The sequence below is a fragment of the Manis pentadactyla genome, chromosome 6 (genome assembly GCF_030020395.1).
Source record: "Manis pentadactyla isolate mManPen7 chromosome 6, mManPen7.hap1, whole genome shotgun sequence".
Taxonomy (NCBI): Eukaryota; Metazoa; Chordata; class Mammalia; order Pholidota; family Manidae; genus Manis; species Manis pentadactyla.
Genome location: NC_080024.1, coordinates 125,659,268 through 125,731,356, shown reverse-complemented (window position 1 = coordinate 125,731,356; position 72,089 = coordinate 125,659,268).

Sequence of the window (72,089 nt, the reverse complement as noted above, 5' to 3'; positions counted from 1 at the left end):
TTTGCATCATTTCTGTCTTAAAATATTAGATCTACCTCAGTGGATGCTTGACAGTTACTCAGGAAGAAGGTGTACTTTATTGTTGCTTGAGTGTTCTATAAGTATCAACAAAGTCAAGTCAGTAAGTAATGGTTATTGGTAATATATTATCAATTAGGGAGAGAGGGATGTTGAATTCTTCATCTATAATGGAGGATTTGTCTGTTTCTCCTTTCATATCTTCCTGTTTTTGCCTCATGTGCATTGGAACTCTGTGGTTTTGTTCATAGACATTTAGGATTATTATGCCTTCTTGAAGAACATTTACCATGATAATTATGTAAGTCCTTCTCTGTCTCTGATATTTTTCCATGTCCTGAAGTAAAATATGTCAGAATATTCCCACTGTGTTTTTAATTTTGTTTTTAGAATAAGAAAAATAAAAGTTTTTATTTTACTTTCCCTAATTCTTTCCTTGATGTCCCTCTTTATTTCATGTATATCTGAGTTTCTGACCTATATAATTTTCCTTCTTTCTAAAAGAACTTTTAACATTCCTTGCAATGCAGGTCTAGGGGCAACAAATTCCCTCAATTATTGTTTGTCCGAAGTCTATTACTCCTTTGTTTTTGAAGGGCAATTTTACATGGTACAGAATTCTAGGTTGGGGTTTTTCTCTCAAATTTTAGATATTTCACTCTACATTTCTCTTGCTTGCATGTTTTCAGAAAAGTTGGATATAATTCTTATCTTTGCTCCTCTATAGACAAGGTATTCTTTTCCCTTTATCTTCTTTCAGGATTTATTCTTTATCTTTGATTTTCTTTGTCTTTTAGCTTGAAAGTGATATTCTTAGGTAGAGGTTTTCTTTTGGAGGGGGGAGTGTTTTCCTGTTTTGTTTTGTTTTGGCATTTGTCCTTAGTGCTCTCTGATCTGACTTTGGTGTCTAACTTTAATTTGGGGAAATTTTCAATCATTATTGTTTCAAGTATTTTTCTGTTTCTTTTTTTCTTTCCTCTCTCTGGTGTTCCCATATGCATACAGGCAGACCATATTTTATTGTGCACTGAAGATTTTGCATTTTTTCAAAAATGAAGGTGTGTAGTGACCATGTCATGCAAGTCTATCTGTGCCATTTTTCTAACAGCTTTGCCCACATGGTTACCTGTCACGTTTTGTTAATTCTTATAATATTTTTAACTTTTTCATTATTATTGTATTTAATATGGTGATATATGAGCAGTGATTTTTGATGCTGCTATTGTAATTGTTCTGGGATACTATAAACCATGCCCATATCATATGGCAAACAACTGATTAATGTAAGTGTGTTCTGTGCCTGACCAACTGGCTGTTCCCCCATCTCTTTCCCTCTCCTCAGCCCCCCTATGCCCTGAGACACAACCATATTGAAATTAGGCTAATTAATAACCTTACAATGGCCTCTAAGTGTTTCAAGAAAGGAAGAGTTGTTTGTCACACTTTAAGTCAAAAGCCAGAAATGATTAAGCTTTGTGAGAAAGGCAGGTTGAAAACCGATATAGGCTAAAAGCTAGGCCTCTTGTATAGAAATAATTAGCCAAGTCGTGAATGCAAAGGGAAAGTTATGGAAGGAAACTAAAAGTTCTGTGTGTTCCAATAAACACACAGAAGTAAGAAATTGAAACAGCCTTACTGCTGATATGAAGAAAGTTTTGAAGATCTAGATAGATCAAACCAGCCACAACATTCCTTTTAGCCAAAGCAAATCCAAAGCAAGGCACTAAGTCTCTTCAGTTCTATGAAGGCTGAGAGAGGTGAGGAAGCTGCAGAAAAAAAGTTTGAAACTAGGAGACGTTGATTCATGAAGTTTGAGAGAAGCCATCTCCATAACATAAAAATGCAAGGTGAAGTAGCAAGTGCTGATGTAAAAGCTGCAGCAAGTTATTCAGAAGATCTAGCTAAAATAATCAGTGAAGGTGCCTACGTTCAACAACAGGTTTTCAATTGTGAAACAGCCTTCTGTTGGAAGAAGATGCCATCTAGGACTTTCATAGATAAGAGAAGTCCATTCCTAGCTTCAAAGTTTCAAAGGACAGGCTGACTCTCTTGTTAGGGGAAAATGAAGCAGGTGACTTTAAGTTGAAGCCAATGTTTATTTGCCATTCCAAAAATCCTATCCCTTAAGAAGATGCTAAATCTACTCTGCCTCTGCTCACTCTACAAATGGAACAACAAAGCCTGGATGACAGCACATCTGTTAATAACAAGGTTTACTGAATACTTTAAGCTCACTGTTGAGACCTACTACTCAGAAAAAAAGATTTCTTTCAAAGTATTACTGTTCATTGACAATGTACCTGGTCATCTGAAAACTTTGGAGGAGATGTTCAATGAGATTAATGTTGTTTTCATGCCTGCTAACACAGCATTCATTCTGTAGTCCATGGATCAAGGAGTCATTTAGACTTTTAAGTCTTATTACTTAGGAAACACATGTCATAAGGCTATAGATGATCAGATTGTTATTCATCTAATGGATCTGGACAAAGTAAATTTTAAACCTTCTGCAAAGGATTCATCATTCTAGATGCCATTAAGAACATTGATGATTCATGGGAATAGGTTAAAATGTCAACATTGACAGAAGTTTGGAAGAAGTTGATTCCAACCCTCATGTATGACTTTAAGGGGTTCAAGACTTCAGTGGAGAAAGTAACCCAGCAACAGTATGTGAATCCCCCTACATCTAAGGTTTTCAGAAGCTCCACACTCTACTTTCAGCTACTCTTTCAGAATTTCTACTTTAATTAATTTCCAGGCTTATATATTGTTAGATGAAATCTGACCTAGGTAAACATATGCTCAGGTGTTCCTGCTTTCTTTAGGTGCCTGTTTCTCGCTCCATTTTATATTAGCTGTTTGCCCTTCAACTTCAGTTCTCTGAAGGTTTCAATAAAAGGTTTCATTAATTTGATGTTTGTCTAACTTTTCTTTGTTGTAAAGGTGAGAATTGTGCTATTCCCAGCTCTTTATGTCTCTGAGTTAAAATCAGAAGCCCTTGAGAATGTGCTTTTACTTTAACTAATTGAACGAAAATTCTTACTGCTTATAAGCAAAATCATTAGTAAAGGCTAATTTATATATAACTACATGACAAATGTTGATTTTTTTCAAAGAACAAGTTTGAATGCTTTATCATTCTCCCCAGGTCAGTTTTCTTGGACATGCTTTCTCAAAGTCATTGCAGTAGTATGAGCTTTTGGCTTTGATAAACGTTGACAGATGGACAGTGCAGTGGGGCAAAGAAAATAAAAGCCTAAAATAGTCCTCATTTTAGGAGAATACATGGGCATCTGAAAAATCAGTTTCAAGAGGGATATTTATCACCCAAACATTCCCTGCCCCCCACAAAAAAGGCCAATTGACTTCAAAAGAGCTAATAGAAATATACACAAAAATGGTTAGATAAACGTGGGGCAAACTCTAAAGTCAGGGGTCAGTTTAGGATCAGATCAATGAAAATGTTGATCAACTACAATGCTAGAGTAATGAGATTAGCAGCAACTACAAAAACAACAGAAAAATGTTGTTTGTCATTCAGCCCAAATTTACTGGTTTCCCCCATTTCTAATGTAAACTCATAAAACCTTCCCTAATCCTAACCAAAAAGAAATAATAGCTTTGATATCTAAAATTCATATCTTTTTAAACGAGCCTCATCCTAATTTGAATATAACTACACTGTGAATGTAACTACATGGTAGATCAAAGGTGTAGAAATAAACAAAGACCAACCAAATGAGAACAAGCAAAGCATGTCTACTCAAAGCTATAGTAGGGGACTCAGCCACCACCACCTGTGCCTGGCAAAGACTCAAAGGCAAGCAAATGAGTGGAAAACTTCATAGTAGAATTAAAGGGGTAGCTTCAGTTAATGCACCGATTAAAGGTTGTTGGTGTGGAGAAGCTGTTGGTGGGCTGACTAGAATTGGGGTATCCTGTATGAGTATTTGGGGTGCAGTATATATTTGCATTCTCTGGTTGGTCTGCAACTGGAACTGGAAACAAAAATTATGGAAATTGTCAGTTATTAATCAAGTCCTGGTCACTCTGGTCCAATTATGCTAGGCATTATTGTTTGGCATCTTGGATTGTTACTAGTGTTAGTGATCCGATTTCCCATAAATCTGACTCACAAGAGGTAGCAGGGTAGTTTCTTGGGCTGGTAGAGAAGGGGTTGGTTTCCTGGGCTGCTGTTGCAGGTTGTAAGTCAGAGTTCTCTTTTTATATATGGTCTGGTGACAGTATATTCAGTCTTTCAGTGGCAAAGAAATAAGGACCCCAAAACTCTAGACTTGACCTCTTCAAAATCACCCATCCCTGGGCTTTCTCCCAAGCAAAACACAGCACCAGGTATCAAAATTAAACTTGAATCAGAGCATACTTAGTAGTCCTCTTCACCTTTGCTGAGAAAATGGTGTGAACAAAAAGGTTTCAAGGGAAGTAAGAAGATTTGAGTACCCATGCTAATAACAATATTTTGTTAGGAAAGTCCTTTACAATTTTGGGTATAGAATATATTACTTAAATTAGGTATTTTCTTAACCCTTTTAATCCTGGATTTTTAAATTTGTAAGTAACTTTGGTGAAGATCAGTAGCTTTGCATTTCTGATTCTATAAAACTTGTTGGAAATCTGTTAGTTACTTTCAGTATTTTACATAGCTTAACAGAAATAAATACTGCAATGAGACTGCACAAGCTAATACAATTATTACAAACTACCATTTTTCTTAACACATTATTATTAATTATACATAATTATATCAGTTTTTGAATATTAGTAAGTTAGGTAGATAATTCTTCATAATAAATATAAAATACATGAACTATTTCAGATAAGGGGTCTCTAAAGTATAAAGGATACTTGTCACTTTATAGTGAAATAGCAAAAAGCCTCTTGACAAACTTTAAGTTCTCATCAGATGCTTACAATTTTATGCAAAATAAGATTTGCAGTTCCAGTATTTTAAAAAATATGATGTAAAGAGAACCATATTTAGTGGGATTTATTTAACACAATTAAAAATGCAGTTAAAAGTCTGAAGAAGTGTGATCTAGCCAAATGCATAAATTCAGGTTTGAATTTATAAATTTTTGAATTTATAAAGATATAAATTCAAAATAAATTTCTTAAAGGAAAAGAGACAAGAGTAGGCAAAATAGTATAAGCTATTTTCTTCAAATAAGTTTCATTTAAGAAATTAATGAAAATTTATGATTTATTAGTTTTTTGAGTAACAAAACAGTTGCTTTGGAGAGCTTATAAATTATTACTCCCCAGTATTTGAACATTCCTCTTCCATTGAATTTTTATTATTGATTTTTGCTCATAAGCCTCTCACTATTAGATTAGTAAAATGTAAACTTTCCAAATTGTGATATCCCTAGCGGAGTCTGGAATGATAAAACTCAAAATACATTGATTTGTTAGCAGAGCACATGTGTCCTACATATTATGATATAATTATTGGCTTAATCTATGTCCCTCTTTCTACTCCATTCATTCAGCATTTGGAAATAACATTCCAATTTTGGGAGGACCATTTCTGCATTGGTCACAGTCAAAGGGGATTTGTTTTGCTCCTCTGAAGCACAGAAGAGAAAGAACTTTCAGGAAATTCTAACAAGAAGATTTTCAAGCTTTACTCCATTTTCACCTATTAAGTCCCAAAATTAAGTGACAGAAATGCACTCAATGACATCTTTTTCAAATTGGGAGAAAGGAGAATACAACTTGCAATTTCCCACCTCCCACCCTTTTAATAAAAAAGTTCCAAGCAACTTTCAAAACCACCATCAGGAAGAATTCAAGTCCTGAGAGACTTGATTTTGTAAAGATGGGTCTTTTTTCCTCTGTTAAGATCCAATAAAATGCCTTCATAGAATAAAATGACACATTTTCAGACACTAACTACAATATCAAATTGTGCATTTTTATTTCATCTCCACACCAATGTTACCAATATATTAACAATAATAAAAACCCTCAAGAAACAAAATTTCCAAATATGATGGATAGAGGTACTACACAGTGATTTCCTTTATTCTGTTAGCTCTGAAGATGTTCTTAATGAAACCCATAATTTGGTGTATTAACTGTAGTTCTAGGCTACTCTGTATATATGATTTCAAAATATAGTAATTCAAGGTGATCTTGCCATTGATTCATTATGGGAAACGAGGAGTTATTAAGTGATATAACTTGTTGGTGTGTATTTTACTCTGTTCATATAAACCAGTGAAGCAAGATCAATTTGTTTCTCGGTTGAATTAGTTTTCTTGTGGGCACCTCAAGCATACATTCAAGAACAGCTTCCAAGGAACAAATTTATTTTCCTGAAATGATGGTATTTATTGGCAACATCTAGTTCTTTTAATTTTACAGTTGGTTTCCCAGTTATGATCTCTGTTTTCATGAAGCATGAGAAAAATCCTAGAACAGTTATATGTGCTTACCATATAGTTTATGAATTAGTTGCCTCTTCACGTTGGCAAAAGACAGAGAATAAAACTGTATTCTCAGTAACTCAGTCCTTTCCTGACTCTCCCTGAACAGTAAAGTTATTTGTCCTGCATGCACCACAACCTAGTCATAGCAGATACTAAATTGTCGTTAGTGCATATCTATCTATCTATCTATCTATCTATCTATCTATCTATCTATCTATCTATCATCTATCTATGTGGATATCCAATCTATAGACATTATATATGTAGTGAGAAGTAAATAAAGAGTTACAGAACCCCAATTCTGATCCTACTTCAGCAGCCATTCACTCATTGTGTATCTAACAGATATCATGTAAATTCCCTAAGCTTTGAGTGTCCAATATGTCACCAAAAAAATCAAGCGAACAGCCCATTTTGGATCTATTAACTGCCAAAGGTATTGTGAGGTTTGAGGAAATGAGAGATAAAAATATTCTTTAAAAAGATAGATTATGCATTGCACATTTTAGGGGGTACTGTTTTTCTCTCTCATAGTATATCATCAGACAGCTCTGATAAAACTAAGACACCTGTGAGTTGTACTTTGTGTTTCTAACAAAGAAAAAGATACTTTTTTGGTACCTCCTAGCTGCATTTAAATGAAGGAAGGAATGCAGGTGCATTTTAAATCTTCCAGCTCTGTCCAGAAGGGCTCTCTCTGCCCGGGAGGAACTGCCATTAGTGAGTAAGTGAGAAGTGACATGCTCTGTCTCTCCAAGGGTTTCTTCGTGTCCACTTTGGTAGCTCTCATTACATTGCCTGAATCGATTAAGACAGAAACAAGGTTACCCTATGAAATGTTTCTGTGACTAAAGAGGACATGCTGCTCTTTAATCAGTGACAGGACACCTCCTCTGACAAGACTGAGTGATACAGTGCACTCTGGTCCCACCTTTGCTGCTGAGAGGAATATCCCTTACAAGGACAGACAATATTCTCATTATATTACCATTGGTTGATCAGAGTTCCACTGAACATAATTATTCTGGTTATGTTTAATGGAAATGAGTACCTATGTTAAATGAAAACTCATCTTACATTGTGCAGATATCTGATCTACGATAATTCAGCTGATGCCTTGAGGTTAGTAGATAAACATTGACTGGTTTCAGATTTTCCAGGAGCCAGGGTGTTGCTAGAGTATTAGAAAGAGGGGTAGGGTGCTGCCTACTCCAAAAGTAAGAGCTGAAGCTGCTGGATGAGGAGAGAGTAATGGCTGCCACCTCCTTTCACAGCAAGTGTCTCAGGTGGGATCTACAATGATTCAGTAACTTAAAACTCTAGAGGAAAAGTGGCCAGCAGTGTGTGGCTGACTTCAGTATATTTTTAAAGATATAATTGTGGGGGAATATGTCTCAGTAAGATATATAACATAGGTAAAGAGTTATAGAAGGGATTAATGAATAGAAAAATGTCTATTAGCTGATAGTGTTGGATTTTGCACATAATATACTAGATAGGGAGAGAATAAAGCCTCGTTGATATAAAAATGAGGTCAAGCTGAGAGTTTCTGTATTCCAACTTGCTGTTGGTAGATAAGAAACATGATATCCAGGAAACTGAAATGACTAGCTTGGAATTGCACCAAGAGTTACTATTTGTATCTAAAATTCAGAACTCTGTCTCTTGTTTAGGAGTTCTATGAATTATACAAACCATACCATAACTATTAACAATTTATTTTGAAAATACACCATTAGTGTGGTTACCACTCATTACAAGGAATGACTGATGATTAACTGACAACTGATTCTGCTCTGCTGAACCCCATCTACATCACTGTAGAACCTCAACATATTTATTTCCCTCTTATGAAGTATTTGTCAAGACCTCAAAGGAATCTAAATATGTTCCAGAATTGACTCTCTTTCTCTTGGGGTGCCAGGTCCCTGAGACAGGCCCTGGCTTCTAGATGGTGGTGCTTTCCTATTGGTGTTCTGTTGGTCTCTCATTGCTGCTGCTGCTCCCAGGTTAAGGCTCTCTCAGGGCATCTCAAAGCTGAGAAACCCTCAAGGAGCTTCATCACCATTTCTCTCCATACCAGGTTACCATCTCCATTCCCAGAGGCTGGGCAAGGGGCAGATGCTGTCACATCCTCTCTAATTCCATTTCTCTGCTCACCTCTTTCAGCCAATAGGTAAAATTTATACATGTAGATATGTCATGCAAATAGAAATCTAGATAGGACAACCACTCCTGCAGAGAATAAGGTTGGGAATCTCATCCATGGCTCAGATAGAGCTTCCTGTGACTCAGTGGCAGCTCCTGCCTGTCATCACAAGTCACTCAGTGCCTCCAAGTAGTTGTCTCCCTGTCTAGGACTTTCACTACATAGCCCAACTCAATTATCTAACAAAATTTGTTTTTAATGAAAATTTGCTCTTCCTTATTTGACTATGAGCAAAGAAGACATTTAAAAGTCTCTTTAACAAATGGCATTAGGAAAATTAGATACCCACATAAAAAAGAATGAAACTGGGTATTTATTTTATACCATAAGCAAAAATCAACTCCAAATGGATTAAAGACTTAAACATAAGACTGGAAACTATAAAACTCCTAGAAGAAAACATAATTGAAAATCTTTATGACATTGATCTTGGTAATGATTTATGGATATAACACCAGAAGCATGGACACCAAAAAATAAATAAGAGGGACTACATCAAACTAAAAAGTGTCTACACAGCAGAGTAAATAACCAACAGAGTAAAAAAAAACCACCTGTGGAGCAGGAGAATATATTTGAAATTCACATATCTGATAAGGGGTCATCTTCAGAATATATAAGGAACTCCTACAACTCAATAACAAAAAACAAACAAAAAACAACTAGTAACCAAATTAAAAAATAGGCAAGGGGTTTGAATAGACATTTCTGCAAAAGATACATACAGATGACCAATGGGCTTATGAAAAAATGTTCACTGTCATTAATATGAAGGAAATGCAAATTAAAACTGCAATGAGTTATCACCTCACATTTTTGGGGATACTAGTATCAAAAAATTAAAGTAACTACAAGTATATTGAGAAATTAGAACCCTTGCACATTGCAGGTGAGAATAAAAAATAGTATAGATTCTGTGGAAAACACTATGGAGAACTCTCAAAACATTAAAAATAGAGCTAGCACTATGATCTAGCAATCTCAGTTTGGAGGGTATATCCAAGGAAATTGAAATGAGAATCTTTAATAGATACCTGAGTCTTATATTGATCAAAACACTATTCATAATCACCAAGATGTGAAAACAACCTACATGTCCATCAACAGTAGTGAATAAAGAAAATATGGTACACACACACACACACACACACACAGTGAAGTACTATTCAGCCTTAAAAAGTAAGGAACTTTGGCAATATGCAATGAAGTGGATGTACCTTCAAGTAATTTTGATAGGTGAAATAAGCCAGTCACAGAACGACAAATTCCACTTATATGATCTACCTAAAATAGTCAAAACCATGGAATCATAGAGTAGAAATGTCAGGTGCTGAGGGGAGGGAGCAACGAGGATTTACTAATCAACAATCATAAATTTTCAGTTAAACAAGAAGACTATACTCTAGTGATCTGCTGTATAACACTATACCTATATTCAACAATAATATATTGTGCACTTAAAATATTAAGTGGGTAGATCTCATTCTGTGTTCTTACCACAACCAAGTAAAATTAGAAAAAAAGTTCATTTAGATAAAAGTCTTGCATTTTGAGTTTCTGTGTGTTCTCTACAGATAAGTGTTAGTTGAACTGTTTTTCTCTGATAGAACCAGCTTATTTAGGTTTGTGTTCTGAATATGTACTCACAGGGAGCCATATATTCTCAGTATATTTTCACCTGTGAAGCAAATTGAGGTTTGTGCTAAGGATGGGGGAAGCCCACCTCTTCCTGTGCTGCTCATTCTTAGTCAGTCTTGGGCCTGTCTGTTGGATGGACTAGAAAATGTTGGGATTCCTCACATTATTAATCAACCTTCATTGATCACTTAAAGATCCCATGATTTTTTTTCTCCCAGTAATGTCTATTCTAGTTTTTCTGATTAGACATAGTATTATTTGTCTTTGGAGAAAAGAGACTTGCCTGGTATTGGAGAGGGAAAGGTCCAAGGATGACATAGAATCCTGTGTAGATTCACTCATGTCACTACTGTGATTCCTTTTCTGATCCCAGGCCTGAACTTTTCCTTTGAGGAGACATACATGTGAAATTCACTCTATACCACACTTACTCTTTAAATGTCTTCCTCCCAATATGCACCTGTTTGTTTGATTTTATTGTGTGTGGGTTCTTCAAAAAATGACACCTGTAAAATATCATCCAGCTTTCTCAAAATTGTGGCATCTTTGTATGTACAAGGCCGTAAATAAGCTTGGTGGTTAAACTTCTGTGTTTCAAACTTTTGCTCTTTATCTCTGTCACTGCAAAAGGCCTATCTAGTCTGTCTTCTCTTGTGCCTATGATAAAATGCTTATGTGGTAGTAATCAGTATACTTGTATATTCTCCTCCTTCCCATCCATTTATTTTTAATTTCCCAGTTTCAGACAACAACTACTTCGGGAATTGTGATATGCCTACCTTTGCATTTTTATGGCCTCTGGGAATCAGAGTTGAAGAAGCAAGGCAGTCAGTTCCCAGGCCTGCCTCCTTGCTTGCCCCACTTTATTCGTGGAGCCCTGTAATCCCACACATTTCTGGTATATCTACTTAAAGGATGAATGTAGTTGCTCACCACCTCTTTATCTTGACACCTTGTTAAACCCAGTTGATTTAAGCTACTTTAATATCCATCTTTTCCATCAGTTCTTAGTTTTGCTCATTTCTTCTGCTGGATCAATGCAGTTTATGAATACTCATCTTTTGCAAACTCCTGTGGCTACACAGTCTCTGTCACTTTTCCTATTTTCAATTTCTCCTTTATTTTAACACATTTAGTTAGTGTCTCATATCATAAAAGCAAATATAAAATAGATGTAATATTTTAATCTTTACCTTTCAATACTCAATTATTATTGTATTCATATAAGGCCTGTTTTCCTATAAACAGATAATTATTTTTCAATCCTGTACTTTTTAAAATAAAAAAAGGAAAAACCATCTAGAGACACATAACATACATTTTCTAAGCTACAGAACAGCCAAGTGTTTTGTAAAATTATAAGAACTGCAGCCAATTTCATTTTTTTAAAATGATAATTTCATTTAATAATAAAGCATTTTCTAAACATCTCATTGTTTCATTCCATGTCATCATAATTATCTAAACATGAAAGCAGGCAAGATTTTATAACTCTGAAAACAGAAACAGTAACAAGTATCAAATATCTACTGCTTGATGCTACAAAAATACAAGCTAAGCTATCTCCTTTTCTTAAGACAACCTTGCACATTCTGTGAAAAAGAGAGTAGGAGAACAATAAATGTGTTTTACTTAATTTCCTGAGTATGTAGCTAGGATAGACAATATAAGTAGCTGAAGGCTTTGACTGACTGATTTATTGACTTGTTTCATGGAATTTTCATAGAAAGTATTAAGGGTTATAGCCCTATATTCTTCAAATCTTCACCATCTCCTTTCCCTTCATCCTACAAATTTTTCATAACTGTGAAATATATTTCAATGTGACCAGTCAAAGGAAAATTTTGCATATGGACATTCCCCATGAGTTCCCAAGAAAGAAAGCATAATATACTGACTAATCAATCCAATAGAGTAAGTGTTTTCTTCATAGTATCTCTTTACAGAGCAAAATTTACCAACTACTTCACACTGCTTTCTTTTTTCCTCTCCATTTGCTTCAAACTGCATAAACAGTTTTCTAAACGAAGTAAATAGCCACTCAAAAACCACAATTGTATTTTCTCCTTCTCTTAGTTTCTCCAGATTACTGAGACATTAAAAAAAAAAGTTCAATTTAAACTTTAAAATCTTTCAAAGTTCCTTGTGATAAAGAACGATTGGAACTCTCATTGTTGATTTTGATTGTGGAAAACAGTACAATTACTTTGGTACACTTTTGGCAGTTTTTTATAAAGGTGAAATTATATCTTACCATATAACCCATCATTTCTACTCTTAGTTATATATTCCAAAGATTAATAACAAGAAATCCACACAAATAATTGTGTCGGTAAGTTCACAGAGGCTCTGTTCATGATATCACCAGACTGCAAACAACCTTGGTGCTCATCCAAAGAAAAATGTATAAATAAACAGAAAAAATAATATTCAATGGAGTACTACTTAGGTTTAAAAAGAATGAAGTACCAGTACACACAATTATGTAGATGAATCTCAAAAACATGAGGACCAAAATAAACCGAATATAAAGAAAGACATACTGTATGTTTCCATTTATATGAAGGTACAGACTAGGTACACCTACCTGAGTTGGATAGGAATCAGAACAGTACTTGTTTCAGACTGAAGTTGTGCTGAGTATTGACTGAGAAGTATCAGGAGAGGATTTTCTAGGGTGATGTAAATGTTCTTTATCTTTGTAGGGGTGTTGGTTACACAGATCTATTTATTTGTCAAATCTCATCTAACTGTACATTGACACCCTTGCATTATACCATGTGTAAATTATACCTAAATTTAAAAACGAAATGATCTATTTAGTTATTATATAAAAGACATGAAATCTGTAGAAAAAATTCTGAAAAAATACATTATTCATCAGGGCAACTTAACTATTTTTATTTATTATGTAATTAAACAGAGAATACATGATAATTTAAAACTAAAAATAATAATAGAGGAAAATACAGGTATTTTAATTCTCTTTCAAAGTGATAAAAAAATAATAGTGTAACATGTTTTAGGAGAGGTTGTTGTGGGCTCTTTCCAGTAGCTACGGGGGGCCTCGGCTCCTTACTACAGGATCCTCTTCATGGTGCTTCCTGAGTGTCCTTACACGGCAGCTGGCTTTCCCCTGAGCAGGTGATCCCAGAAAGAGCAAAAGGAAAGCTACAGGCCTTCCATGGGCTTGGCTCAGAAATCGTAGTTGGTTACTTCTGCCATATCCTGTTCATTAGAAGCCAGTCAGTTAGTGCAGCCCACGCTCAAGGGGAGAGAGATTTGGTTCCAAAATAGTGTTGAAGTGTTAAAGAATTTCTGGACCTATTTTAAAGCCAGTACACAGTGAGTCACCTCACCTCTCCACATGTTTCTAATCATTGCAAAACAAAAAACAGGGCTTACCCTGTAGAATTTCAGTAGCAAAACATTGGGATTTGGGGAATCAACTTTAGGTTATAAAGGGAAAGGAAAGTCCTTCCCAGGACCAATGCCAGGGTGAGGGGAGTGAGGTGAGGGGAGGTAATGAGGCACTTGCCTCAATTACAGATTAAGGCAATTCAAATTAATGCAGAATAGTTGTTTTGGATTCATTATGATTAAAAAAAATACTAGAATCAAATATTATTTATTTGCTTATCAAATTTTTTACTCCCCTTAAAGACTGCACCTAAAGCAAATGCCTCCTACACTGTGTTTGCTTAACCCTGGTCCTGGCCCCATTCTCTCGTACTTTGCCCTCTTCTTGATTTCTGTATCAGTGGCTTGAACCCAGAAACTTCCAGGAGTCAGAAATTGTTGTATCCTCAGTAGGCTGGAAACAGAGGAGGGGTGGCACGGAACAATGGGAAACTGCCAGGCTTGGTATCAGGTGCCTTGAGTATCAGTCAAGTTCACAGGAACTTAAGAAAGTCATTTCACCTCTCAGTGTGTCAGTTCCTTTGTGATAAATTTGGAAGGACTGACTTGGAAATTTTCTTATGCCTAGCGAAGGACTAACATTTTGACAGCGCAAAGTCTTAGAGCCCTGTTTGAAGTTTTTCCTTCCTTCGAATTCATCAGCAGCAGCTAGAGACCTGAAATCCATTACTCTTCAGCGTAAAGCTAATGCTTTTTCTATTTGATTTTTGTTTTTAATTTTAATTTGGAATCATTGTTTTTGTAGTCATTTGGCAAGTTTGCCCAATCTTGCTCTGGGGTAGTAATCAGGGCATGATGCAGTGTTGGTATCATTTTCTATTTTCATTAAGGTGCCCTGAGGACTCCCAGCATTTCATGCCAACAAATTTAAATTATTAATTTTATTACAACAAGAATTCTATAATGGTGGAATTACTGAAATGCTCTTCAAATTGGTTTTTAACTAGAAAAATAAAGAGGTAGAATTTGGACACTTGGGAAGTAATGAAAAAGTGAGACAGAACTGCTATTGATTTCAAATCAAGGAAGGGGAATTTTTAAGTTCAATATTCACAAACCATTGGCTTTAGATGAGATATTAATGAGAGTGCTCAACAACCTCATAAGTATATCAGGTATGTAATCATGAAGAAGAAACCAACTAATAATAAAGAAAAACTCTGGCACTTTCATGTAAGAAAGGAGGAACTGATCTCACTAATTAATATGCTTTAATTGATTCCACTCCTTAATTAAAAAGTTATATTTTCTATGTACCTAGTTAAAAACCTACTGTAAACAGGATATATACAATCAGAAACAAGGAATGGACTCACAGCTCCATTTCTGAATGATCTTGGGTAAATCACAAAAAACAACTTGAACCTATCTTCACCTGAAGAATGGGGATATTAAAACCCTCACACAGGGATTTTTGTGTGGCTCACATAAGGTATTGTGCATGAAAGCAATTTGTAAAATGTGAAATAGTCTGCACATATAAAGAATTTAAAAAATTGTAGATTCCTCATTTCCAGTTAATATTATTGGGAGTTATATGAGGTGATAAAGATGAAATAGTAGAATTCTAATATGATTTTATCCATCAGATGACACAAAGCTGACCCTGAAAAATACAAGTGCACAGATTTACTTTTATTCAGAGTGATATGATAAGTTCTGTAATAAATGACAGTATCACAGAACTTTTGAAAAATCCTTGTCATTATATGTGTCTATTAAGTTCTTAAACAAGAAGAACCTCAGCTGGGAAACAACAGCAAAGCAGTCAGAAAAACTCACTAGGGTTACTTGTGCCTGATGTTCCCGGCCTGGTCCCCACCTATGTCTGTTTTATTAACCCCCTGCTCCCAGCCCCAACCATGAATCACTGTGAAAGTGGAAAGAAGTTTCTCTAAAGGGCAGATTTAGATTGGGACTAGAGCTGTAGCCTTAGTGGAGGTCCAAGAATTCTAGGTTGGCTCTGTGTATGAAGACATTGATATCATTCTTAGGAAGCCTCATTGTTCATGTAAAAAGAGTGTGGCTGGTGTAGGAAGTGAAGAGACATAATCTGAAATGTAAACCAGAGTACAAGTTTGGTAGAAACATTTGTGGGTGATTGATGAGCTAACGATGATAAAAATCCCAAGACTAGAAGAAGGGGTGGAGACTGAGCAGCTCCGAACTGGCAAACCGGGAATGCAAACTCAGAAATGCCGTCTCTTCACATTCACTCATCACAACAACATTCTGAATAAAAATAGGTTAGTGAGAGTCAGAGCCATACCTTGGCAACAGGGAAAGGCCATTCAATGTTGAAGCACTATTCTGATGACGTGTTCAATCTTCTGCTTGTTTGTTCATTAATGTTGTTGATTTAGTCCTCAGCCCGAGTGAAAGGACATAAAGCTTCCTATTCAGGACAAAGTCAGGGGCTGCTAGTAGGAGAATTCATTTCTCTACTATGATACTGCATGGAGAGTTTTACTAAGAGGACAAGTAATGTTTAGGTATCATGATTGCTTATCAGGTCATCCTATAAGAAAAACAGTGAATCCACAAATATGTTTGTGAGCTAAAATTTGAGGAGCCATGTTCTTATTCACCGTCCCTTTTCTCCAAAAATCTAGCTAGATAGCAATGAATGTCAGAGAACTGTTTGGAATAATATAAGACTACAATTTATTAAGGTCTAATCACATGCCAGGCTCTGTGCTAACTGCTTCTATTTATGAGCCCATTTAAGCCTTACTTCAGCCTTAGGTGTAAATAGTATTATCTCCATTTTACTGATGAGTAAATTGAGGCCTCCAGCCAAGAAATAGTAGAGTGAGACTTGAACAGTTTCACTACAAAATCCCACTTTACAGCACTGCATTTTACTATTTTGTTCTGGGGCTTATGGAAGAAACTGGATGAATATGTGCCTCTGTGGAGTGTGTGAAGCTTTACTGATGGTGAGAGGTAGGGGAAGGGGGGAGTTTCTCCTGGCAGAGGAGCTGTCTGGTGGGTGATTCACATGAGCTGCTCTGTAAATTGGCAGAAGGATGACCAAGACAGAAGTGAAGAAGGCACACAAAACTCACCCACTTTCTCAGAGTCTAAACCTTAAACTACCTTCTTTGAAGAGGACTAAGGAAAGGCTAAGCTAACTAGATCTTCAACCTCTGTTATTCTAATTCTCTTCTGAAAGTACTCCATGTCTTCAGTAAAGACATGCCTTACAGTCTGATAGGCTGGCCTGATAGATGCTAAGGAGACAGCACAGGAACACAGCGTTGACCTGGTCCCAGTTTCTGGAAAGATCGTAATGCTGAGCAGTTTAGGGAGCTCAGAGAGCCCCAGGAGGTTTTCCTCATCCACAGAAAAATTCAAAATTTGAGAACAGAGAAGACAGTCCATAGTAAGAGAAAAATAAAAGCATACTTCCAGGTTAATGAAAGACCCCCTCTAATAGGGTTCAGAAAACTAAAGCTATATTCCAATACCCCAAGAGGTTAGTTAGTCTTTGGAGTTTTCTTCTGACTTTTGAGTGTCCATCTTCTGTTCTTAAAGGAGAAAGGGGCAGTGGCGGCTGACTACTACATTTATCTACTTTTACAGTTTCAGCCTCAGATTCATTTTTACTGATGACCGCTGAAACATCTTTCCATGCTTCCTACTCATGGGAATGACCATCTGCCTGCACTCCATCACTTCCAGCTGGATTTGACACAAGTTTGTCACTAATAGCAAATTCCTTTTCTTCCCTTCTCCAGTCCCAGACTGAACATCTGCCTCATACATTGGCAAGATTAATATATCCCACTTGAACAAATGCAATATGGTCTCTTGGTGTCATTCTCCCAGACAGAATCTGGCTTGCCAATTGTGATAATTGTGCCATATTATGACAAGAAAACATGTATATTCCATACTAGTCTAAGCAATGTGCAGTCCTTCATACACGAGGCTTAAGCCACCGAACACCAGCTGTGAGATACTCTTGGTGAGACACAGGTGTCTTTCAACCATGTCTAAGAAAACCATTCATATTTGTCTTCCTGTGACACAGGGAATTTCGCCATCCTTATTCCCATTGCATCAATCTACCTGTGGTTATTTTATACAGTAAACACCTCTTGTCCATGATTTCATTTTCAGTGGTTTCAGTTACCCTGGTCAGTTGTGGTCTGGAAGCAGATGGCCCCCTCTCTGACGTAGCACCGGGTCAGTCATAGCCTACATCACAGTGCCCGCGTCACTCACCTCACATCACTGCACCGCGGAGACATCGTGCCATCTCACATTCTCACAAGAAGGGTGAGCACAGTATATAACATGTTTTGAGAAAGAAAGAGACCACACTCACATAAATTTTATTACAGATTATTATTGTATTTTATTATTAATTATTGTTGTTAATCTCTTATTGTGCTTAATTTACAAGCTGAACTTTATCACAGGTATGTATGTATAGGAAAAGCATATTATATAAAATGTCCTGTAGTATCTGCAGTTTCACGCATCCACTAGGGATTTTGGTCTGGGAAGAGGGAATAACTGTAATATCGGATTCCTGTATTTAGAACCATATTGTACATGTACTGTGGTTCCAGATTGTACATGTATTGTGGTTCCAGTGTTTAAGACAGTGTCAGGGATGTTGTAGGTCCTCAATGGACAATTGGTTGAGTACATATATGAACTCTGTCAGAAACTTTTTAATTTTAAACAGATTATAATTACTGACACTTTCTCACACACCTTGTTTACAAACATATTTTCTTTCTCAAAGATCTTGGAACATTACTTGATTTATTATTAGAGTGTCATAGGCATACTTATCATAGGTATATATGATTTATACCCATCATTACTAGGTATGAAAAAATGTAAATCTAACTTCACAGATTTATAGACATTGTCAAAGGCCCTAAGAATAGGAAGTCTTCTTTAAAGTGGAGGTCATAGAATCAGTATTATGATGACATAGCATCAGTATTGTGGTGGGGATATAGAAAATGGTTTTTAAGTAAGGAAAAATTGTTTTTCTTCCCCACCTTTGAATGCTTCTCAACTTCCATCATATAGAGTACATAATTTCTAGAATTGATGGGTAAACTTTACATGTTCAAAACTTCTGCCCCAGATAATTCTGCTATAAAAGGCTTCTCTTCCTTATGGAAATCTTAGGGTTCTCTAACCTCAAAATTTTAGAATCATGGAAGGTTAAATTTTGAAATTTAAGCTTTAAAAACAGAAATAATCTTTGGGATGCTAATCTAAAATATGACAATTTCCCAAAGCTCCTGATTTCATCTATTTTAGAAAAAGACCATTGAGAAAAACACAAATAATATGCTATATTGCTCTTTACACATAAATGCCTTCTACCACCAGAGTGCCCTGAATCCCAATGCTTGGCCAACCCCATCACTGGTAATCAACCATCATCCCAAGAAGTGAACATAATCAAAAGCTAAATCAAATAAATATGTCTTACTCTCTGTTCTGACATCAGCCAAGTTCCTTTTCTGGTGGAAGGCCAAGGGGAGTGGGTGCCAAAGGCATATGGCTGTAGGCACCATTGTGCCAGAAAGATGTCAACACATTGGATAGGATTCAGAGAAGAGAAGCGGGGGTGATTAAGGGGCTGGGGAATTTACTTCTGAGGGAGATTAAGAGAGCTAAATAATACACTGGCTCGGTATGGGAGACGGCAGAGTTGGGTATAATTTAAAGTTATCGGCAAGTCCATACAAGGAATTAGTGGCATGGGGGCCAGAGAAAATACTAAGGAAATACTAAGGCTTGGGAAAGAGTGGTAAATAAGGACAAAAACCAGAGTCTAGTTTTCATCAACATTTCTTAAGTGTATGTTAATTTAAAATAAAAGCATTTACAGTAATAAATAAGAAAAAGATAAAAAAGAGAATATGAAAATACACCAGATTGGCCAAGACAAAAGGCAAAAGAAATAAAGTATGCCTTCCCCATTTCCTTTCCTACTGGGGAATCAGGGCTAAGAATTTGCCTACTGCCCTCTATTCTGTAGGTGGATAGTCTGAGGACTGAATTCCTAACCACCACATCCTGCTGCCGAGCAACTTACTCCTCTGTGAGAAGCCAGGTCAGGCACACTGTCCACTGAGCGGTGTGTTCAGGTCTCAGATGTAGGAAGGGCCTTGTTTGTCAACAATCAGGTTCCTGAAGGTCAACATGTTACTTTCATTGTTAATTTGAAACATACTATTTAAATTTAAATATATCCTTTTCTCCCTGTGACAACTTCAAATTTCACGACTCTCTCTTTTACCATGTTAAAGCCCAAGAAAAGATCTTGGTAAAATTTGAGCTGTTCATCTCTATCAGAGCTGTCTTTTGTATGCCATCTTTCATTGCTGTAAACTTGCAAAGAGAAGCAGGTGGTGAGGATAAAAATATGTTAGTATTATTCGTATTGCTAGCCAAAAGTCACCTACATTTCATTTGAGGCAAATAGGAAACAAGCAAAAATACCTTCCTTCTATTCCTACCCCATCTATGCCCAACAGCCTCATCAGACCCTGATCCTCCAATTCTGGATTATTGCCACATATCCTGCCTTCCCACATTCATTGTTACTTTTAAGCCCTTCCTATGCATGGCTGCCAGAGGAGCCTTTGTATAATATACTACTCTGCCCCTCCAAAAAGCCTTTCATGTGCCCTTTCTTCAAGTAGAGCCAATTTCAAACCCCTGTGCTTTGTTTTGCCCTTCTCAGGCCTTCCCAACATATTCCTCTGCTCAGCCAGCCAGACAAATCTCATCATTGTCCCCTGACCATGGTCACCCTCCCATCTCTCCTGATTATCTACACACACACACACACACACACACACACACTCACAAGTGTTCAGTAGTGGGAAGACTGGTCAGCACTCAGTAAATGCCGGTTATGTTGTCTCCTACTCCTCAGCTCTAACCATAGTAAGTCTTCCTTAACTTCCTCAGTCTTGAGTACTCTCTCTCCCTGCCATAGTTGATGCCACAGTATTTAGTTGTACTGTTCTTTAACTATAAATTGCCTCTGTGACTCATTCTTTGAGGGGTCGTGTTAACCTACATTTTGGATATTAGGCTGAATGTTCAAAAGATTTCAGCACTTTCTATTTAATGAATTGATTCATAAAACGTATCAATGGCTGAGATTAGACATTATCCCTTTTCTGTAGTTTCATATACATTAATCCAACTCTTTTTACCCTCAGGAAAACGTAATTTTTTCTTTTGTACCCCCACAATGTATGAGTAATGTATCATTCTACTACTGCAGATAGTACCCTATACTCTGGCTATTGTAATAAAGAACTTCCCATAAATAGACTATGCACTCCTTGAAGGCATGGGCCATATTCACTCAGTTCCTCCCCCAGGGACTCTGTATCTAATACTGAAGAAGTTGCTAAACAAATTGTTCAAATTTAAAATAATTAAAAGAGCAGAACTCTGATGTAAGAGGAGTAAATGTGTTGAAATGGGCCCAGGGGTGAAGAAGTTGGAGTAGCTCAGATGTACAGGGTGATGCTTCTTTTTGTATATTGTATTAGATTTGCTCTTATCCAGGACCCACTGTGCCAAATCAGGCTTGTGATTAAGATCAAGTCTACCGGGAAATCAGCAGAGAGTTGGAGAGTGTTTGAAAAGGGCCTTGCTGTCCAGAGTTTGCAACTCTGGCAAACAGCTGTTATGGTTCTATTGTTTTATTTTTGCTTCCTTTAAAGGGCAAGGTTTGAAAAACCAGAGAATTTATAAAAAGAATTTCAGCACAAAGAGAACATTCCAGGAATCATTTTCTCTTGAAATAAGGTGAGTTGCCAACTGCATAGAATCCTGTGTGTATGGTGTCTGTGCCAGCTTCAAGGACCGCTTACTCCACAATCATCTTTTTCAAGATGTAAAAGACCTACGCTGTCCTTCGGTAGGACTGTGGATACACTGACACTGTATCTGAGAACTGCTTTTAGATGCATTTTGCATCTCCTGAAGAATGTGTCCTCTACTCTGTGGGGGACCAAAACCTTTTCCACATTGGATAAGAGAATATTAGGGCTAGAATAGATGTTAGAGGTCATCCAGTTTAAATGTATTTGTTTTTTTTCTTTTTTTTCTCTTAGAGAGGAAACCAAGGGAAAGAAGGGGAAGCCACACAGCCAGTTATCATAGAGAGAAGGCTGTGAGGTCATTTATTCTCTGCCAAACTACAGAGCCTCTGCTGGTGTTTATTTACACAAGTTCACACCAACATATTAAAAGGGGTATCCAGACAATTAATTAAACAAGTTTGTTGTTCTCACAAAGGCAAAATGCTATCTTATTTTATGTCTAAGCACTCACTTTTTCTATATCAGTGTTATGTAAACATAAAATCCTGGACTTCTTTCTTCTGTTTCTGTATGTGAAGAACGAAAAGGTAAGTTTGGAGCTTATACTTAAAATTCTGTTTCTCCGTCGAGGACTCTGTGTGTGTGTTTGCATATGCTTGTTAGTTTGGGACTGGTTAATTAATGGTAATGGACTGGCTGGGAAGAGAGGTGGGCTGGGCACTTAACTAAAAGGAAACATATTTAACTACTATCCAGTGATTGCAAGCAACTTGGCAGGAGAGAAAGATATAAATGAGAACTCTCTAACTGAGGGGGAGCAGAGAAGCATCCTCAGAAAGTAATGTCCCTAGACTTGAGGCTCCCTGGGGAAAAGAGCAAGAGGCAATTCTGCAGCGATGACCAGGACTCACACAATGCAGAAGTTAAGTCACTAATTCATTTCCCTGCTTGCGTTCCACTTACCTTCTTTACGATTCTTTGTCCGTGTATGTACACCAAATGAAAACAGTAATGTTACCATGGCCCTGAAACAATTGATGTAAGAAAGGAGAAACCCTTTGGAGAGTATAAAGGGATAGTTAAATAAATGGTGTCTGTTATTTTGACTACAAATACAGCATCTTCTTAAATGTAAAAAGTATTTCTTCATGTATAAATTTGGCAAGAACTGGTACAGATTGGTCTGAAAATAGACCACTTACAAACATGGAAAACTCTTCAATGTGAAAAGGGAATAAATAAGGATATGTACATATCATTTTACATGTGAGCCATTAGTAGTATTCAGACGCATATTCCAGCCCACTACTTACCTTGTTCAATTTGACTTTTGAGTGACCTTCTTTCTAATTAGATACAGGAATTGGAAATTATTGATAAAAGTTCACATTTTTGTCCAGGTAAAAGGTGTTTTTTCAATCTTTCAATCAAAGCAATATTTCATTTTTGAACTTTTGAGGTTCAAAAATCCTTGAAATTCTGTAATTTAGTCATAAAATTAAGCATGGCTTAATAATATTACCAAAAAAATTAATAAAGGAAGAATACATTCGGGGATTCCAGTTGTGAGAACCTCAGGTGTCTGTGGTGCTCCAAGCTCTTATGGTTTAAACCAATCATATTTTGTCTTCTGATCACCCCACTTTATAACTTTAATTAAACAAAATTAAAATTAATTATTAATGGAACAGATGAATTAGCTAAGGTGACCTGATACTTTTTGTTGTTGTTATACTTTGTAAGGTGCCACTAGTATACCCGGCATGAAAGATTTAGCTTGAACAGTGCTGAATAATGACAAAGTTCTTGCCCCAAAGAGCTTTCCTTCTATAAACAAGTCAGTAAAAGACAGATCATAACTCAAGGTGTAGCTGACGGAACTGCTACTTCCAAAATAAGAGAGTCAGTGGCAAATTCTCATCAAGGGAATAGTTGAAATGCAGTTCTCAGGAGAGTCTAAATAAGGGATCAATTCAATCATTAACTCAGGTTTTATGAATATTTAGAGGCACAAAATGAAGTTCTTCCCTCAAGGTACCTCCTTCTGAACTCTGGGGCTAACATAGTTTTAGAAAGAAACCACAGTCTACACTGTTAATTAAATCTATTTTAGTCACTGGACAGTTTAAAGCTGATGTTTACTTCATGTTTTGTTTAGTTTTTCTTCTTACAAATCTCAGGAATTTCTTTCATATCTTTGGCAAATATTTCTTGAAAATTTGTTATGGACCAGGTGCTACGTGATTAGTGTACAATGGCACAGGTGTGAAGGAATAGAGTCCTGGACAGAATTTCATGATCCCCCTGTGAGGGTGTGGGGTAGTGTTGCTGCCTGAGCTAGGAGGTGAGCTGAAAGCTGATGGTTGCAGGCAGAACTCACTGGGAGGCAAAGCAAGTGGAAGATGGCCAGGCTGGGAGGAGGACTCAAGGGCTAAGGTTTTAGTCATGCTCCACTTGAGGTACCGAGAGACATCTAAAAGTGGGGTCAGAAGAGCAGTTCCATGCACGTGTTTGTCTAAGTCTGAAAAGCTCTGATTTTTTGTTGTCATGCCTATAATGATAGTAGTATGATCTATTAGAATTTTTGACTGTGACCTCTGAAATTTATCTGTAGGAATCCCTGAACTTTGCTGAATACACATGCTCTCACAAGAATTTACATTTGCTTCTGCTGGTTGACTTAAACCAACTTGGCATCCTTATAACATAAAGTCTAACTTGGGGTATTTTAGATGACACAGGCACATGAAATTGGACCACAGTCTGCAAACTTGCAGAACAGTTAACTTGATGTTGCAAATCATCTGAGGCGAGTTTTTTCCCCCACTTCCATCCAGCATCAAAGTGAGAAGGTCTCTTTTCTGCACATTCTTGCAGAATGGGTCTATTTCTAAGCCTCTTGTGCTCCAGTTTTATGCAGAAGGCATAGATCACCCCTGTTCCATGGGCTCTGAACTCTGACCTCTAGGCAATGTCTCCTTTTCCCTGCTTTCCTCACAAGATTGAAATGGAAGCTCAAGATACCACGGTCTGCCAAAAGCCCATTTGTGAACAAATTTACTTTGTTGGAGTCTAGTTTTTATTTTGGTTTTGGCTTCTCAACTTGTCTTAATTTCTTGCCAGCTTAGTAATGCATTTGAAAATGCTTTTGAAAAGATTGTACTTACATTTTAACAGAATTTTTACTTGCTGTAAGTGGTATAGTTGTTCAGGGCATCTAATTTGTCATGGGTCCAGAAAAGAAAGTTGTGATATTGTGTTACTGACTTTTTTCCCAAACATTTGCTATGTGATTTGCATTCATTTATATTATCTAATCCTTAAAGCATCCACATGAAGTAGGTATTCTTAACATAGTTTCCAAAGAGGGGATTGAGGTTAGAAGAGATAAGTCAGTTGCATAAGACAAGAGAGCTTATAGAGTTTTAGGATTTGAACTCACAGCTTGGCTCCCAAGCTTGTAGCTGTAATAGTAGATGCTGGGATATTGTAAGAACACTTAGATCCTTTTACCACCTGCTCTTTTGTCTATTTTTTTCCCACCTAATTATCTTGTTTTCCTTACCTTCCCAAATCTTTTGCTTCATGAGTCTTTTCTATCTTAATAAACCACTACACTATGCATCCATTTGCCTGGACTAAAGCAACTTATAAGTCATTCCTGATTTTTTCTTTTCTTAGTGTCCACAGACATTCCTCTGTCTAGGCCACCATCACAGATGGCCTAACCTCCTGCAAGAAAACATTTACCTGTATCCCTTCTTCTACAAGAATGCTTACAGGCCATTTTCACCCAGCAGCCAGACTGATCTTAAAAAGTCAACTGCACTGCATTATCTCCTTTACTGAGAAATGTGATGGCTTTGCATCTTTAAGTACTATTTGGATCCTTTGTAGTCTGGCCTTACCTATTTCTCCAACCTCATCTTGTAAAACTCTCTTTCTTGATCACCACATTCCAGCTTTATGGGTCCTTTCTCCTCTAACATACCACACCTACTCATGCTTTACAAGGCCTATGCTTGCTGTTTCTTCAAGTGACATGCTTTGTGATAATAATATTACATGTTTGACTCTTACTGGTCCTTTAGATCTTAGTCCAAATATCATTCTCAATTTAAATAACCTCTTTCCTTCTATCTATTCTATCATTGTGCTTTATTTTCATTGTTCATTTCATCTTTCTAAAATTATCCTATTTATATAAAAAGCTTATTTTATTTTCTGTTCCCTTAAAAAGATGTAATTGCAGGAAAGCTTGGGCCTTGTCTACCTTATTCAAAACCATATTACTAGAAGTCCAGAAAAATGTGTCACTCAATAAATTCATTGTTGTAAAATAATCTGTGGAATGGGAACATACCTGTGTAGCATTGTCAATGAACATAGTTCACCAACTGGGGGGACTCTGTGTATGGGGCCAAGAAAGCATTCACCATTATGAGCCTATGAATCTTGGCCAGGAGGTAGGGTTGAATTTAGATAAATAAAGTAGCAAGAAGGTGAGTAAAGGTAAGTGCCCCTGGCACTACTAAGATCAAGAACATTTTCCATAGAGATGAACAAGGAATCAGATAGTTAGGAAAAGGAAGCCACTTTATCCCCAGCTGTGGCTCACTAAGTCTGCAGCTGATGACTGAACACTGGCATAATTGCCACACAACATCACTGGTCCAAATGTCTCTTAGCATCCATGATATTAAGAGGTAACACTCAGGTGCTGTCTCAGATAAACTCCAACTTTCCAGCCTGTTAACCAGGAGAAGCAGCCAGAGCAGCAAGAAGACAACCTTACCCCACTTCTGCCTTCCAGTCTTGCCAAAGCTATCTCATTAGAAGAAGTTAATTTTCCCTAGAATTTTAATTTCAAGGAAATCTGGGATATATTGTCCCTAAGTTTTTGGAATCTGTAATGTAGAAGAGCACAGAAAGAGGAATGAAGGATGCTGGATGTCAATTAACCACAAATAGCACCCATCTACATCACCCAATGTACTTCACAAAGCCTGGTATGACTTCCTAAAGAAATTGAGCTGAAGTGGACCCCAAACATCTGCCATTCATGACATCATATGTACCACTCAATGTGCTATGTTTTCAAGACATATTTGAAAGTACTTATGATATATTTACTCAGGACAGTTAAACTGATATTCTGGTGCTTCTCATTGATTTGAAATGGCCTGAAAGTTCTCAAAAAAATGGATAACTGATCATTCTAGGCAGAACAACCCTACTTTTATGATCTCATCATTAGCCTCTATGTAATGGAGAAAGCTTCTTTCTGGAGAATGAGTCTGGGACATATATAGTACTAATCCTGAAGTACCATCTCGGGGATGTCCCAGGTATTTTCTCATTGAGTGAAACTACCTACTGTTTCCATACTCACTGGACTTTGCCTAGGTCATTGGTAACATATCTGAGGGAAGCCGAAAGACCTTGGGCCATCTTATTAGGGAACCCATCGCATGTTCAGGGAATATCTCATTCACATGTAACTGTGTGGGAAAGCTCAGAGAAGATTTTTTCCTACATAAAAAGGGGAAACTTTAGGAAAGTTATTCCTTTTGTCTTCCAAATTTATTGAATATAAGCATAAATACCAGCTGGACTCCTTATAACCAAGGAAAAATCAGGTTATACTTTGGAGCAAACCTTCTTAAACTTCCTCCTCAATCTGTGTTTCTTCCAAACCAATAAAAAAACATTAGAAGTGTTGATGTCTGTGAAGTCAGCTGCAACCAGCAACTCCATTGTTTGCCCCTTAATCTTCAGTTTTCATTTTTTTCTTCCATTCTATCTACTGTTGATTTATCAACCAGATACATAAACTAGATGATGTACTAAACTAATGAACTTATTAGTAGATACTGAGTTAATCTTGCACTGCTTTTCCATGCTTTAGGGATCAGAACAGACACTAGAATGGTAAAACTCAAGTGAAGGTAGTGATTTAACCATGGTACAAGGGCAAAAGCATTAAGAAACACCACCTTTTTTGGCTATACACATTGACATATGCTTTTGTTTTGTTTTGTTTTGTTTTGTTTTTTTTTAAGTACTCTTGGTTTTAATCCAAAGTCAGAATCTTTCATTGGAGTAACTGTGGTGGTTCTGGATGATAAAACTAAGGAAGTTATACACTGAGTAACCACGCCCTGTCCATCCAAGAAGACCCTTATAAGAGAATTTGTCTTACCAATAGTTTCTTTTTGTCCTGTAGGAAGTAGAATATTTATTGTTGCCTATGGAGGAATTAATCTAGATGATTAAAAGTGGAGTAAAATGTTTCTGTTTCTCAAGTACTTTACCTTAATAGATATTTGCATACCAACCGATTACATTATGCCCATAGTTTTACTTGTAGAGTGTATGTGTGTGTTTGTGTTTGTGTGTGTGTGTGTGCATGAACCCGTACAATTTAAAGATTACACTTGATTCAGTTCAGTTACTGAGTGGCCACCACAAGCCGAAAACCAGTCTGGTACTGGAGGATTCAAGGCATTGGACGTACCACCACTGGATGTGTGAGCTGATGAGGAAGCTGATACATACAAAGTGTTTAAATACCATATGAGGCCAGAATTGCTGGTGTAGGGGACAAGTGAATCCCCAAAATGGGTGGAACTTCTGGAGGGTGAAGATTTCATGGACAACATGAGACTAGGTTTCCCTTAGAGGACTGACTGCATTTAGTTGGGCACTAACCAATAATCCAAATATTAGATGGGAATGGAATACTTCTGAGAGAACCTTGTAAAGTGTCTGATATCCTCCCTGGTTTTATCCCAACACACAGATAATACAATCTGTGTTCCTTATTCACAAATAGCTCATCGTCAGGTCCCTTCACTAACTGAGTGTACTTTGTACACTACCAAATTAGCTCCACTTGATTTGTGCACAGAAGTGCTTCGTGAGAGACTGGGGCCTGAAAGGTACATTAAGCCACTCATACATCCGTATCTTAGTCCCAGGACTCATACTCTACTTGATCTCTGAAACTCAACAGTGGCAGCATCTGACAACAGACACAGAGTGGTTGTCAGTGGCAGGCAGGCCCAGATACCAGGTGGTACATACTACAGACGGGCACTGTTCAGTGCAAAGATCATGAGCTCCACATGTGGAATTAAAAATTTTTAGTAGCCACATTTAAAAAGTAAAAAGAAAGAAGTGAAACTAATTTTAATTATATATGTCTATACATAAAATTTAAACCAATACAACCAAGATAATATCCTTTCTTGGATATTATCAATATAAAATCAATGTAAAAATCATTAATGCGATATTTTACTTTTTTTCTCATAAAAAGTCTTCAAAATCCAAAGTATATTTATACTTATAGCTTATCCAACTGGGGCCAGCCACCTTTCAGATCTCAGTAGCCCAGGATCAGAGTAGTGTTTGTCAAACTTAAGCCATTCAGAGTATTCTTTAAAGAGAGAAAAAAAAAAAATCATGGGCCTTCACAACGGCAAAGCTAGGTACAAACGTCTTACACTTTCAGCCCCTGTACAATTGTAAAATCAAAACAAACTGTTTAAATAAGTACAAAGCAGATAAAAGGTAAATTAACATTATTTCAATGTGATCAATGCTATTTTGCTAAAGCTAAATCATCTCTGTGTAAACTAAAATGACAATTTTAGGTTTGACTCATGACAAATCTTCCATCGCACAGGGACATGCTGGGATTTCATTTGGCCTTTTCTCAGACGAATGCCTCATTTGAAGTTTCTATTCTTTCCTTATTAACACAAATAAAAATAGCAATACTTAGCACTAATATTATTCAATTTCAGAGCCAATATGATAAAAAATGTAAATGCAAAGGTGGGCACTTAAATCATTCATATCCCTACTAATTGTTTATAAGTACTGTTGAATTTCTTCACATACTTTTCTACTCTTTACCTCCCAAGGCCTCTCCTCCCCACTCAACCCCTCCTTGCACTAGCAATTCTTCAAAACAAGTATACTTACTTTGTTTACTTAATATTACATGTTGCTCCATCCTTTCCATGGCATTACTTTTAATGATTATACAATATTTGATCAAAGATGAAATATCAGTATCAGCTTTTCGTTGGACCCACTTGTTCATCCTCAACTTCTCTGTTGTATTAGATACTAATGAAAACACTGCCCACTGTCCATCAGCTCATCCTCTGAAATCTGTTTCCTGAACACCTTAGTTTATTGAGTCTTGTCTACTCCAAGATTGCTAAATGCCTGCCTCTTTCCTGGGCCTCTAAATTTAAGCATTCATAGCCTCCCACCTCTTCTTTCTTCCTATTCTTCTCCTCTCTGAACACACCCTCATGCAGAATTTCAGCTAACTCCTCTGTTAGACTCCTCTGTTTCTTTTTACTTTTTAAATGTGGCTACTAAAAATTTTTAATTCCACATGTGGGGCTCATGATCTTTGCACTGAACTCACTGATAAAGCCATTCTTTCTATTCCAGGTTCTAGTCTGGCTTTTCCTGTTGCCTACAAAATACATCTACCAAATTATCTCTACAGCAAGACAAATTCTAAACCATGTTCACTTTCCCTGCTCCAGCATCTCCCCATTTCAGGGTTCCTGTACTTAACAATAGCCCCCTTCTGCTAGTAAACATGGGCTGAAAACTTTGAATTCATGCATGTCTCTAATTTTTCCTTTGTCTGCCATAACAAAGCACTTGCCTTAACTCCTTGTGAGTGACATTCCTATGTGTGATATTTTCTCTGTCACCCATTTATTGCTTCTCTCCTAAGGCACAGCCAAGGTGCCTCACACACATCACACGCATACATGCATGCCCTTGCCTCTGTTCCTGAGGCCACTGTTGCAAGATTAATTTCCTTAGAGCAGTCACATAATCCTGAAAGCCTGCTCTCAGGAAATATTGGTGTTTGCACTTGCTGACCAAATCAAATGCTATTTAGCTTACCATGGGAGAAATTTCCTTCTTGATCTAAAAATGTGCTTTTACCCTCACTCAGTGAGTGAAGAAAACTTTACCTTTAGTAGGCATGAGTATGTCTTTTCTACTCCATCAAACATTAAATTTTTAGGTTCAAGGATCATGACTTCTTTATACTGAACATCCAACAGTATTCATAGGGTGAATATTCAACCAATAAATAAATAAAATAAATAAAGTTTAAAAAATTATTTTCAAGAGTTGATATCATTTAGCACAAATGACTTCAACCATCAATTAACAAAAAGGCCTAGATGCTAAGAACTGGTGGCAAATGAAAGGAGATAAGAGATATACATCAAGAGGTATGAAAAGCTACCCAATGTAGGCTGCCTGAAGATACAAAATGGAAGACTATGGATATGAGATAGGCGTCCATGGATGGGCACTAGAATCAAAGAATCTGCAGTTGAAAGGACCATTTACTTCATATCCTGCAGTCTCATTGTATAGAGGAGAAAATGAAATTTATGAAATAGTCTCCTTTCACTATTCCATTACACTGTGGGTCCTTACAGACGTAACTCCAAGTTGTACTTACTCCAAAATCACATTAAGTTTCTTCTATAGGTTTTTTTTAAATCTTTAATTGATCAGATTGAATCTATAATCAAGTCACAAGTGCTTAAAGGCTGCCCAAGAAAGGAAAAGTTGGCAATGACTAGAGATAAACTTTTGAAAAAGTAATTAACATCTGTTTAGTTCCTTGCTGTTTCTCATTTGAAAGGCATGGCAATCTTTTGAGAGGGTCAGGCAATTATTATTGTCTTACCTTACCAATGATAAAATTGAGGTCTAGATTGCTTTTGAGGCCAAATGCCATATTTCTGATGAAGTAGGGCTGGCAGTAAATCCAGTTCCTCAGGTGCCTGGGCCAGGGTTTGTTCAAGTATTTATTGCTCACCCATTTACTATCTCCCAATGATTAGACATGCTTGCAAATAACTGTAATATGCAGTATTGCAAGTATCAGATACCTACTTCCTCTACTGCAATATATTTTCAATTAAGTTGCTAACCTATGTTTTTCCTTAGGAATTTTCCATTAGATTGCCCATAGAAAATGCTCCTGCCCCTTAAGGTGAGCTCACTTAGAAATAATGGTCTTTTAAATAAAATATTTGTTCAGTATGAATTAATCAAATTGTAATTTGTCATTACATAATTTTCCTCTGATTTTTTTTAGTTTCTGTTATGGATTCCTAAGCAGTTTATATACAACTCAAAGTATATATTATAAGGTTTATAAGGTCTTGTGTTTTAGGGATCTTGGACTATTTCCTCTGAGTTTGGTTATAGCACCAACACAATCAATTAAAAGTAAGAAGCCTACACTTACAAGACTCTCTGCCTAAAGGCAGATGATTTTGGAATAAATAAAACTTTGGAATTCTTATCTCAATGAGGAGATGCACAGATTTTGTTCCTGTTATTGTTGCAGATTTTCAGCTTTCTATTTTATAACATAAGGAACAGCTGAAGTAAAACATGTTTTTATTTTCCTTTTCAACTTGCATATATTAACAAATTAAAGGCAGATCAAGCTGCAAGAGTAGTTCAAGTTCTCTTTCCCTTCCCCCAACTGTGTTTTAGGAACTTACAGTAGGGCTACCAGATTTTTTCCCTAGCAAATCTAGGGACACATATTTGCATTTCTGTTTGCATGTATTTGAATTTTAATTTACATAAATTTGCATACTAAATGTAAAAGCTTCAACTACAAGTATATAAAGTAAAATAAAATTGATTAATTAGTGCAACCTACTATAGTTGTACCCAATCCCATTAATCTGGTTGTGCTGGAAGACTTGTAGTCAATAGTGGCCTGAAGGTGAGGGAGCCAGCTTCCCAGCTGTTCCTTTAACTGGGGCCAGATCCATAAACAATGAATTGTAAGAAATGAGAGCATCAGAGTTAAAACTGTTTCTAGAAGGAAGCATACATACACATGGATGTGTGCATGCACACACATAGAAAAGTTTCATCTTTAGCTAAGTAGTATCCAATCAGATTATGGTCCTGAACTAGGTATGGACATAGATTTTTGTCATCTTAAATGTCAGTTAATAGTGAACAGAATAAAGCCTCTTTAGGTCCACAGAAGTTACTTAACCCAGAGCCATTCCACTCACAGATGCACAGCAGCTCACCAGGGCACACTTGGGGAGAGACCCATCAGTAGTATCAAAGCTTCAGACCTATTGTTCTGAGCCTGGCTGGTCCTGTCTCACACTCTTTTCCTCATGGAGTTGCCACTCTTAACCCCATCACCTTCCCCTTTCCTTAGAATCCTTTCCAAATTTTTTCTGACTTGTTCCATTTCTCATGCTATCTGTCCTGCCATTCCTCTCTTCTTCATTCATCACTTACAACTTCAAGGCTTAGCTTAAGTCTATTCATGTCTTTAAAAATCAGTAAAAGCAACAAAAAAATAACTATGACAAAAACCATTCTTCCCTATTACAGGCCATAGGTCCCCTTTTCCAGAAGCCCAATGACATCTGTTATCAGTGTGACTCACCTGAAGCTTTAATGTGCTCTCTGACAGCATTCGCCTCAAATGTGTATGGCTTATCACCATAGAGAGTTGAAAGGTTTTGTGGAACAAATACTATGGATCTAAAATATTCCAAGTATCCACCATAATTCTGTGGGCATGCCAGAGGATCACTGTATTTGTGTTGATTGAATATTCATTATTTAAATAAAGAATAGTACACCACATAGTAGGCAGAATGAAGTGGAAGGAAGAGAATGAGATACAGAATCAGTCAATGCACATTCCTTAATGTAGGTGGTCCTATTTTAAGTCTGTGCATTTTTTCTTGAGTTACCTTAGCAGCTGGTGGAAGATGCTAAAATGTACCAGTAAACCTGTACTATATATGTTGTCCACAGAAGTAAGTAGATTACATGAAATGTTATATTTAATCTCCACAACAGTGTGATGGCAGAGTGACCATTTTAACCACCATTTAGCAGATTACAAAACTGAGATACTAGGTGGTTTGTCATAGTTCACTCCTCTGGGTAATTTACCACAGGTCACTCTTCTGGGTTGAAGCAGAGATGGGACTCACACCTAATAGCTGTGACACCAACTACCCCACTTCAAACTATCAGACTAAACTACTTCTCACTCAAAATACTTTTTGCTTCATATTCCTCATCTAAAACTGTATGTAACAACTTCTACCTCATACACTATGTGACTGGAATGAAATTATAATGAGGAAAGAAATTTGTCAGCTATAGAGATACTAGTTATGTTTATAGTTATTGTAGACAAAGATAATCCTCTCCTAGTTTACTCCTTCATTCTTAAGATTTAATATTTCAAGAAATCTTGAACACTGTGACATCATTTTTAGTGTGACTTGAAAGAACCCTCCAAAGCGGCCAGTTGTCATACTGATAAGAATGCATTTCAAAACCAGCAGGACACATAGCTGGGGTCACTTCTCTCGGTTTCTCCAATTATATGGCTTGCTGTGAGGAACTGAATCAACCATGAATGTCATCCCAGGCCACACTGGTGAGCGGGGTGCTATCTCTTTGGCCCTTGGCATTTAACCATGTTGAATTATGAATGTGCTTCCAATCACACTGTTTGCCTTGGAGCTGGTCAGGATGGATGCAGAACCTTTTTGGGGAATTAGATTTTTAAAGTAGACTATGCAATTTTTAAAGTAAAGTTTATTCAGAAAGCTGGTTATCTCAAGATCTGCCAGATTGTGAAAAATGGCATTGACTCCTGGATGAGCTCATGGAATGGTTCTCTGCAAAGCCTGCGGCTTTATTTAATATTAAACAAAACTAGGCGGCCAAGCCAGGGTGGGTTGTGCAAAATCAAACAGTTTATATGTTGGTCCTTCTCTTCACGCAAAGCGCTCCAGGGAAACTTGTGTCTTGGTTTTGTTTGAGATAAAACCTCTTCTTAGATGAGTATGAACCTTAGCTTCTAATTAAGAAGAAAAATATTCTGTTCTCCCCAACAGGCAAAAATTAACAAAGTGGTAAATTCAGAAATGGGTATTTTATTCTCACGTGCATGTATGTGTAAGTTTGTGAGCATTTCATAGAGGCAGAATGGTAATGAATGGAATTCCAGGTAACAGGCCTTTTTTATCCACCTTTTTGCTCTCTGCACGGCATGCCCACGAAGCTAGGAAAAGGCTCTGAAGCGAAGGTGGATTCTATGCACACTCTGATAGGAATTGATGGGTTTTTAGGAAACTTCTCAGGACTAGCCCCAGTTTCTTCCCTCAAGATTAAGGAATTAGAGATAATTCCAGGTTAAAAAAGAACATTTCTGTGTCTCCACTCCAGTGGATCCATAACGATTTCCACCTATTCTTTTCAATGTTTAACAGGTAGATAAATAGCTGAGATTACATCACTTCTTAAGAATAAGGACTCTCTTAGATCAGGTAGTAAGTTTTACCTTATGAATAATAATTAATTATAGAGAGCGATGAGCATTTCAAAGAACCTTCTATTCACATTACCACAGAAGATGTATGAATGGCAAATAAATACATGGAAAGATGCTTAGTTAACATAATTAGTCATTAGGGAAATGCAAATTAAAACCACAATGAGATACTACTTTATACTTATTAGAATAATCAAAAAGACAATAAAAAACATTGGTGAGAACATGGAGAAACAGGAAACTTCAAACTTAGTGTGCCTTTACTCTCATACTGAAAGTGGTTTGTTTAGGATCCTTTGTGTCAGAAAAAAAGAGCCCTATTGACTTACTAAAAGCATTATGTTATGAAGAAGTGGCCACTTCAAATCTCTCCTTGAACTGAAAAATATCAAATAATTAAGGGTAAAGCCTCTCTCCTACCTTCCAGTTCTAACTCTTCCTATGAAGCAAAGAGAAGAGAACCTCAAACATGAAATGAAAATCAAAATTAGTCCTAGTTTAATGATTTTGAGTAACTTAATACCTTAATTTCCAGAACAGGGAACAAAACTGTATGCTAGGTTATTGCTGCACAAGATTCAAATTAGATACCTATTGAAAACATTCTGAAAAAAATATGAAGCGATTTACAAATATAAGTTAACATCATATAGCTAAAAAAATTATACTGCATAGTCTTAAATTAATATAAATATAGAACACAGTAATAAGGCCTGATATGTAGCTAAGATTGGTTTAATTTTCTTCTTGCCATATTGGAAGGAAAAATTCCTGATTGCTTTAAAATTCTATAAGCTCTTGGTAGGATGTCATTAAAAGTTACCCTTAAGTTAAGTGGTTATAGAAAATGATATAAAAACCACTCTAACCTAATCAAGCCACTTCAGCATTTAGAGTAGTTTTTCAAAAATGAAAACATTTTTGACATTTTTTGATGAATGTTTGGCCATTCGACATTTTTTAATGTTGAGAAAAGAAATGATTAGTTTAACTCTGTAGCCAATTGAAATGTTACAATCCTCACAAACAGGGAATAAAATACAGGTGGTACTCCTATTTAGGAAAAACTAGCATATGGAAATTCAGGTTTACAGAGCAGACACACCAGAATATGATAATTTTCATTATAAAAAGATTCTGCACATAACAAAAGGATTTTCCTCAGGGTTTCCCCTAAACATCAGGCTCTGTTAGTGCATTTAAATATGGCTCAATTTGCACACCAATTTTCAGGAACATATTCATTATGGGCAGTTGGGTATACCTGCCTAATGACATGTACCAAGCCAGTCATTAATTCTCAGCACCTGGTACAGTGCTTGGAGCATGCAGCAAACAATATGTAAATGTTTGATAGATAAATGAATGAATAAATAAACGATTATTACATAACCAGACAAGTATCCATAGGAGGTCTATGAGTACCCAATACAGTCTCCTAACAGCATGGGATGGGGGAGCATTGGGTAGAATTAGAAAATAACATTCTTTAGAATTTTCATGTCAGTCATATCTTACAGTAGATTCTCATTATGGAGAGGGTAAAGTAATAAACTTAGTTAACAGGTACATTTCCACCATCAGTTCTTGTTTGAGAACAAATCAAGATGTGGTATGTGAAAAAAAAATCAACCAAGGCTGCCTTTCCTTAAGCAGCAAACCAGTTTTGTGGTCTCCCAGCTGCTTTGTTTGATTCTGAACCTGAAGTATTCAGACCATTACCTGGGCACCTTTATTCATTCTCATATCCTAAGCTTTACACCGTTCCGTACACCGTTCCGTAGTACCACCACTGTAGTAGAAGCCAACTTTACAGCTCTTTCTTTTCCTTTACCACCCCTGAGGCATAATCAAACAAAACATGCCGCACTTCCCCATTTCCTGTACACTATTTAGCTCAGTTCTCCAGCCCACTGACTTGAAGCCACAGACATCTAAACCCTGGGTGAGAAGGCCTTTTGCTAACTCACAAAGAAATGGCTCAGCTTAGCACCTGAAGATGGTTCTCCAAGGGGTGGCCTCAGCCATCAGATTAGCCCCACTAATTCCTCCTGCTGGAAAATTTCTGCTGCTTAAACATCCTTGTGCTGTCCCAGATTCTCCCCATTCCCCATTCCCTCGTATCCACCTTCTCTCCTTTCCTCCTTTCCCTGACATGAAATCCTTCCATTTTCCTGCCTTTGCAATCACCACTCCCCTCCCTAACAACTGAAACCAGTGTCAAGAAGCTTACTTAAAAATGGGTTTGAAATTCAATAAAGATGAGGTTAAAAGAGAGATAATGATTAAGGAGAGAAGGGTTTATGCAAGTAGTTAATGAGCTGAGACCCTGCTCAGGGAAAGCCACGGCGGGAGACATGGGCTCATCCTCTCCTCTCAGGTCAGGCCTGGGATGCTCCTCACTGAAGACACTGGCTCCAGCAGGCAAGCCTTGTACTCCCATGAGAAGGGTAGGTGGGGACAGGTGCCCTGCCCTGCAGGGGTACAGAAGTCACCAGCGTCTGCAGCTCCCCAGAGGAAGCCCGGTGCTCCAGGTGGCGGCCATCTGGCACAGCTCTCCCTCTATTCCCTCATCCATGGAACAGGGACACCTTCCATTTTCCTCAGTGTCCTCAGTAGGTGAAAGTGTTCCCTCCAATGTTTCTAGACTCTAAATTCTCCATAGAAAGTGTTTCCTATAAAGGATAAGGTTATATGACCCCACAGCAGCTTCCCAGTACTGGTACTGCTGCCCATGGCAGTGGCTGTGGTAACTACAACACAGCCAGCAGTAGCTCCTTCCACTGGGCTAGCCGTGTCAGTGGCTGCTCTGGAGGCCAAGGAGGTCCCCATGGAGGTGAGGTGGTGATCGCACCAGGCCCCACTGAGGCCTCCACAGACGGTGTGGTAATAGAGGCAATCAGCATCCACGTAAACGTGGATAGGCTTTGAGGATGCTGATGGGGGACTGTGGCATGGGGACCAGAAGGAACTAGAGAGGATGAAATGCGCTTCCACTAACCTGCACAAGGCCAGAGTTTCTCCCACTGTTGAAAAAGGGATAGAGCCACCTTCCCAAGGCCTACTGCTGAAGAAGGGGCTGCACATGGAGGTGTGGCTGATACCGTGGAGTCGGTGAGCACTGAATGGGCACAACATGACACTGGCATTGGCATTTGTAATACTGCAGTGCTGAGGGGTAGAGACAGTTCTTTTTTAGGTGATGAACTGATGGAGCTAGTAGAGAATGGGATTTGGAGGGGCATGTCCTGCATTCTTTATCTCCTTTTTTCCCAGTCAAAATAAAATTAATTCACATACCATAAAAGTTTTTTAAGTGTTTAATTAAATGGTTTTATTGGTTTTTAATATATTGACAAGGTTGTATAACCATCACCATTATTTAAATTCAGAAAAATTTTATCACTCCGATAAGAAATCCCATACCTCATTAGCAGTCATTACCCACTCCCCCTCTGTATCTACCTGTTGGTGAATGTCACTGTTGGTATATTGTATCAGCCAGGGTGTGTGTGTGTGTGTGTGTGTGTGTGTGTGTGTGTGTGTGTGTGTGTAATAGTTGGGGTGAGGGGAGAGAGAGATGTTGAGGAATCAGTTCATACAATGGTGAGGGTTGGCAAGTTCAAAATCTGCAGGGTAGGCTGGCAGATTGGATATTCCAGTAAGAGTTGTCTTTGAGTCCAAAGGTAGTCTAGAGACAGAATTCCTTCCTTCTTGGGTGGCTTCACTCTTCACTTTAAGGCCTGCAACTCTTTGCATGAGGCCTACTGATGCAGAGGATAGTCTGCTTTATGCAAAGTCTACTGATCTACATGTTAATCACACCTAAAAAATACCTCAGAGCAACGTCTAAAGTGGTGCTTGACCAAACAACTGGGCGCCGTAGCTTAGCCAAGGTGACACATGAAGCTGACCAACACAGACATGATAAAGACAAAGAGAGAAACACTGCTTACACAGATAGCTCCTGTTTTCTCAACCCACCTGCTGAGACAACTTATGTGGCCACATGTCTTCCTTCTTCTGCTCATTTCCAATTGGCTGCTAATACTGACACTTGCGAGACTTGGTTTCAGACATGGATATACTCTCAGGGTTCTGTGCACAGCATGATTAAAACAAACCAAAAATAAATAAATAAATAAAAACTCATCAAGAAGGGTCTCCAAGTTTCCTCATTCCTCAGCCCCCTTCTGCCCTCTTATCTTTGTTACTCTCCCCACTTTCAAAATCCTGCTCGTCTAGCCTCTGTCATAGCTAAATTCCTTAGTTATATTCTTTAGTCACAGCTAAGTTTCAAAGCTCAGCTCAACAACACTCTTTATAAACTTCTTGCCTTACCCCTTCCTTCCCTCATACTGCTGTGTTCATGCTCATTTGGATTTGTGGCCAAATGTAGTATTTATCACAATATGATCAGGTATTTTACCAACACCACTTCCGTGGTCCCTTACAAAACTAAAACTCAGGATCTCTTTGCTTGACACCAAGTAATTCTTGAGAGTTGACTACTGCTGAAAGAAAAAACAAGGTGGGAAGAAGGTTTTGGAATACATCAAACTACTAAAGTGAAGACTGACTAAAAGGGAAAATACTCACATAGGTATAGAAGTGCCCTTGTGTTCATTAAAAACAAATAAAATAAATAAACAAAATCAACTATACTAAAAAAAAAATTCCTATTGTCATATGGTCCACACTTACAGGCCATGTATTTGAACAAAAGCTCTGCATGCTTGCTTTGGAGGTGGTTTAGTGTTTGTTCAATGAATAAATAACAGAAAGAAATGCTACTTTTAAATGATTTTTTGTGCTAATCTTTCAATAGAGAACACATTTAATGTCAGAGATTTTTTCCTTTCCTTCTTTTTCTTTATTCTTCTTTTAAAATTTCACTTTTTCAGTAAAATATAGTAGATAAAATCATTACCAACTATTCAGAATGAGCTATACTTAGGATATAAGAGAAAAAACTTCTTGAGGAGGCTTTATTTGATCAGAAAAAGTTGTGTTATTATTATTATTATAAGAAAAATTGGAATGCAGTTTAACTGGAGACATAACCAACCAGATGTGGAGGAACAGAATAAGAAACCAATGAGAAAGGCTACATTTAGTGAGACAATACTCTGAAAGCATATAATATAATATAACTTTGAATTTTAAAAGACTGGAAATGGGAAAATCAGAGAAGATTTCCTTGTACCTTGGGTTAATGGTCAGCTCAAGGTAAAAGCAATCCAGCATTCACTGACATTAATATTTGCTGGGCAAAATGCTAGGCACTTGCGCATATATCACCTTATTTAAATTCAAAGGGGCACATAGACAATACCTTTATTTTGCAGATCAGAAATTAAAGCATAGAAAATATGCAACTGTCTGAGTTCACAAAGCTCTTTAACGGAACATTCAGCTTAAACCCAAGTCCCTCTGACTCCATGGTGCTTGCTCTTCCATGACACAGTAGGGTTATTGTATTAGTCAGTGGAGAAATGGAAACAATAACGTAGCCTGTCTACTTAAGCAGTTGATTTTAAGAATTAGTGTATTGATGCACATTTAAATACTCTGTACTGTCCAGACTATTTTTCCAAATAGAAGTCCTACTTCCATATTTTTGTATTATTACAGTAGGAAGTATCAAGATGAAATTTAAGCTTTCAATAATTCCAAAATATAGCTCTACCACTTCCCCACTGAATAGGTGAGCGAGATGCAAGGCAACAGATCCCATGTGCCCAGCACTGGCCCTCAAAACCATAACGGATATCTTCAGATGAAGTCAGGCTGGCCCACCCCAAGCACCCACAAAGATATGCAAATAGAACAAAGCAAGATGTCCCCTCTTTTATTAAATATTTTGCCGTTTCTAAAGAATTTTTTTTATTTTCCTTCACCTCAGAACTTCAACCTCACTTAAACTATTAAATATTCTACTCCCTCATCTAGGATGTCTGAAGCTAACATATCTCTAATCCCGACACAATTATCATATTGGGTTTGTGATGTTCTAGAATGCCCTCACCACTTTGAGGTCTACTATACTACTTAAGCTTATTTAAGAAAATATTTTCTACAGAAGATTAGGGTCAGGATCTCCTGCAAAAGTAAACACCTATATGTCATTACATTTGGTAAAGACTTGGGAATTACTTTTCTCAATGGAAAACGAAATGCATCTGAAACTAGTCTGTGAGACCTAGTTTCTCAGAAGAACCCAGGGAGGCCTTCTCATCATGGTTAAGATTCCACTGCAGTTGGTAGGTTTCTACAGATTTACACATGCTTTTGAATTCAAAGAAATAGAGTTGAGCACCTATCAGGGCTGGCTAGTATACAACACAGACAAAGTTTATTCCGCAGACTCATAGAAGCCTGAGGCAGAGATCAAACAGAAAGAGGGCAACATCATATTTTATGGTCATTTATTTCTTGCGTGCCCCAGGCTCCTAGGCCTTGGTTCTCCCTCAAATCCTCTTAATGGGCATATTTCTTTGTTTTGTTCCACCCCTGGTTTTGGACTAAAAGAAAGTCATGAATCTCCCAAATCTCAATGTTCATTTTCTAGTATGATATTTCGTCCAGTCCTCACTTTGTAAAGACAAGCACATAAATATGATTGATTGATTCAACAATAAGGAATACTAGCAAATAGATGACAAAGAGAGAAGATGGAAGTACTTGGTTTATCTCTTTGAGAGCTTTAACTCATTTTCCCTGATTCTTGGTAAGTTTTCAGGAAACAGAAAATCACACCTGCCCATACTACCTACAGAACCTGTTCAGGAAGAGGGTGCAGGGGCTCCAGTTTGAGCCACAGTGACACTAAGATGTGGAGGCGGGCAAGCTGGCTATTGCCAAAGCCCATGCTGCTGGGCTAGGGGCTGAATCACCAATGGCTCTTCCTTCTAGCCAGGCCATCTTCTCCTCTCCCTGTGAGGTGCTCACACACTTCCTAGGCTCTAACACCCCAAAAGCTAGGCCAACACACCTTTGCTTCCCAGTATGAGGCAAAGTCCAGCATTCCTCACCAAAAAGTAATGCACCCCTGCACTCTGTGTCATATCCACTTTCCACACAGCCAAGTGAGAGAAACACTTTGGCCCCCTTGGAAAATTCAAATGGCAAACACATCTCCGACTAGGCAGCTGGGTCACAGCTTGAGAGGCCTGGGGAGAGCAGATTTCTCCCAGGGCTGGTGGGCACTGCTGTGGACCTTCCTTCCTGCAGAGCATATAGAGGAGGCTTGCTCGTACTGAGCCTCATCCACCTTGTTTGGGGTCAGCCTGACCTCAGGATAATGGGAAAAATAGAGGGCAGGGGCTGCACGGGGTGTGGTGTGGGAACAGAGGGGTGGGGAGGGAGCCGAAGCAGAAGGGTGCCTGAGGAACCCCAGGTAGAATCATAAAATGGACCCATAATCGGCCTCCCTGGACCACACTTGACGTTCACTCAACCACAGCAAGTCAGAGCTTTCTAGCCATAGTACATACCTGCCCAAAACAAAGCAGGTAGAATCCATGGTGGTTCTGAAACAAAGAACCAACCGTTACTTCAAACAAAAGCCCTGCAACCCTCTCATTCACTTTGAGGCTCTGCCTAGACTTAAATCCCTTGCATCTGTAGCTAACCCATTTATTCTTCACCAGAATGAAACTTAGGCAAACAACATACATCGTGACTTGTCTATTTCATAAAATTGAGAAAGCAAATAAACCAAATGTAAATGTGTGTGTTTGAATATACTTGGGTTTACATTTGTCTTTCTATTGTTTTCCTTTTGACATCGTGCTTCTTTGACCTTCTGCCTGTTTTCCTGTCCTGTCTTTTCCTGTCTTCCCTCATCTCCTCTACTTTTCTCCTTCCTTCCTTTCTTCACTGTTTTTCATTTTCTTCTCTCCTTTTTTCCTTCATGTCTTCTTTTCTTCTGATTATTGCATATTGGGCAATGTGAATTTTGTATTTCAATCTTTGAGTGTGGGTGAATAACCTGGAATGGCCAATAGATGACTAGTAACATAAAGTGGTGCTGTGCAGGACTTCTTTTATTTCTCCATCTTCATTTACCAACTCTATACGCAGGGGCACCTGTGGGCTTAAAGAGGCTTTCAGCAGACTAGACAATACAGATTAAAAGTGCTTTTCTGCAGAAAATGTGTTCAACAAACTATTGTGACTGTACTGTAATTCAACTGTTTTCTTTCTCTTTGCCCATTGTGTGTGTGTATGTGTGTCTACACATGTGATATCACTGTTCTGACATAAGTAGAATGGTCTCACTCCAGGCCATCCTTCACTTTGCCTCTGAGAGTGGCTAACCTAAAATAGATACACAGAAATTTCTTGATAACTGATGTGTTGTTATTAATAATTTTCCATTCCCTTTTAAATCACTATGTTAGGATTTTTGTTTGTTGTATTTGGAGCTGAACAGTACATCCACATCTTTTATAGGCAGACAAACTGTAAGCCTTTGTCACAACTAACTGGCTGCTAAGAGGGACGGAAGTCAATGCATTGTCCTTAGAACATCTAGCTCCTTTAAGTGGATTAAATGCTACTGCTCTCGAGAGGTTTTGGGAATAAAATGAAATGTTATATTGGCACTTGCTTTAAATAAAATGTACAAGTTCTTTTCTAAGTCTCAATCCCTTGCATCTGTTAGGGACCTAAGTAAGGCACATTTGAGAGGTGAATGAATATTTTTTCGATTCCCATCAGTGGCTAATAAGTATTATTAGTTTTGGACACCAATGAGATATTAATAAAATGAAAATTTAATAAAAACTAACATTTATCTATATTACTGTTTGCTAGTCAATGTTCTGATTACTTTCCATATATTAACATAACATAATCTTCATAGCAAATCGATGAGGCAATTATTGTTACTATTGTAATTTTAGAACTGAGAAACCTGAACAAGGCACCTGCCCAAGACCACCTGGCTGCTAAAGGATGGAGCTGTGATTTGAACTATCAGATCACCTCCAGTCACCTCCAAAACCCATCTCTCAACCACCAAGCTCCATTACTACCACAAATATAAGCTACATGCTTCACTACCAGACAAATAAACACAAGATGTTAACCTAATTTTAGGGGATTCACAGAATTCTTGAAGCCTAAGCATGGATTCTAGGTTCATAATTCATGTTTAGATTGAACTGGTGTGGAGAAATGCTTGAATTTGCTTTTGTGGTAACAACAGAAAATGTAGCACTAATGAGTTTTCAAGTTCTAGAAAGATAGGAGAGAAAAGAAAGAAAAGAGGTAAAGACCATCTAGGCCAAAAACTGTGTCTGCTATCATTTCTATGGGATTGGGGCTGATGATATTCTGACTTAAAGATCCAGGGCTTCTTCATCTGAAAGTAAACCCTATATAAATAGAATATATATGTTGTGATTCAAGGGGGAATTGTGAAAGTCATAGTTCCAGAAAATAACATGCACTTTCCTCTCAACCCAAGGTAGACTTTGTAGGGCAGGTTCTCCATGGTGAATGGCCAAGTGAAGAAGACGAAGACCTCGGTGTGGTTATCTGGATGTGGTTGCCAGCTTCTCTCTGGTAAAGAAGCTGTGAAAGAAAATACTGACACCCTTTAAAAGTAGTTGATCTTGTCCTGTTTCTGGAAACTTACCTATCAGCCTGGGCAGCTCAAGACATGTTTGACCTATACTCTCCTTTTTCCTGTTCTGTGTGGTGGTCTTTGATCCTATCTTCCAATGCTGCACTTCTCACTTTAATTAAATTTGTCCTCAAAATCCTGCATTTCAAAAGAATGCAATGTGTCTACTCTTCCTCCCTGCACAGAGCTTCCTGATAAATCTCTCTTCTCTGTATTAGACTAGGTGATACTGTCCCACTGGTCACTGAGATTGCTAACTTTATTATTTTTTTTAATTTTGATTTTCTCTGTTCTAGTATTTAATACATTGTCAAGTCTATTGGTGAAATTTTTATTTCAGACACTATGCTTGTCATTGCTAGAATTTTAGTATGGCTTGTTTTTATCATTTTTGTTTTTCTGCTTATATCCCATCTCTTTATTCATCATTTTCCTTCAAGACTACTATATTTGTAATAACCACTTTAAAATTTTGTCATACTAATTATAATATCTGAGTCATAGTTCTACTGATCATTTTTTCCCTTTACTCTATCTAGTATTTTTTTTTAATAGTAGACACTATGATTGGTAATTTGGGGAGATTTGCTTATTTTGTATTATTTATTCAGAAGGGAATTTATTTTTGTTCTCATAACAGTTAATTTTGTTTGACTAAAACTCAAAAGTCTGTCTCTTATTAGTAGACATCAGGTGAATTTTGCACTGCTTTTTTTTCAGCCTTCATGCTGTTGCTTCCTGCTAGGCCGCTGGAGATACACTCTGTCCAGACAAAGTGTAAGAGTCGGGTAAACTATTAGGTGTAGCTTATGTGCAATTTTATTCTGGCTGCCCCTCTGTGCTTCTTGCTCTCTGGAATTTCTTCTTTATTCTTTAGCCACGCTGGAGGTCGAAAACTCCACTTTGTGACAGCAATTTGTTGTTGATTTCCTTTTATCTTTTGCCTCTGTTGCAAATAGCTTTATTGTTTGGTTTTTGAGCAGCAATATTCTTAGTAAAAATACCTACTTAATGTAAAAGTTTCAATAATGTCAATTTCAAATTTTTTAGGCTTTCATATTTTCATGAATCCTTGGACCTGGGTATTCAAATGAGTAAGACAGATCACTGAAACCAGCTATGGTCCAATATCTAGAAGCAAGAATCTGGCCCTACTTCCTAAGGCTTTCCTTCCCTTTCATTATCCCTGACATTGTTTGTCATTAATTCTTTAATCATTTTCTCTTTCCTAACCTCCTTCCTTGCTATCCTACTTTCCTGCCTCTCTTTTTTCTTATAACTTATTTTAATTTACTTTCTTTCCTTTCTTGTTTCTCAATTTAAAACATATATTTATGTTTTGTGTTCATTCATGAGGTTATACCCTACTTTACATTACTGGAAATACATTTATCATTGGCTTCCTTTCTCACAGTTTTCTGCCAGAGCTAATGTTTCTTATACAATTCTGAGCAAAAAAGTTGCAGAGAGTTCTAGGGAACTCCCTTTTCCACCAAGATTCTGAATTCATGGTAGAATGTTTTTTTCTGTGTACCATTGTGTGCTTCTTGTTACATTGTTACATGACCAACAGTGAGCTAGTCAGGAGCTGTGAGACATTCCCAGCTCTCTCCCCTCACAACACACACACACAAAAATTAGAGGCAAAAGAACACATGATACTGTCTCAAAAGAATTAGGAGTATATTGGGGCAGAAAACCAGACCTCCTTTAAAGCAGCACTAAAATGTACATTTCTGCATGACTTAACTCTGCACTTCAGTTAATACCTCTGCTCAAATGAAATGATTTTGGGGATGCCTTCTTTGACCAGCCTATCTAAAAGAGAAAACCCAGGGAACTATGCTCCCTTCATTTTGTATTTTTCTTCTTACCATCACTAGATAATTTATCCATTTATTATTTACTTACAATGTTTGTTTGTTATAAAAATAAATTTATAATTTATTACTTATTTATAATGTTTGTTGATTGAAACAGCATTACATTAATGCCCTCCATTAATGTGAAGCCATTTTCTTTTTTTAACTACTCAGCACTGGGCCTAGAATCTGGTATCTAATAGACATCTAATAGATAATTTGTTGAATAAAATTGGAAAGGATGATTTGCCTGTAAGTCTAAGTGGTCTATTACTTCAAGTCTATAGGCCAATCCATTTCACCTACTATCCATGGTTGATCAAATTACTCCTCTGTTTAAAAAATTTGAATGATCATTTTGCACTTAAGATTATAAAAAATTATAACCCCCAATATCTGAGACATTTCAATATGTTTCAACCCAACTTTTAAAAATGTAAACTCTCACTATTTTCTAATTAATATCCTGTTCTGGAGTCACATTTGAACATTTGGCTACTTGCCTTTAACCTGAAATTGTATCAAATTTTACTCTCCCATATAACTGTGGCAAGTTCTTACTCATCCTTTGAACTCTATATTAATTCTTGCTCAATTAAATATAGATATTTAGCACATTCTTTGCTGTCCTCTCATGGTATACAACACCTTTTGACCATCATTTGTGTATTTCTCTCTTCATCCTTATAGTCCAGTGACCACTTTTTGCTCATTAGTATCTTCTTTAGAGCATCCTGAAGAAATCATTTCTCATAGCAGAGATGTCATAAACATAATTCAGTATAGTTACTCCAAAGTGGATTGTACATCTTTTAATTATGGGTGAGCTTAATCAGCATCATAGACAATGCAGATTTTGTGCTGGCCTCTAATGAAAGTATAATTGTTGGACTGCTGGAGAGAGAAAATGAGGGCTTTCTTACTAGGCAATAGGAATCCTATAACTCAAGGTACAGAAAGAACATGGCACTTTTAAGGAAGTAAAGATGATACCCTGACCTAGGAGAAGTGCAGAAATTATGTCTTGTTTCTACAATTTTCTGGGAACACAGATTTAAAAAAAAAGTCTATTCCCTCATAGCTTCTGTCTCTCCACTCTTTGGTTCTGGACCTACTGATTTTTGTACTGTGAGACCTCTTTAATCAGAAACATAAGATTATATTGAGAAGGTGATAAAAGCTTTGGCATGCAATTCTACCAAATAAGACCTTGCAGAAGAACAGAGAAAAAGAGGCTGGCAGCTATATAATTGAAAGGGAGGGAGGTGAATCAGACATTGTATGTCCTAAGGAATCACATATAGTGTAAGCAGTTCACTGATCTGTATCAACACATTAATGATTTATGTAGCTTTTAATTTACAACACAGACATATCTAAAATAATCAGGTAGAAGTAGGCATTAAAAATTCACTGCATGGGTCATAAAATGATTAGTTATTCAAGTGACTTCAGATTTGTATTTCATTAAGGAATAATTTTAATTTACTTTTAAACAGTTTATATACAGAGATTTAAGAACTCTTGCAAGACGATTATGCATACTCCAGCTTTTATGTATCCAATATATTTAAGACACTTGCATCTCCTTTTCTTTTCTCCTTGCAAGTAGTGTTAATTTGGTTGAGAGCATACATCCAAAAAATATGACCTAATAATTTAGTAAGAACAACTTTAATTTGCAGAAAATTCTTAGCATTTCTTTTATTATTATTTCTATTATGTGCAGTTCCCATGGATTTGAAATTGGAGAGGGTCTCTTTCTGCTCTGTGAGATGAAATTATCTAGATCTCCCTACTTCTCCTGGTCACTCAAAGTAAATACTGAACTTTTATGCCACAATTAGCATTACAGTGTCATATAAGGTTATTCTTAAAAGAAATCCCAGAGATTATTTGCCCCAATTTGTTCATTTCTACATTTAAAGTTGTCGTGGGAAGGTAAATTGAGCACTTGCTTAAGCACTCACAGGTGGATGGAACTCAGGTATCCTGCTTCCTAGCCTAATGTAGGTTCCACCATATCTTGGGTTCATTAACTCCATCTTATCCATTGAAGCTATTTCTACTGTTCAAAGCCAACTTGCTAGTTCACTGCGAGTGTTTATTTTCTGCCTCGTTCCTGATCAAATACTGAAGCAATCTGTAAAAACATAACCAGGCTGGAGGCAGTTTAACTTGAAATTAATCTAATCTAGGCTATTAAGCACCTAGCTTCTCTGGTTTCTGCAGTTCTATCACAATGAACATTTTGAGATGCAGCTCTCAACTCCAAAAACTAACACAATTATATAAAATCTTAGCCATTTTCAAATTTATCTGGAAGGCAATGTAGCTCATCATGTCGGCAGCATCTCTGTCCTCAGCTTTTGTTTTGGTTCGTTTTGTTTTTTTTAACTAGTTTTTTATTCATGCCCATGCTCTACCCTGGATCTCCTTAGCTAGTGCCTTCAATGGATGGCTGTCATGTGGAACTTTATTGAGGGCCTTCTGATGCTCATGATAAATCATGCTGTATGCACTGACACTGTCAACCTTGTCTATAACCTTCTCAAAGTCAAAGAAGTTTGGCAGATTTCTGCTCTTGCCTAGATGAGGTTTTTCTCTATGTCCCTGTAGAGGATGATAAGTCTTGTACCTTGCACGCTGAACAAAGTTTCTATTTTTGACACAATTTATAAATGTGAGGTTAAATGATCCAGTGAACATTTACTTAAAATATGGAACTTGTGATACATAAGTTGTCCATGCCAAGCTAATGTTCTCTTTCTTTGTCTGTCAACTCCACATACTCTAAAATGTCTTGCTTTAGATCACCATTTTCTCCTTAAAATTGAGGATAGCAAATGACAATTTAAACACTGAGTTATACATTAGCACATTCAGTGGTGTGCCAAATATCCTAAAACCAGACTTGAAAGTCTCACGGCAGTTACTGCTCTCTCTCCATTTTGCCATCTGGAGATCATCGTGCTGACTCCAGCGATCATTCTGTGAAAAGTTCTAGAACTCTATTTTAGTGCAAAAGATGTTAAAACAAACTTCTACATGACCTTTAGGAAATGATTTTTTTTCATATAAACTCCAATTTCTACAGTTTGCTTTTGTTTACTTAAAATTTATTGTGAGATTTTTAATGATTACTTTTCATTCATTTAATTTCACAGAGATATTTCTGCCTTTCTTTTTGTAGCTCCATAGTATGCCATTTTATGGATACAACATAAATTAAACCAGTCCACTGTTGGATGTTAAAGTTTTCTTCAGTTGGAAATTTTTTTTTTTAATCTCATGTCTGGCCTTAGTTCTCACTTTACACTTTCTAGAGGTTTCTGTTTGCAATTACAAATTCAGCCAAATTTCTAGGACCCTCTAGAATCTATACCCTGCCCTCCCTTTGTATATCATCTCCTACCTGATACCAAACTAGATACCCTGCTGTCATCTAAATAGATGCTTTATACAACCTAGCCTTATGCTTTCTTATTTTAACTCCTTTAATTAAGCTGCTCTGCCTGGAAGTCCTTTGGCATAACTGCCTTTTCATGTACTTTCCATTCATTCTTCAAGTCTCAGCTAATGCTTTTTGCCATTCACTCAGATGTCCTTGTCACTCAAGCCTGTGCTCATTCTGTAGCCTCTGCCTTCTGTACCTATCGTATGCTGAACTCCATGATAAAAGGGACTGGGTCTCATAATCCAAATGTCCCTAGAACCCTATCCGGAGTGTCTTGTTCAGGATTTTAGATTGGAATCGCATTGGATCATTATTACATATTACGTTATTAGATTGAAATAGCATTGGATTGACTCTGCATTCACATTCATTTAGATGATACATTTGCTACTTCATGTCTTTCACCTGATCATGTGTATGTGTATGTGTGCACTCACGCACATGTGATATGTGTGCACATGTTTATATCCATTATCCATTTTTAATTTCTAATCTCATCCAGAGAAGATGTCAGAACTTAAGTTATTTTATATTCACTTCTGAGACTAGTCTAGTATTCTACACAAAATGATGTTTAATATGTAATTTTTGGATAGTGTTTATAGGGGTGATAGTCAAAATACTTGATAGTCTTAAGGGATGCTCAACCAATCAAAATGAATATTCACATAAATACTCAATAAAACCATACCTGTGTACACTGGCTCAATATCAGCCCTGGATATCCTGTAAAGAAAATGCAATCCTGCATGCAAATTAATTAGAGGTCCAGAATATCCAGATTTTCAAAATAAATTTACTTAAGAGAATACTTTTAATGTGATTAGAAATGAGATTAATTTCCACAGGTATTTATTAAATATTATTTGATCTTTTTAATCTAAGACTAAGCTAAACTCTTCCTATTTCTATAATATGCATTTTCCTACTTTTCTCTTTATAAAGAAAGAAATTGAACATGGAAGGAAAAGACTAAATCTAAGACAATATCAGAGAGATAATTTGACAGTTCTCTCAATTGCTGGAATTACCCAGGTAGTTTATCTGTAGCCTCTGATTCTGGAATACACTAGGAATATGCTATTATTAAAGTTTTCAGCTATGAAAGTTTGCTCTATTTTCCGAAATTTCTGAGTGTTGGTATCTCATCATAACGTTGAACCAGAGAGGCCCTGTTGGTTTCAGTTCAGGCTTTAACAGAGACTTGTATTCTAATCAACACAGTTCGTTGTAGATGAGCTAAATCCATACAGAGAAATGAAAAACCAAAGCTGGGAGACTGAATACCAATGCAAGTGTCAAAGGGCAAAAGCAGAAATTTTTACAGAGTTGGGAACAAGAATGGGACAGGTTCAAGACTGAAGAACATGGCAAGAAAGACCAGGAATGCACCAAGATGACTGGAGCACCTCTTATTTTCATCTCTATTGATATTCAGCTATGAAGTTTCCAGGAGTGACATGTATTCTGGGGAGACAGGAGCTTTTTTGAATTCCAAAACAATAAATGTACTCATTTCTTCTTTTGTTACTTCCTTTAATAAGCATTCTTTCAGTTCTTCCCATGAGCCAGGCCTGGTGCTAGGGGACGCAGTGAAAGCATGTTAAATAATCTCTGTCATCAGGGCTTTCCTTGCATGGGGGTATGAGGGAAAGAAGATATAAAGAATTAAGCAAGTGAAAAATACAATTTTCTGTGATAATGAATGTGAAGAATAAAACAAATAGGGCAAGGGTATATAGTGAAAGAGCCTGGCTCAGAGAACTATTTATTTCAGCAAAGCTATCTGAAGAGTGACCTTAGAGCAGAAAGGGAGTCGTAAAAGCACTGAGGGGAGGTTGTTTCAGAAAGTGGCAACAGCAAGTGTGGGACCTTCGACCTGGGAACAGGCAGTCATGCTGACGGAACAGCAACGGGATCAAGAGGGACACAGTGATTCAGGGGAGCGAGGTCGAGGGGAGGTCACAGAGGGAGGCAAGGCACAGAGTGGAGCTCAGGGCATTCCCAGGCTGATGCAAAGCTGTTGTAATGTCTCAGTGAGGAGAAATGATTGCTGGTTGCCATGTGAGGAAAACAGAGATAAAACCCTGAGTGGAAGAAGGGACACCAGTTAGGAAACCATTTTGATCACCTGTCTAGAGATGATAACTCAGTTGGGGTGGAGGGTAGGGAGGAGGTGTGAAGAAGTTTGGTCAGATTCAGTGTGGGCTTTAAAGGACAGAGTTGAGAGTATTTGTTCATGTTACGGACATGGGGAAGGGCAGGGTTGTTATTTGTTTTTATGACCAGGACAACTAAGTGAAGAGTAGACTAGGAAGACACTGGAAAGGGCATGCCTAACAGAGAGAGAACTCAAGTGTGCAATTAAGGACGTGTTTGAAATGCTTATTAGACATGCAAGTAGGAAGTTGAGTAAGTAGATGGAGGTGTGAGACTGGAGCTCAGATTAAGATTAGGGCAATAAGCACTTTTAATAACTAGCATATATAAGTGTATGTATGAGTAGTACATGGTAGAATATTCTAGAGCATATGAAATTGTGCTTTTGTATTGTTTTTTGTTAATATCTTTTTTTTCCTCAGTTAATATAACTTGCTCTGTTACTTTGCTCTCTTTGATTTTTATTTGCCTGCTATGTATATTCAACATATTAAAAGTATTTATTGAATACTACATGTTTTGAGAATGTTTAAGAGGTCCAGCAATAATTTATCTATCTTTCTATATGTTCATGTTTAAAATAATGATGAATGGCTAACATTTTGGTCTCCAGGTTTATTTGAGATTCTTGAGAAATGCAGGGAGGAATTATTTGAGGGACCAAGACACTGAAAATTAAATTCAGAGGAAACTCAAAGTGGTGATTCTCAACCCTGTCTGCATATTAAAATCACTGAGAAGTTCTTAAAAAATACTGATGCCTGGGTTCCACCCAAAACCAATTAAATCAGAATCTGGGTGGTTCCAACAGCAAGTAGCCAAGGAAGACAACCACTGGTTTAGAGGAACTGTGTTATTAACCAGTCAATTGATAAGTACTTAACAAATTCCTATTCATGTAATGTACTATTATAGATATTATTAGAGACATATAGTATACAATCCTTCTCACTGGGAAGCTCATATTCTAATTGCTGAGATAGAAACTACCAAATTATTCTATTAAAGTAAAAGGTAAAATTGATATCTAATACTTATATTAATACACATAAACCAAAGGAAGTCTCAACAAAATTGCTTTGCAAATTTATATGCAATTTCCAAAATACTATTCCTGTGCAAAACATTTAGAGAACTACTCTGAAAATACGTCACATTTGCTAGAATGTCTCCTATTCTAATAAATCTTCATCCAGCAGAATGGATTTACTTTTTGAGAAACACTCAAAGTTCACTTTAGAGGCCAATCTGGAAAATTTGGGTAAAACTTTTTTTTTTGATTCTGATGCAATGGGATATCTGTTTCTTTTGTATAATAACACTGCTCTGAAATCATTTTCATAGATATACTAAACATATTTTGAGGATGGAAGCATCTTTGGAATAAAGCAAGTGCCCTCTCATGAAAGACAGCGTTCATCAGAATACAGTAAGGCTGATCTGCATCCTTATAAACAATCACTGATAGTATCTTTATATCTCATTTGGGACAGTTTCAAATACCATCATGGGTTCAAGACATTCTTCCAATTTTAGTGCAGCAGCAGATAAGAAGGAAAGTTGATGCTAAAAGCATTTTCTCCCTGTACTTCCATAATAACCAGACAGCTTCAGCTTTATGGGCTCTGCTGTCTGGAGGCGGACATCAGCCTCTTATTGTGTCTCTTTCCAGAATCCCCTTAGACAAGCTGGATATGGATCGGAGACCTCACAGAGCCTGGCCAGCTGGGGAAGGGGGCTGGGTCCTCCGTGCTTCCTGGGATGATGAGCCTTCCTCACACTCCTGAGATGGAAACATGGACTCTGGGTCCTGGATTCCTGGGGTCTGTGGGCTATTTTAGGGCCTGGACATCATGGAGAAGAAGCTGAGATAAATGAGGTTCAGCCTCTGTTTGGGGAGAGCCTGAAATGGCCCACTTTGATAATTTCTGTATTTTTAAAAAATAAATATTTATTTTATACTACTAATCATGGACCTGGGTTGTGCTTTGGAGAATCATCCAAAAGGTGACTATCTTGCCATCCCTCATCATTTGCTGAATATATAGTACTTAAATATTGAGGGAACATCTTATTTTAGAATTACAAGTTCCTCCTTTCACTGAAAGGTTCAAATTCAAGTCCCTTCTCCAGAAAGGACTCTGAACCATCAAAAAGATGACCATGTTTGGGGAGTGCAGTGCTGGCAGTAAGATACTGCCAAGGTGATATTTGACTTTGTTTTACTAAGTTTGATAAATTTACACTTGCTTGATCAATATATTTTCCTGGTGGTCTTTTTAGGAAGTTGACAATCAATAAGAAATTTGTTAAAAACAGGTAAAATATCCTGACTAATAATATTAACAATCATGAATCATTATCAAATCCAGTCAACCTCCTCTCCTCTTGATGGCTGGAGACTGAATCAGGCAACTTTTGAGTAATCCCTTCTAACTCTGGGAACCTGTGAATAATCCTTTTCTTGCATGCATGAGCAATGTCCTGTCTTGATGCATCTTATTTCTTTGGATTTTGGTGTATGGATACTTCTCTGGCTATTGATACTTCTAATAAATTAATGACAATTTGATTAGTGTTCTGTTTTCCACTTTCTCCCAATTTCCTTGGCCCTTAATATTATGTAGAAAATACTCTTTTCCCTTTTTGGCCAAGTATTTGTGTCAATATTAGCATTAATAATGATAACTAGATATTATTAGTGATGATGAGTAACTTTTGGCTTACTCTATGCTTCACATCTATGATTATAGAATTATTTTTTATTTCTCAAGTATGTCTAGGGAAGTGCATATGCTCACAGGTATAGAAATGATGAAAAGAAAGGGCATAAGATGTAGTGATTGGGTATATGTGTGCCTGTATATATGTACATGTGTGTATTCCAAAATCCCTATGAATCAGGTACTTTCATTATTCCAATTTTACATAAAATGACACTGAAGTGCAGAGAGGTTAGGTAACTTACCTAAGGTCACACAGCTAATAGCATACATTCAAAAATGTTTAATAGGTTCTTGGAGTATTTTTTAAATGTAGATTATGTCTATTATTATTACCATTGGAATTGTTGTAAGCAACACTATTAGACTTTTAGAAAACACTTATCCCCTGTAGTTTGTCAATGTAAATTAAATTGATCCAAAGGAGACTGTTAATGGGAATAAGGATGGAGGGTGTGTGTGATGAGAATGGAAGCTCAGGGAAACAAGCTTGAGCCAGTAGCTGAATGAACCCAGGGGATCCCACTGCTGTAAAGTAAGGAATATGGAGGGAGAAAAAAATAACCATCTCTATTGAAATACAATATATGCACAGTTGATAAACTGTGCACTGAAGAGACTTAGAATCCTAAATTTGGAAGATACTTTCATAGTCATTAAAATGATACAAATGGTAAAAGAGAGACACATTGAGTTACCAAGCATTATATCAAGTCTCTGTGACACTACTGATAGATACAAGTCTGAATGTAGGAATAAAGGCTCTCATATATAGTGAGGAAATTTATGATTTTATCATTTCAGCCCCTGAAAGGAATTTAAGGGTTCTGGAGCTCCACTGTGTTCATTTTTCAGATGAATCAACAGACCCAGGACTTAATCGTTTGGCCATGTTCCCCAGACAAGCACTCAGTTGTCCTGGCTGCCTATTCAATGCTCTTTCCACCTCATGTCCTGCTTTACCTCCATGGAAATTCACCCTGAGAGGCAATCCTGCTCCTCTCTGATGTTGGCATCGTAGCAACAGCCTGCTCTGACACCATTTCCTTCTCAAACTCAGCACAGAGAAGAGCGTGACTGCACACCTTCCTAGTGAACAGAGGGAGACAGATGCCATCTAAGGAGGCATCTGTGAGTCCTTCCACTCATTGGCTCCCTGGCACCTATAGTGTGTGTGCATGTGCAAGTAAAGTCTCGCTTTCCATTTGCAAACTTAGAGCTTGGTTCTAATAATAGCCTGTGGTGAGACCTTTCCTTCCCCAGAGGCGGTGATTCTCCCATGTGGCAGTCACTTCTAAAACCAGCCTTCTGCTCTGCTTTTCTTCAAGGCAAAGCTCCTGGGAAAATCCCTGTTTAAAGGGACATTCAAGAACAGTAAGTAGGAATGGCTTCTTCATCTCAGAGTGGAACTAACTCCAGTCCGAGTTAAACAAAGGAGTGTGAGCAGCAAAAACTGGTTCAGGGGAAGTTCTGCTTATCGGTGCCATGGGCTTTCCACATACAGGAGTTAAAGTCATGTTGCTTTGAGACAGACACACAGGATTATAGTTCCTGACATTTGTTAACTATTTTGGGAAGGGAGTGGACTGGTAATGGTCGGTCAGGAATGGATTTGGTGAATTCTCTTATTCAGACCCACAGAAATAAAACAGGTTTCAGGGGATAGCACTCTGTGGTGCCAAAGCCCCAGACTCAAAGTCCAGAAGACTTGGTCTTTGTTAGCCTCACCACTTTTCATCTTAGACTCACATTGTTGTTTAGTTCTAATACTTTATATGTCAGTTCTTTCTCTGGCCACACGTTATGCTGGTAATCAATAGGGATCGTAACTAATTGGCTCTTTGGTTGGGCAGATTCTCTGTGATCTTTTTTGTAGTATCTCATTTAAAAACAACAATAAGATTAATAATATTATCTCTGTTCCATAAATGAGAAGACTAACCCTGGGAGAGATTAGATGGCTTACCTAACCAATGAAAATAGTTCACTATAGCAGTGGGACCAGAGCCCAGACCTTCAAACATCTGGTCCAGCACACTCTCAGATACACCAATCATCATAATTCAAAATCACTGAACAGTTGGCGTTCACCACAGCTGGGCCCTACTTCACTAGCTGCCAAGAACAATGAGTGAGCAAGTGGGCATGAAGTTGTCCACATAATGTGAAGGCATTAATGGTACCCATGTTGAAATTCACTTTAAAATCCTGATTAGAAGTCACTCTCCCTTGCACTGAATTTGGCTTAGTAAATAGAGAAAAAAGAGAAGCGGTTAAAACCTCAGGTTTCATAGTCAAGCTGCCGGTGTTTGAATCCTGGGTCTGACTTACAGCAGTTGTGTGACCTTAGGCAAGTCATTTAGCATTCACAGTTCTTCATTCCTGATGTGGAGTTAACAATACACCTCCCTTCTGAGGTAGTACTGTTTTTAAAAGGCAGTGCATAGAACAGGTTTAGCACCTAATGGATGCTCAATGAGCATTTCTCCTTGCACCTCTTTCCTTCACTCCTTTTTTCTCTACCACCATCCCCAGGAAAGTGGAACACTATCAAAGGTGGGATTGACCATGTCACTATGACATGAAAAGCCTGCATGATGTTAGATTCAAAGATGGGCACTTAAAACATTTTCAAAGTATTGACTGGGACTCCAGAATTAAAATCACCCAAATGCCTATGAGATGCTGAGCTCTGCAACATGAGATGATTCTGAAAACGGACTCCTCAAGTCTACCATGTGTTTGGACTAGATTGGTCTAGATCTTATGATTTCTGCCCTACACCTACAGAAAGTGTCTATTCTAGCTATCTTAGTCAAAAGGTATAATGCACTAAAATTTATGTATATACATACATTCATATATATATGTACATATGTGTGTAAACACACTCTTATACATGTATCATGTATGGTAATTTCACTGACATTAATCTTCCTGAATCTCAACAAAGTAAGTGGGAATTTGACTTTAAACACAGGACTTAAAGCTCTGAGATATTAGGTCCACATTGAGTTATAGATGTCTTTTCATTTTGGTATCCTGTCACTTTGACCAGGCAAGCTTCCAGTATCGGGAACCCAGGCTGGGGGGGTTGGGGCAGGCTCAAGGGGAAACTATCAGCACATCCTGCTCAAAGAGGAGTTTCCTGATGCCCAGTCCCTCTGAGTGGTCTGTAAGAAGCAGTCCACTTGCGCCCTGCTCTGCCTTCCTTCTCATAGGCCTTTGTCTTTGATTAGGGCACACGTAATCCCAAAGGTGATTCCAATCTCTTTTTTTCTACATGAGAAAATGATCACTGAGTCTGACAGTACCACTAATTCCACCCATCGTAGGATACCTGACTGTACCCGTGTACAACACCAAGAAGCCCACAGTACATATATCTCTAATTCCAGTTAGAATATCATGAACAAGAATCACAGAAATCTTAGCAAAGAAAACTCGAGGGACATTTTGCTCCAAAATTCTCATTTTACAAGTAAGAATAAGAAATAGAATAAAATAAATTTGTCCAAAATGAAGGTTGTTCACTCACTGTTTTTAATTGTTCCTGGAATTTTATTTCTGCATGCATTCCCCCACAAGGAAGAAAATAAGGAATCATTTTCCTTTCATAAAGAGAGAGAAAGAAAGAAAAAAAAAAAAAAACCAGAAGCAAAGCAACAGAATTTATCTTTATGAAAGAGAACTCTGTAGATATTTTGCCAAAAAGGACACATAGTGAAAATGGATTAGTTCATTTGAGTGGTTTGTGGAAAATATATATTTCCCAAAGCAGGTGGTGCTATCAAAGTGAATAGGGAGAAAAATGTCGTGTACAAAAAATATTTTTTTCAAAATGCTATTTTTCAAGTCGAAAGGGAAATGACACAAAATCCTACCACTGACTCTGACAGCATATTCTAATGGGTACTGGTTATATTTTAGAGAAACACACACCCACATAGAAACAGAAACAAACACTTTCCAAAAGGATATGTATAGAAAACCCTGGAGGTTTTACATTTGTTAGATGCAAGAAAAAAAGAAAGACAAACGGCCTGCCAGATAATGAGATGAGTGAGCAAGTAAGTCACTGGAAACTCACAAAATGCACTTTTTTGAGACATTTCTAGTACTGTTGAAATAAGCAGAGGGACATGGATGGAATAAGAAAATCATTGCCCCATGGACATTTTAGTAAAATTCCAAAGTTCAGCACCTTAAAAAAGTGGCTTCAGGGATTAATGTGCAAATTAATTTGTTTTTAGCATATTTCTATCTCATTATCTTCTTATTTTTCTAGTTTGTTTTTGTTTTTGTTTTTGTTTTTGTTTGGTTTGTTTTTTTATTAGCAAAATTCAGTCAAACAGTCATTTGCTGAACTCTGGTCATAGAATATGGTTTGAACCATACTGGGAGTTATAAGGCTTGCATGAAGATTAGAAGTGGTGAGAATATTTGCTAGTTTATTAGGAAAACTTGCTTATTCCATTAAGTTCTAAACTTTATGGCAATCTATAAGTGTCTTTCCCTGTTCTCCTGAAAGACCATGTAATTTACCATGCTCACTGGGGTATTTTTTCCATCTTTCTATTGAAATATAATCTACATACCGGAAAGTGCATATATCATAATTGTACAACGTCATACCACTTTCTCCTCTGTTCATGGATTTACCATCTGTCTGTTTCTTCCATCTGGCACAGATGTTCTATGTAACAAACAGAATAACAATACCACTGTCTTACTTCCTTTTAGAGAGCTGCTGTTCACAGCAGGCACCAGGGCATAGACACTGGGAGAGTAATGGCCAGATTTCATGCCAGTGTGCCCTGTTCTAAAATTCGGCTTTCTCATCTGTCCTCCACTGCCTTTGCTTATAGGCTCCACCTTTATCCAACAGGCTGCTCCCCAATTCTAAGTATATTGAGAGCTAACTCAAATCTCAGCTCTTGAGTGAAGATACTCCTGATCCCGGCAACCTTCCAACAAATTTCTTCAAAGCTTTTAGTTTTTACCATACAATTTAGTACCTAATTAAATGTCTCAATTTTCAGGTCACTGTTGCTTTATAATTACATAATAGAGTCCATAGCAAATAATATGTGCTCTCTGATTGGAATCTGTACTTAAACTTACCTCCAGGCTCACACTGTTGTCCTTCTGGGACAGAGGGGTCAGGTGGCCTTCCTGACAAGTTTGTGCAGGGTCTTCATCCTTATTCCTTCAATGATTAAGACATTGATGTCTGTGCAGTGTTTCAAGGTAGAACACTTGGAAGTATCACAGATCATTTCCTAAACCTCATGCCCAGGACACAGTGAGGCACAGTATCACTAGTTATATATCTCAAATCTGTATTGAGTATGTTTCCTTACCATCATCCTCAATACCTTCTCCTAGTTTTGTCCATCAGTTCTATTCTGAACCATCAGAAAAGTTACTTATGCCAGACACTCCTACACACTCCCATCCATTCTTCCGCGATGCTGTAGCCAGAGATGCCTTGTGAAATGAAATTGATCCACGGCCCTGCTTGAAACTTCTGATGGTTCCTCCTTGGTGCCTATTCAACAACATGAAATTCTAGGTCTTTCATTATACCTTACCAAAGTAGGCATTTACATACTGAAATGCTCACCAGATGGTGATCAGAAAAGAGAGGTAGTTAAACTTACTGGTGAACATCTTCTTGGGTGGGAGTGGGGGCAAAATTTCAGGCTAAATGACTTTCTCTCTTAGTTTTTATTTAGCAAAGATAAACCGACTCAGTTTATGGCAACAAAGGTATTAATTAAACAGAGTATGGGAAAATGTCAATGGGAATCGACAGCTGTGACTTCTCACTTAAAGTATTAAGTAAAAGGTGCCTGCATTCTATCCTTCTCCACCCTCTCCTCCTCCTGGCTCCTCCAGTATTTGATTAAATACACTGGAACGAAGACATCAATTCACTCTTGTTAGAGGGCAAGACATTGTGAATTAACGAAGTCAGTTCTGTGGGCACTTTGATTCAATTCTATTACTTTCAAGTACTTATGATAACTGGACCTTAATCTTTCTGACATAGAGATCATTAGTACCATTTAGTGCATATGATATAGATCAGCTGAAAGTTATTTGTAACTAGCAAATAAATATAGGCAAACCTTGGAGATACTGCTAGTTTGGATACAGACCACCTCAATAAAGCAAGTATCACAATAATATGAGTCAAACGATTTTTTTTGGTTTCTCAGTGCATATAAAAGTTGTGTTTCCACTATACTGTAGCTATTAAATGTGTAATAGCATTATGTCTAAAAAACAATGTACATACCTTAATTAAAAATACTTTATTGCTAAAAAATGCTAACCATCATCTGAGCTTTCAGTGAGTCTTGCCTCAGTGTTGATGGCTGCTGACTGATCAGCGTGGTGACTGCTGAAGGCTGGGGTGGCTGTGGCAATGTCTTGAAGTAAGACAACTCACAATAAATTTTACCACATCAGCTGATTCTTCCTTTCACAAAAAATTTCTCTGTAGCATGTGATGCTGTTTGATAGCATTTTACCCACAAAACTTCTTTCAAAATTGGAGTCAGTCCTCCTAAACCCTGGCACTGTTTTATCAACTAAGTTTATGTGATACGCTAAATCACGGGTTGCCGTTTCAACAGTCTTCCTGGGACCCTCTCCATGAGCAGCTTCCATCTCAAGAAACGACTTCCTGTGCTCTTTCAGAAGCAACTGCTTCCTCATCTATTGATGTTTGATCATGAGAATAGTTATTAAGTCATATCGTCAGGCTCCACTTCTAATTCTAGTTCTCTTCCTATTTCTCCCACATTAGAGTAACTTCCTCCACTGAAGTTTTGAACCCCTCAATGCTATTAAGGGTTAGAATAAACTTCTTCCAAACTTCTGTTAATGTTGATATTATAAACTCTTCCCATGAATCACAAATGTTCTTAATGGCACCTAGAATGGTGAATCCTTTACAGAAGATTTTCAATTTACTTTGCCCAGATCCATCAGAGTAAGCACTATTTATGGCAGCTATAGCTTTATGACAGGTATTTATTAAATAATAAGACTTGAAAGTTGAAATGACTCCTTGATCCATAGGCTACAGAATGGATGTTGTGTTATCTGGCATGTAAACAACGTTAATCTTACTGTGCATCACCACCAGAGTTATCAGTGAGCAGTAATATTTTGAGAGGAATGTTTTTTTCTGAGTAGTAGGTCTCAACAGTGAGCTTAAAATATTCAGTAAACCTTGTTATAAATAGATGTGCTTTCATCTAAGCTTTTTTTTTTCTTTCCATTTTTAGAGCATAGACAGAAGAGATTTAGTGTCATTCTTAAGGGCTAGGATTTTTGGAAGGCCAATGAACATTGGCTTCAGCTAAGGTCACCAGCTGCATTAGCCCCTGACAAGAGAGTCAGCCTGTCCTTTGAAGTTTTGAGGCCAGGAATGGACTCCTCCTCTCTAACTATAGACATCCTAGATGGCATCTTCTTCCAGTAGAAGGTTGTTTTGTCTGCATTGCAATCTTTTATGGATACAGTTCTTGGCACCCCAAAGCAATTGTAATAGTAACATCAAAGATCACTGATCACAGATCACCATAACAAATATAATAATAATAAACGAGTTTGAAATATGGTGAAAACTACTAAAATGTGACACAGAGACAACTGAGCAAGTGCTGTTGGAAAATGGTGTTGATAAACTTGCTTGACACAGCGTTGTCATAAACCTTCAATCTGTAAAAAAAAATGCAGTATCTGTAAAGCACAATGAAGTGAAGCTCAATAAATGAGGTGCGCCTGTATATATATATATATACATATGTGGGTGCACACATTTAAATATATATTAAATTTAAATATTTAATTTTAATTATATGTTTGGGAGAGTGTTTTGGGTTTTCTGAGCTTATTAACTGTTAAATCTCTTAAAATATTTTGTTCCTTTGTGCTTTTAAGGATGCCTTCTATAACTATGTCACACTCTTCAATCTCTATAAGAAAAGGGATTAAAAAAATCAAATTTCAATCCCACTTCTTCTTAATTTGGTGGTACCTAAATTAAAAGGTTTTATACTACAAGGAATATCAAGTTAAAATAATGATGATATTTATTGCATGAGACTTATAATGTGAGTTAAATTGCTTTCTGAACTCAAAGATAAGAGTTTTGAAGCTGAATATTATTGGATGAAAATCTTGAGAGCAACAATGATACAAGCTTCATTACCTGGTGTCATGCTTATAACAGTAAAGCTTCGGTTTTAAAAGGTATTTATTGAAAACTAACCAGATTGTGAGCATTTAATTGAATAAATCAATTTTCAGGAGACCAGAGTTGTTATGTTTGCTTAAAAGCTTATTTTAGAGAAGCCCCCCCCACCCCTAACACTAGGAATATGTAATCATTTTTGTCTGAAAAAAAGCTTCTGGTAAAGCTGTAATTTACTTTTGCAATCATATCAGTTACCCTGGCAAAATGCAACCCCAAATCTCACATGACAGTTTACAAATTAAAACCTGTAGAAATAATTAAAAAAGGAGATATGTATAGGAATGTTGCGTGAAAATGTGAAGCTTCAGCAGCCAGCTCAGTTGAGTGATAACTAGACGTGAGGTACAAACTAATTGTACTTATTTCTCATAGTGCGAACTGCACGTGTGGAAGTTCTGCAGTAGAAAGGAGAAAGGCTGTGCATGGTATTTTGTACTCTTCTAAAGGTCCATATGATAAAAGAGAACCAATACCAGGAAAAAGAAGACCATGTGGGAGGGAATGTTAACATTTTGGTATTAAGTAAATTGTTGTGGATCTTATTTAATCTTTTAAAGAGTTTTATCCTCCCTTGCTTCTTTCTTTTGTATTCTATCTGATGACTTATTCAGCAAAGGCATATAGAGCAACTACCTGGCTTGAAACATTGCACCATAATCCATAACTTGCTTTTCAAATGGGACTTCTAATTCCCTGGAGCCAGATGCTGTGTCTGCTTCTTCTTGTCCTTCCTCTTTTTTTCGTTTTTTCATGTATTCACACTACAGCGCTTAGCACACGTCTGGGCACATGTTGTATGTCCAGTGATTATTTTAAAATAAATTAAAGGGTAATGAGAAATACAACTTTTCTAATCCTAAAAATTTTCTAAGACACTATCACTTAGCAGCCTTTTAAAAATTAAATTAATTTTTTAAAAAGCAGCTCTTTCCTAAAAGTCCAGATACAACTGTTAGGTATCCCAGTGAGATTTTTCATCCCAAGGGCCTGAGCCCAAACTGGAATAACTGTCAGCAGCAACATTAATTGCCCCCCTTCTTGGCATCTGGGGTGTGAAAATTAGTGTGGAAAAAGAGACTGAAATTTCTGTTCATCCCAAGAGGTAGCCACTGGGGACCCTACACAGACCATTAGGGGTACAGATGTGTGGAGGCAAGTTTCATATCTGTCTGAACAGCTCGTGCAGTCTGGGTAAACAAATACCTTAAATCCCTAGAGCCAGCAACCTTCTTCAGGATTTTCTCCTAATCTTATGGAGCTCAACTGTGTCTGGGACTGAAGCATTTTCTAATTGTGATTAACATACTTCTGGAAGCTCAAGAGCCTGTCCCTTGGTGAATATGACCACTCAACTACTCCTGAATAGAACTGCTCATCGCCACCTTTGTCCCTTTACATAGACCTCTTCCCCTTCCTAGGAACTCTTACCTTCCCTTAAGGAAATGATAAAAAAAAATCCATCCTTTAAGGATCAAAACATAAAATCCTTCTCTATAAAGTGCTTCCAGTGATCACTTCCTCTTCTGAGCTTCTTTCCCCTGACCACTCCATGACTGCTTCTCATCTATTGCTCAATATTTTCTGCTGCATTTGCAGTATGTCCTGTCTCTACCTCTCTACCTGCTTTGTAATCATTCAAGTTCAGAATTCATGTTTCTGTACAGTTTCTAATACAATATAAGATACACAGAGGGTGCCAGTCCATAGCATGACTGATTAGTTCTAGGCAGTCTTCTTACAGCAAGAACTAGGTATAGGAACTCTGTTCACCATACCTTCTACCCTCCTCCATTAGCTGTTTGCACATATTTACACATTTCCACTAGCTTTTCCCCTGTACTGCAATAGCAAGCCTTTTCTTACTAGAGTGAGCTTCCTGAAGGAAAAGGTTTTAATTTCTTCCTGACAATATAAGAGAAGACTCAAAGGAAAAGATCAATTTGTGGGAGCATTCCAAAATGAGGAAGGACTTGCTCAAAGGTGTAGAAATATGAAAGTGAAAGGGACTGGTCAAAGACTAATAAATATTTCAGTCTGAATTTCCAACAGTAGAGAAGGCCATGCAGGAAAAGTGTAATTTTCAGTGCACTTATAGAATCTGGTGGTAGTTTGAGGAGGCAGAGGAAGGGTTACCTGTCCTGAGTGGGCATTCAGACTCCATGACCTTCAAGTCCCCAGTCTGCTGGAGACCCTGATTCAAGGTCAGTGTGATGGTTGATTTTATCTGTCCAAACTTTTAGCCAAATGTTATTCTGGGTGTGCCTCTGAGGGTGTTTCTGGATGAGTTTAACATTTGAATCTGCAGATTGCTCTCCATAATGTGGGTGGGCCTTATATAATCAAATGAACACATGACTAGAACAAAAAGGCTGAATGAAAGGTAACTTTTCCTGCCTGACCCCGGAGCTGGCAGATTGGTCTTATCTGGTCTTTGAACTCAGACTGAAAATTGGCTCTTATTGGGTCTCAAGCCTGCTGGTATTTGGGCTGTAACTTTCATCATTGTCTCTCCTGGTTCTCAGGTCTTTAGACTCAAACTGGAACTACACCATTGGCTTTTCTGCATCTTCAGCTTGCTAACAGTAGTTCTTGAGGACATATCAGCCTCCATAATCATGTGAGCCAATTCCTATGATAATGTATGTATGTATGTGTGCAGTGTGTGGTAAAAGTGCAATATTTCCAGAATCTCTCTCCTGGCATTAGTGCATCTGCATATCAATAGGTGTTTCAAGGGGTGGAGAAAAGTGTCCATCTGCATATCAATTAGGTATTTACAAGTGTGAGGGAGAGTTTATCTGGACCATAGAGGTTGGGTGGAACTCTCTTCTGCTGCAGCCTGGTCAAGAAAGAGGCAGGATGACTGCTTGTATGAAATAAATGGGTTTCTTAAACTGTATTTCTCCCTCTGACTGATTTTGATTTCAAAGGTATTTGTCCTGAGATTTTTCCCCTGGAGTTACATCTGGTAGTAGTTGGCAGGACCTCTGAACCCAAAATCTCTCTAAATGGGTGTGACCTTTGTGCTGGCTGCTTCTAGGGATGATGGGGAGGCCCCAGTGGCTGCAGCAGTAGAGGGTGCAGTTTCAATCAGGAACCCCCTATATGTGGGGTTTCCAATTAGGGGGCCCCTAGTAGGGAATTGGTCTTAGGATAAAGCACCTCCTGAAGAAGGGATTCTTCCCAAGATTTGGGGAATAATGTAGACACCAGAAGCTGCAGATTTAGCTCTCCATCAGATAGAAGACTGCTTAGAGGCCCTGAGTGGCCATGTAGCAGCTGGCATTGTAGGATCTCTTTTCATCAAGATAGTGGCAAGTGTTATTGAGGAGAGAGAGAGGATTATCGAGGAGAGAGAGAGAGACTTCAGCAGGAGAGAGACATACTTCAGCATCACTTGGAGGAGCTGGGTGATGACCTATGGGATGCCCTTAAGGGAAGAGAGACAGATGTTGAGAGGATGGGTAATGCTCCTGGAAAATTCCTTTGCAGCAGTGAGCAGGGCGGCAGCAGGAAAGTCCCTGTTGCAGAAGGTCGTAGGGGGTGGTGGGAAAGCAGTGCCTCAGCTCCAGAGATGGTGGAGGAGGTGTCAGGAAAAGATGAGGGGGTGGGACCAAGGGCTGATCTGTTGACAAAGCCACTGCCTGAGGCACCAGCCTTTCCCGTATTAAAGGCCTGCCTGGTTGTAATTAAGAAAGTAAAAACACAACAAGTGTCAGCTCCTGAAGGGAAGGAACCGTCCCCTCCCCAGTTTGTGGAGCACTCCATGCTCTGCCCCTATATCCAGGATGAGCTGGTGGACATGAGTGTCTGGTATCAGCAGAAGCCATTGGAACCTCTGCCTACATGGCTTTTGCATCTCTGGGATATAGAAGTGGAAAACATTGTTATACCAGGTTCTGAAATGAGTAGACTGGCTTCCCTGACAACGCACTCTTCTCTCCAGCAGCGGTTGCAAAGTGCCTGTCACACCTCAGGGAATCAGGTGCTTCTGGATTGGCTGACAGCAGCCATCGGGGTAGTTTGGCCTAATCAGGGTGATTTACCATACTTACCCACTATCTGGAAAATGTATGCAGAGCTCCAGCAGGTGTTACAGGAATTAGGCATTAAAAATATCATCTACAATATGGACCCCCAGGGCCCCAACGAAGAGTTGTTCACCATAGGTATGAGAAATTTGGTGCTCCATACAGTTCCCCCATCTCTCTTTGGGTCCCTACTGACACTCTTGCCCCCTGCTTAGGGCAACCCATAAATTAGCTACTTGTACTTTAGCAGATCTGGGAGAGGTTGAAACAATAAGGCACAGACTGAAAGGAGAGGTGCAAAACACTCCGTGGAGGTCTCAAAGACCTGATGTAGTTGATTTGATAAAGGCTGAGGTAGTGAAAGAAAATCTTGATGGGCAGGCCAATAGGATCTTATTAGAACTGTGGCACCAATTAAAGCCAGAGCAGCAGTTCCAGTTGCAAGGTCCAGGACACAGATGCTGGAGGCAAAGCCCCATGTCCGGCCTGTGTCCCTGCAAGACTTCCTAGGGAATAGTACTCAGGCTCCACCTGTGCCCTCACCCCCACAGGATGATTATTGGGCATTGCAGTTCGACTGAGGGGAGGGTCAAGGTCCCCACCTTGGGGGACATGTTGGGTACCAAAGGCCACATGTAGAATTAGCAATTCATTAGTCCCCAGTTAATGTGCAGTGTGTTCTGGCCCTGGTGGACACAAGCACTGAATGCTCTATGATTTACTGCAGCCCAGAAGGTTTTCCAGGAACCCCCCACCCCCTACTGTTTGCAGGATGGATCTGGGTGGAACACATCCAAATCCCCTTGGGAATAGGGCTTCTAATACTGTGTGTGGTGTTATGCTCATGTCTGATTACCTTACCGATGAATGTGGTATTTTTGCAAGAGGTTTTTCATCTCATAGGCTACTGGAGAGTGTTTATTCCTCACTTGGCATAAATTCTGAAGCCCTTATGTCATTTGGCACTATAGGACATCAGGTTGGGCTGGCATGAAACATGTGCATTTACCTCCACTGTTGCAAAATGGAAAGTCAAGGCCATGAAGGTCTTGAGTGAGACAGACCCATCAAGGCCCTGTGAGCTGGATGTCCATGTGACTGAAGATGACTGTGGCTGGGGCCTTGGCAGTGCCCTGTAGACTGTTTGCCTTTCACATTGGCCCAGGTGCATTGGTTAACAGCACAGCCTGCCTCGGGCAGAAGACAAAGTAGTCTGTAGCCTGTTAGTGGGGTCTGCCTTTGACCTTTGAAGAGGTCATCAGAGACCTATCAGAAGTGCACTGTGTGACTGAGTCCCACAGCAACCTGGAGACTACATGGTCTTGGACATTTTGGTACATAAACCAATGATGGCTGGCCCTTCTGGCAGCTTAGGGGCAAGGCCTGGAAGCTGGCCTCCTGTGTGTTCCTGGAGTAACAGCAGAGTGGCCCCCTAAGATGATGGTAGTGTAACCAAAAAGGCCAGAAGGTAAGAGCTTCTTACTGGGGAGTTTTGTCTTACCATTGTGTCCAGTGCATGTGCCTCCCACAGCCCTACATATAGACCCATCAGTAACCCCCACAGGGAGATGGGTGAAAGTCTGGTGTACTAGACCACGACAAGATCCTATTCCTGCTACTGTCCTATCACAGGACCACTCTCTTGCAGGTATCCTACCTGATGGACAAGATTTGCCTATGCTGGTGTCATTAAAACATGTATAAGGTTATTTTCTTTTTCAGTCCTTGTGGCCTGAATCCACCTCCACCTGCAGCTGCCACATGATGATTGCCCTGAACTGCCTACCTGTTCATCTACTGACTACCTGTGGAATGGGCAAGCTGTGGACTTAATATGCCTAGGACTTTGAACCTAGCTGAAGCCTCTGGCTTGAAGATTATCACAATTTTATTGCTGTTGCTATTTTATATTATTAGTCTGGTTACAATGCTCCAGTTTTCTCTAACAGGAACCATTACAGAAGATGGGGAACGAGTAGATTGTGAGGCAAGATTTCTGGAGGGGTGGGCTGTGGGTAAAAATGCAGTATTTCCAGAATCTCTCTCCTGGCTTTAGTGCATCTGCGTAGCAATATGTGTTTCAACGGGTGGAGAGGAGTGTCTGTCTGCATATCAATTAGGTAATTACAAGGGCATGCAAGGGTTTACCTGGACTGGAGAAGTTGGGTGGAGCCCTCTCTTCTGCTGCAGCCTGGTCAAGAGAGAGACAGGACAACTGCTTGTAAGAAATAAATGGGTTTCTTAAACTTTATTTCTCCTTTTGACTGATTTCAGTTTCAAAGGTATTTTGCCCCTGGATTTTTCCCCGCAGAGTTACAGTGTGTGTGTGTGTGTGTGTGTGTGTGTGTGTGTGTCACTGGTTTTGTTTCCTTGTGTAACCCTGACTAATAAAATCAGTACTGCCTATTTTTAAAAGTGTTGCTTTCTGGCTAGAGGTGATCAAGGCATGGGGAAGCTGGCTTCAGCCCCAGCCCTGCTCATCAAACAACGCCTCCAGCGTTCCGATTGGACTGTTAGCTTCATTTGTTCTAAGAAGGAAAATAAGTTTTGTGTTTTTTCTCCCTCTGTTCTTACTGATCTGTCCTTTGATATGTGGCAAGAGCTGGTAGCTTTTCTTCTAGTCTGACTGGATCTGGAAATAACATGGTTATTTTTGTTTAAACATAATAGCAAAGAAGAACTTGAGCTTATACGCAATTTAGGCTTATCAAGCCCAGACATATTTGTTTGTGTACAATAAGCATGCCTGAGTGATGTCAGAAGAGCTCTGGAAACAATATATTCTGAAGCCAGAGTTGTTAGTGGGTGGAACCCTCCCAAATAATAAGCCTTGTACACATGATTGGAACTAAAATGAGTTATTTAGTCCAATACAACTGGCTTTAGCCCATACAGCATGTCATACGACTCAGAAACAAAACAGGAAAGGGAAAATAAGTGAAAGGGAATAGGCTAAACATGAAGGAAATTGTATATTTGTGGGCTCTTTAGAGGAACTCAGTTAATAGTTGTTGAAAGAACTCAAACTTTTGTAATAAACAACAAAATTACATTTATATACATACATATACAGATGTATAGACAGATGGAATATTAGAGATGTTACAAATGCATTCTTGTGGAGGATTGATGTTATTGATGAATTGCCCTACACTAAGATATTAGGATGCCCAAAGATCACTGATACTGTCTTGGTCTTTCTCCTGGTGCTGTCTTCTCTTTCACTGCAGTGAGCTACCCTAAACTGTCTTCTTTCTATGTATGCTCTATCCCATATACCCCCCAAACCACTTCCAGTCAAATGGAGGTACTTCTAAGCAGCCATGAGACTGTCGGAGAGTTCTTTCTGAACTTGTTCTCAAAGAGAGGAGTAACCACATTGCAGGGACTATATTTCTAGTAACATTGCTAGTTTTGTTCCGTATTGCCTTTGTGCACATGTATAATAAAAGGAAATAAAGAACAATGTCCATTAGAAATAAGTATGTGCTCTGAAAATAAAATGATCTTTCCCTGACAATGGTGTTGCCAAAATAAAATATTCTGCTACCTATGGCTTGCTGCCCCAACTTCTCACCTTTAAACATACCATAGGAGTTGACAGTTACAGGTACATGTACTGATGAATGTTGGAGGGATGTTGAACACCTATTTTATATCCACTCGATGGAACAGATACTTGCAATTGATAGGGGAAATAGAATATTAAGAAACTAAAAATTCAGAAAGTTTGTTCTAAATGCTGGACTTGTAAAGGAGAGTGTTCTTTCACTCTTTGGATTTATAAGGTAACAAAATATAACCACCAAGATGGTTTGCCTCAGTTTTTGAGTTTTCTCTATCAGGATATCTTGAAATAGAATTTGATTTCTTAGAGATCCAAGAGATCTGATTTATGAGGTTGTAGTGGGGCCATGGGTATCTGAATTTTAAACAAAATAATCTACAATATCCTAATTATGTAAATCTGTAAAATCACTCTGAGAATAATTATGACCTATTTCACTCCCTATTTCCATTTTTTCTTAGAATTGATTCAGTGAATTTGTCCTAGGATAAAGGATCAAGAAAGGTATCTTGAAACTTGTAGCCACAAGACCTTTGGACTTATTTTAGAGACTCTGATATCTAGTCCAAGCTCTTCATTTCCTTACTCTTACTATGAAATATTACTTTAACCTACCAGAGTCTTTGTTCTTTATTTAGTTATAGGGAAATGACAGTATCTAGCTCCCACAGTTTACCACATTATTCAGAGAAGTAATGTTTAAAGAACTGCTTTTGAATTTGTAAATCCCTGTACAAAAGTAGGATATCATTCATGTAAAGAATCTGCATGCAGATATCTAAGCAAGGAATCATTCAGAATATACCTGGAGTTTATTATCTGGTTAGCTGGTGTAGTGTGAAGTGGATGCTAGAGATGGGAAGAAAACCTTCCCTAAGGAACTCATAGTCCAGGAAAGACACACTAACCAGCCATGAGATAGTAATGATGAATATGGCAAATATATTGTTCTTAAGGATTTCAAAAAATGAGAAAATAATGAATTATGGTAAACAGTAGAGTATATGAGAGGACATCATAAAGGAATTCAGCTATAAGGTATGCTTTCAAAAAAGGGTGAATTTGTTGTTAGATAGAGGGTATTGGTGGAGAAACGCCAGTTGGAAGAAAAAGTGTACAGTGGTCCAGAGATGAGAACCAGCGCCTCAGGAGAAGGGATAGAAAATAGCAAAAGAAATGGTTTGCATCTCAGGGACTCAAAAAGCTCATCTCATCTAATTCCTTACTTTGAATAGATTACAGCTGTATTCAAGTCTGAAATGCTACTCTATTTGTCTGATCAACATGCTAAAAGTCACAGCCAATATTTATAAATCCTTTCAGTAGCAACATTTATAGCAATATAATACGCTACCCGCAGAAGCCCTCCCATCAAGACTGAGTTAGGTACCGCCCC